Here is a 72089-nt window from a genome sequence, read left to right on the forward strand (position 1 = left end):
TTAGATTATTAAACATACGAGGAGTTAAATCCTTTACGTGTTTTGACAATTTGACAATCATTACATATAAGTTCAACAAAATTGCAAAAACCTGTTCCATCGTTAATAAAATCTCAATATTTAAAGAAAATAGTGATATGAAACAACTTTTACAAAACTGGAACTCAAATTTTATTGTTATTTGTTGTTTTATTCCTTTGATATTTGAAGCTTGAGTATTAACTATAAATGTAAAGATTAAACCTGTTATTTGTACAATATATTTCCTTATATTAAACTTTTAGGGGACGGTCCGAAGTGAAAAGAAAAATAGGATCCTATAAGAAGTGGGAACAAAACAATTTCAGATTTGAACCTTATTAAATTAAAACACATAAGTTAAAAAGTGTTTAACACTAAGAAATATTATATTTTTAGAAAAGTTACTGTAGCTAACAGTCACTTTTCTAAAAATATAATATTTTATAATAAAATAGTTACATTTTGTAATCTTTTAATATAAGAGATTTTAATAATGAAATAGTTATATTTTGAAATCAGTGCGAACAATATCATTACGTCAATCGGGAGCAATTTTAAGGAGTGTGTGAGGGTGTGTGACACCCCCTCGAAGATTTCTATTTTTAACTTATAGTTGGTTTTTGTAAAGAATATAGTTGGTTAGTCAGCATTTGACACATTTTAGTCCGCAGATTTTTAGGTTGAGAAACTTTTTGTTTTGTTTTGGAAAGTCAGTCGGCAGTTGATGTATACTTGCCCCAACCCCTTGTATTTTTCTTTTTCTTGAATCACCTCCTGATGTTAATAACAACATGTTATAACTTTAGATCAATATCATAACAATACTTATATATTTACAACAAACTTTGAATAAGTTTACAAACATTTTAATAAATTTGCAACAAAGCGGCCGCGGCGCAGTTTAATGTGTGCAGAACGCTTAATTTAGAAGCAAGAGATCCGGAGCATATATCGCGTCATTTGTAAGGAAGGAGGCGAGTTCAAAGCTCTTCTGCGGTGCCATGTGACAATAATGTTAGGTCTTCTTAGAGCACCTAAAACAAAAATTAAAAAAAAAAAAAATTTTAATATTATGTACTGTCGCTAACTAATGTTGCTAACCAACTTCCTACCAGGATTCAATTATCAAAAACATTAATATTAGAAAAACTACAAATCAAAATCAATTAAATCATTTTTATAAATTATGTTTATAAATATAATGTTGTTCTGTTCTTATTTGTTTTAATGTAAAAAAAAACGCCAAAAATTACAAAACTATGCGAGGTAGGATGATACCTATTATTTATCTTTTTTATCTTTTTCTGCAAACCTCATGACGTAAGAAACAACAATTTCCAAAATGACGCTGTTTTTTTTAATATCTTAGAAATATTAAAAAATGATTTAACTGCATTCCTTCCGTGCTTGTCAAGTTTTTTTCTTGAATTTTCATAAAGTGTGTGAGTTGGTGTGAAATTTTATTTAAAACAAGGCAATAAACTTATATTTAAGAGTAAACTTTTATTAATTTTAACTACTTTTTTTACTATAAAATCAATTGACAGGTTCTAACAGTAGGATAGAAAAATACGTGTGAAAAGGTGTTTGTATGTGTTTGGAGGTAGGGTGTGGGGGTGGGGGTGGTAGGGTTTGATTGCAAAGTTAATAATACTTATTTTTTTCAAAAAGTGAATAAGCTATATCGAAAATCAGTAGACGTTTTTAACATGTAACCCAGTGCAACTTGTTTCATGTCCTGCTGCCTTGTGAGATATGCTATTTTTTTTCAAAAGCCAGAAGATGTCAACTCTAACTTAAAACACCCCCTGCCATGGGGCTCTTGGTTAAGAAAGGCTGCATAAATAAAAATACTTATCTTGAGCAGAGGTAAATACACCCGGCTACAGTCTTGTAGAAGACGTCCAAGGCAAAGACTTTAGGGGTAAGCAGATTTTATCTGTTGACCATCTTCGCACCTTTTCTTCACCCATTAGACTGATGTAGATGTATTTATAATACATTGTTTGCAGTTTAGGATGTTAAATTATTGTGTCTCTGTTTTTATGACTAGACAACTCATTCTATTATCTTATAATGAGGGTACAGCTCTAAAACTCAGTTTTATGGCTCTGAGGTTGGCTGGTATTCAAGTTTCCCGAATTCTGTGACAGCTCTCAGAGAGGCTAATTCCATCAACAGCTGTAAAATATCAGAGTACTTACATTACCATGTTGTGCATGGATGGTGTCCTTGTTTGTACTTTTGGTGTGCATTGTCGAAGCAACATTTGGAGCCCTTTGTTACGGCTCAGGGTTTATTAATAGTAATGAGGCAATGGCTTAAAATATTAAAAAGTGTACTGAGTACTATCTATGCGTTGAGTCAAGTTCTTTAACAAATTTAAAAATGACTAAGGCATCAAAAACTATAAAATGCAAAAAACCATCGTCATCACCAAATTCTCTAAATCTACCATTCACTAAAATTCGTGGTCTTTGAAGTAACTCATCTTCTGTTGAGTCTAATCTCTTGCAAAGTTCACTAGACTGACTTGGTTTTTTGTGAGATTAATTGGAGTTCAGCTGTCTTACTTTGTGATCTTAGTGTTGATTGTTATCTTTATTCAATTTGTAAAGACTCCAATAGTCACATGCTTAGCCTAGGCATTTACATTTGTAAAAATTCACCCATTTGTCCAGAAACTAGGTTTGAATTCACAAAATATTCTATATTATCATTCTCTTTGTTCTATATTGCTCTCTTTCATCTCAAGAATGCACTCTTTTTGATATTTTTTCTGATCAAATTGACCAAGTATTTTTTTCTTTATCTTTTAGCCAATTTCGTTGTTGTTGGTGACTTTAATGCTCATCACACAAAATGGTTTGGTTCTAGTGTCATTGACTCTGCAGGTGTTAAACCCTACAAATTTTGTCTTTCTAACACAAACAGTCAACTTTCCAACTCGCTTTCTAGACAATTCTAGTCATTTCCCTTCTCTACTCAACGTATGTCTTGTTTCTGATCCTAGTCAGGACTCAGTTTTTCCACATTTATTGTTAGATGCTTCTGATTACGGTTTGATCATTCTAAAACTTTTATCTCATAATTCTTTATCATCAGAATTCCCTTATCATTGTACTTCTTACAACTACGTTAAAGCTAATCTAGACGCTTTTTGTGATTTTCGTCAAGATTTTACAAACCCTTGGGTTGTAATTTTTCGTTTTCCTGCTAACAAATGTGTTTCATATGTAACTTCTTAGATTCAGGCTGACATGAAATCTTTTTTTCCCCCTTGGCAATTCCAAGTCAAGCCTCAATCTTCTCTATACTTTTCCTCTCATTGTGCTGGTGCAATTTCCAATCGTAACCATTACTTTCATATCTATCGCCTACACAGTTCTCCAGAAAACAGAGTTTGTTTACTATTGCTAGAAACCTTTGTAATAAGGTTTTGTCTAACGCCAAAATCCACTATTCTTAGGTCACAAAATCTCATACTTCATCTAAAAAATAAGGCTCTAGAGACTTCTTGAAAATCTTTAACATTGTCTATAATAAAAGAAAATCTGTTATTCCACCTCTCTTGTAATATTCCGATTTTGTTACCTCACCTAAAGACAAAGCTGAATTGTTTGCTAAGATTCATTTCTTGTTTCCACTAATCACATCCTACCTAATATAGCTGATAAACAGGGTGATCCATTGCTTGACATTTGTATCACTCCAGCTTCTGTATCTAAAGTGATTTACTGCTTAGAATCTTTTAGAGCTTGTGGTCCGGACAACATACCTGCTATAGTCTTGCAGAAGTGTTAAATGGAATTGTCATCTATACTTTCAAAACTATTTAACAAGTACTTATCGAAGTCTTATTTTCCAGCATGCTGGAAAGCGGCATCTGTTATCCCTATATTCGAAAATTCGGAGAGCAATCTGATTCATTTAACTGCTGTCCCATTAGTCTTCTTCCTATCATAAGCAAGGTTTTTGTGTTTTTAATTAACAAACATTTAATCACTCATCTAGTCATCTACCTGTCGTCTTCTAGGAATAACTCTTACTTCCAATCTTTTTTGGAAACCATATATCAAATCCAATGAAAAATTAGCATTTGCTAAAGTTGCATGTCTTTATCGCGCTTGCCATTTTCATACTCCGGATTCTATTCTTTATCTCTATAAATCATTGTTAACATAATTAGACCTGCTCTTGCAGCCAACTTTTGATCATTACCACTTCGTCGTAATATTGCTTCAATTTCTCTTTTCTATAAATACTATAATGGGCGCTATTCTAAAGAGTTAAAAAGTATTCAACTAAAATTAATTCTCGTGTTACTCGTCATTTATTTAAGTCTCATTCTTTTTTTTGTTACTGTTCCTAAGTGCTCCAAAAAATTTTATTCGTCCATTTTTTTTTCATCAAACATTACTTCTTTGGATTTTGCTCTTTTCTTCTTGTTTTCCTGATTCATGTAATTTGCAATCTTTCAAATCGATTTTTAATTGTTATCTTTCAGTAACTGTCAACTCTAATTAGTAGTTGCTTGCAGCCTTGTTGGAAGTGAAGATGCCTAAAGGAAAAAAATAAAAAAAAAAAGATTGTTCTCAATCGAGGATTGTACTCACTAAACGACGCCTACCTACCTACTAGTCAATATAAAACATTACGCCCCTTTCCTACAGACTATTTAAAACATTAGACAAACAACCTAAAATTGAGCCAACTTATGACAAGGAGAGTATATTTGATCCATTTCTTTAGTTTAATTTGTATCAAAAAATTTAATTTTTTAAGTAAATTCCTTTGATTTTCGTTTCACTGACGTAATCTTAAAAAAAAAATTCTTAGTAGTATTTTTTATTAATCAGCAAACAATAAAAAGGTTTCTCACAGCCCTTATTCCCGAGGACCTACGTCTCTATTCGTAATAATACCATAACAAATTTTTTAAATGAATGGAAACTGGGTTCTATAAAAAAGCGTAGCTAGATGAGAATTTTAAAAATAGTAATTGCTTTTTTAAAAAGTAGTTCGAACAAATAAAATATTAAAAACATCTAAGGTCTTCGATTTTTTTACTTCAAACGGTTCTTTTGTAAACCAATTACAATCTAGCACTGTTTGAAAACAAGTTGTATATGTTTTGAATCAGGAGCGTAAACGTTGGGAATGAAAATTAAAATATGGCAAAAGCAATTTGTAATTTATATAAATATTAAAATGATACAACCAATTTAAATAAAGTGGGAAAACATGGAAAGAAGATTTCGAGTTGCATTTAGTTACACCAGGAGTTACACAAAATGAAAAAAGTAACATAAGTATTGCATTTAACTATAAAAATCTAATATAAGCATAAAAAACCATTAAAGAAAACAGTACCAATCAATGTAATATCATGCTCGAAAAACTTGATCAATGTTTCAAAGCAAGAGTATTACTTATAAACTATAATTATATTATAGTTTATACATAAATAGTATTATGCTTTTCCAGATGTCGCTGAGGCAGTAACGTATCAATTCATATCAGCATGTTATTTCATAAAGTTAAAAAAAAAAATGTCAAATAGAAAAACTAGTCAACTACCATAGGATATTACCTTGGTAGACAGTTTAAAAAAACGAAACCTTTCAAAAAATAAAAACTTTGGGATTTTAGCTTGGTAGACAGTTTAAAAAAACGAAACCTTTCAAAAAATAAAAACTTTGGGATTTTAGCTTGGTAGACAGTTTAAAAAAACGAAACCTTTCAAAAAATAAAAACTTTGGGATTTTAGCTTGGTAGACAGTTTAAAAAAACGAAACCTTTCAAAAAATAAAAACTTTGGGATTTTAGCTTGGTAGACAGTTTAAAAAAACGAAACCTTTCAAAAAATAAAAACTTTGGGATTTTAGCTTGGTAGACAGTTTAAAAAAACGAAACCTTTCAAAAAATAAAAACTTTGGAATTTTAGCTTGGTAGACAGTTTAAAAAAACGATACCTTTCAAAAAATAAAAACTTTGGGATTTTAGCTTGGTAGACAGTTTAAAAAAACGAAATTTTTCAAAAAATAAAAAACTTTGGGATTTTAGCTTGGTAGACAGTTTAAAAAAACGAAATCTTTCAAAAAATAAAAAACTTTGGGATTTTAGCTCAGAAGCTAACTAAAATGAATCTTGAAAAATGAAAAAGAGACGTTTTTAATGTAGGGACAAATATTTTGTCCGACACCAAAAGGGTGCAAGTGCTAATGACAAAATATGTCAATAATCTTAAAAAAAAAAATCTTTTAGCCGTTTGTTGCAAAAACTCTTTTTATAAGAAAAAATTTATGAAAAAAAACTTTTTATAAAACTCTTTATAGGTAAATGATAAAACAAAAAGTGAAAACAGCTCAGAAAATAAAGTAGCTCTGAAGAACATCAGAAAAGCAGGCGGTTGCCCAAACATTTAAGAGAATAATCTGAGAGAATAACCTAATAAAACAAAATCATTAAATGCATTTAGTTTTATTATGACATTTTTACCAGTACATGTACTGGTAAAAATGTCATAATAAAACTAATTATTGACTCAGATTCTAGTTTTCTGTGCTAGTGATACGACAGTTTAGTCTCGTAACGCAATCCACAGTACAGTGTCATGACACAATAATGCAATTAGGTCTCTGCTAAATGCAGATTTTAACATAATCAAAGACTCTATCACGCATTGAAAGTCGTGCTAAAATATGTTTTTCAAGTTTTTTTTATTCTTAAAGCGCATGTTTTCAAGAATTTTTTCAGGTGTGGAGTGAAGAAAATGATACTCTTGGCAACTAACGCAAAATGTCACAAGTTACAAATTTAAAACAGAATAAATTCTTCTTTTTAGTTAATCGTAATAGTAATGTGAAAAACCATGCAAGTTCAAAAATTAGTTGAAAAACCAGAGAGGGGGAAAATGGGTATAACAAATACTAAGTTAAGCTAATGCCGACAGATTAGTTCAATTCATTTGGGAGTATTATGTAAGCTTTAGTTTTTTGGTATCCCAGTCTTGTAAAATAGGCTTATTTGTGGAAAAGCAACGAAGTGTTTCACTTTCAGAGACTCTGGATACAGTAACGCATCTACTGCATCTCCCTTTAAAATGTTGCGGCGGGCAATTTTGAAAAGAATATCTCCAAGTTGTTTACAAAATAACGTGAATGCAATTAGCATTGCTGGAAGAAAAAAAGTGCAGGTAAAGGTTGTAAAAGTCTTAACCACTGAGGATGTTGCACTCAGGCTGTTTAATAAAGAAAAAAGCTGATAGGCAAAGAAATGCAAAATAGCAGGTTTCAAAAATGCAAGCCAATTTAGAAGTCCTAACCAACAAACATAAAATATAATGACTGAAGAGATTGAGAAAGCTCCTGAAGAAAAAGACAGCTTCATGATTAAGTGATTGAAACCTCAGATAAAGACAAAAATATGAAGTTTCTCAATAAATCACCAGTAGGGCTATACTATGTTTTTTCTGAGAAAAATTAAATTAATGACTTGTGGATAAAAACATCTTGAAGAAATAGCAATAGCCTTCCTAAAAAAGTTGTAAACAATTCAAACTCCCTTAGGTAGATTGATTTTTGAGACTCGCCTAATCAAGGAAACGTGAGACTTAATGATTTTTGTGAATTACTCTTACTCAAATAGTGAAATTGAGTGAGGTACTCCACAAAAATCATTTAGTCTTACGCTTCCTTGATTTTATGTATAAATGTGCAGTAAATGTACACTTTTCAGACACATTTTTACCATCAGAACACCGTTACCCATTTTACCCCATATTATCCCAATTTACTCCGCACTTTGGGGTAAAATGGGTAGGCCATGGGGCAAAATGGGTATAGACCCTATCTAAAAAATTGTAAAATAAAAATATTCTCTTTAAATTGATTTTAATTCCTTATAGGTTAAATGTAAAATTTTTTGAAATAAAAATTTAGTGAAACTAATTAAAGTTTAACCAGTGCAATTGAAAGTTCAAAGTTCAACAGTTGCAAACGAAAACCATTTCAATTTTACACACGTTATACCCCGGTTGACTCTATATATTCTTATGTTGGGAAAAGTATATTAGTTTCTGATAATTTTTTAATGATATCTGCCTTAAAAAAACTACATTATATAAAATGGGGTATTTTATATAATGCTTTTATGGCAGTCATCATTCAAAAGTTATTAGGAATTGAGACTCCTAATAACTTTTGAATGCCAAAAATAATCAAAAGTTATTAGGAACTCAATTCCTAATAACTTCAACCAACGTCAAAAATACTTTATAATCAACAAAAATAAAATAAAAATAACGTATTAAAATAAAAATAATAAAAGTGAATAGTAAAAAAATGTTAACGAATGTACTTGTGACATTCTTAAACTAAAAAATAATAACATCCGTTGACAAAACTTGACGCATTTGAAACCGGCAACCGTTTGTGTTTACAAATATAACAGGAATATTTCACCGAGCGTTTTGCTACTATTTAAAACCTTTAGGTCTTCTCTGTGATAGTGTTAGATGACTACTTTAGGATTTTCTAAAAGAGCAGGTAGTTTTAGTATTGAATCCGTGATTTCTATTTTTTTATTTTCGTTTTTACAGCATATCTCTGACAACGATTAGATAAGTATGCTATTGATTCCAAAAAATAAAAAATCATTTTTATACTCTTCAGAAGTAGTGACACCTATATTTTTTATTATTTATTTAAGTTTTACAGCATAAGTTTGTTGTATCTCACTATTCCAGTTAAAATTATTTTTTCTAATGATGAATTTAAAGTGCTTCTGTTTTCTAATGCTGTTTAGACTGTAACTGTTAACAATTTAGCATTTACTTTTTAAAGAATTTTATTATAGAATATCATGATATATTATTTGTATCACTTTTTACACATTGTTGTTCTTCGAAACAAGTATTGTTATTGTTGTGTAATTTTCTAAATGCTTTTCTTGTAGTTTTAATGTTATTATTGTTTTTACAATTGTTACTGTTGTTGTTGAACAATGTGTAGTCCACCAGTGATGCACATCTTTTATAGCAATACCTGAAAGTATACTTAATGCACATTGTTCACTTTGTTTCAATGTTTAGAATTAAAATTCATATAAAAACAGGAATTAACTTTGTCAATGCATATATTTCTCTTAGTGGAATCACCTGTAAACTGCAGGGTGATATGAGTATAACATTTATCATTGTTGTAGCCTCGATTTGTACCCAAACTCTAAGTAACTCTAATATACTGTAATAGTAACTGTGTACTATAAAGACTGCCAGGTTGACCTTCTACCCATCTCTAATTTTTTTTTCATACCAAGGTAAATGCTGCCTAAATATGTTATTTTTTTGTATTGCAGAAATCTTAAGTAGATCAGACATACTATAAAAGTTGTGTTTCTTTTACCCTATTTACCCTTTAAAGTGTCAAAGATTCCCCTTTTAAAGTTATAATAACTTCTTAAAAAAGTTTTTAAAGCACTATCTTTCATTATTACCCTTAAAGTAATAGTTACATCTACTACAATTCTAAACTTAAAGTGATTTAAACTTCTAATAAACCAAAGGTCTATAAAATAATAATAAAAAAGAAAAGAATAATATAAGTACATAACTGCAAACATAAGTACAACTTGGTATATATTATAATATTTACATCCTATATACACAAAAAGTGTTCATAGTTTACTACAATCTGTATGCTCAATCCTTTGTTTATATCCAGACCAATTTAGTTTAAAGGTAACATAAACAGTCTGTTCAACCAAAATTCTGGTCAAAAAGAATTAAATTTTACTATATGCACTTTCCAATCATAACTTAAGGCTCTGCATTTAAATGTATTTTTGCATACTGCTGTAGGTCAGAAAACAATAACTGAAGAAATATTGCTGCCTAACTCTTGTCCAAATTTTCACTCTTTAACCTACAATATTTTTTTGTTCACTCTAGTCTAAATTCTTTTTTGAGTCAATAAATAATAGATATTAAATTAGTTTAAGATAATAACTCATCAGTAAACTCTCTAAAATATTTACTTTTCCTAGAAGATTTGTCATTGGCATCAAAGTTTATTTCATGATAACCTTAAAGTAAGATATAAGTATAGTGTTTTAGAAGTAGTCTACCATGTAGTGTTGCAAATGCCCATTAGAAGATGTAATTCTGGTAGTGATATTAAGTGCTAAATTTTATCTTTATGATTTTTATTAAAATAAACAAGTCAATTTAAAAATGTGACTAATCACATTTTTAAAATCTTTCATCCACAATCATCCCATTTTCAAGAAGTAACTTGTACCTATGAAACACTTCTTAATTCCACTGTCAATGTATACATTGTGTAAATGAGTATTAGTCTTATTAAAGACATTTACAGTTCTTTAAAAAATCCTTGATTTCCATCAATTAATACAGATACCATACTGGAGTGAGGATCCTTTTCTTATACTAAGTATAAGTTCATAGATGAATAAATACTTTTATCTCTTGTTACAGTTTCATCATTCCAAGTTTAATTGTATTGTTTATTTTATATTTAAATTCAATTTATTGTTGTAATGATGTCATCATGCAAACTACATTGTTTTTAACAACAGTAGGTGATCTCGGATTTATATGCAGACTTGATATCAATTTTATGTTTGATTTTTTGTTGATTGCAGTAAAGAAGTTAATTTTATCACTGCACAGTAGGCCAGAGATTAGCAAAAAGTTAAATCAAAGGTCATATACTGAGTTTTAGTCATTTGCAAATCAAAAAAAGAATTAATCTATCCTTGTGGAATTTTAAAATTTTCCCCTATAATTACCTATATTTTAATGATTGTTTCAAAAAGAGGGGTTTTCACTTTTTCAGTAGATTTTTTTACACCAATGAAAACCTTTTCAGTACTAGATGTTTGCAGTACAACAGAATGAAATCAACTTAAAAGCATAATTAAGTACTTTAATTAATATTTGGTAAAAAGATTATATGCATCAACTTCCATCCCTGGTTGCTGCAAGGTTGTCTTCCCCCTATTAGATAAATTCTTTAGTATGAAAATTAGGAATTTTTATATTTTACATGTTTGTAGCTTTTGAGTTTTTGAAAATTATTTAATAAAATTTGAAACCTGTTGATGAATTTGAATTTAGTATAAGATAGTAATATATAAAACACAATTAGTATTAAAAAAAATTGTTTAACTAATTATTAAAAAAATTTTCAATAATTATTTAAGAAATTCCAATTTTTATGAATTTTTAGTGCCAATCAGAGCGGTCAAAGCTCAATTTCCATGTTAGAAATGGATTCCCTAACCCCAAAAACCTATAATTAGATGTATATTATAAATTATCAAGTATATTATATTATAGCAAGATGTATATTATACATAATATATATTATAATAATGTGACTATAATCAGATGTTTTTTATGTTTTGCTAACTTTTTTTTGTTATGTAACAATTTTAAGTAAATTTGACGTTTTTTTTTCTGTTTAAGAAAAGACCGCTCTCCAATTCTTTGTAACAATTTTAACTAAACTATTCAGGACAACTACTATAAAAAAAATGAAAAAAAAAGTGAGCAACATCAGTATTTTTATAATTAAACTCACCCCAGTAAAGTTTAAATAAAGGTTAGAATTGTAGTTAATGAAATAGTTAAACAATAGTTGTTATGACAACTATTGTTTAAGACACCTGAAGAAGTAAATTGACTTTTAAATTAATATACACTTATTAACCTTAAAAAAAAAAATTTTCATTAAAAGTTTATAAATAAATATTTGATAATTATTAATGTACTAATCGTGTATTTAATATTTATCCATTTGCAAAGAGAAAAGTAGCAACATAAATTTTCCTTTAGAGAAGTTTGTGTTTTAACATAAGTCGAATAATATCACGAAGTTAAGTACTGTCTAATTCTTGACCTGTCTAATTCGAAAATATATATTTTATAAAAAGTTCCTTTTTTTTAAATTTATTTATAAAATAATCATTTGACTTAAATAAGTTATGGTATCGCTTTAAACCTGGCAGTTATTTTTGAAAACAGTGTTAGGCAAGACAAAGTTAAAATTTATTTACATTTTTATTTTGTGCTGATATTTTTTATTTTCAGTTTATTATGTTTAAATATTTTAATTTTGTCAAATTGGCATCTTTAAGAATTAGTACTTTTCTTTTTTCTTTTTTTTTTTTAAATTTTGTTTACATTCATTTATTTAAACAATAAATGGAAAAGAGTAAGACAAAATTTAATAAAATAAGTTTACAATGTTAGGAAGTCCAATATTTCAAAAATATTCAAGAAAAACAAGTAATAACAACAGCAACAAAAAAGTAAATAAGTAAATATCAAATAAAATATATAGATAATAATCAAGTTGTAATAGTAATAATAGTCTATTTAATAGTTATAATAGACTTGCACAGTAAAAACAAAAGTTGTAGGTTGTATGCATCAGGAAAACATGAAGATTGGTTCATGAAGAGTTCCAAAGGATTGAAGTGTGGGGAAAGACGAAAAACTAAACAAATAAAAGTTTTTAGAGCATGCAGGGACAGATACAGTAAAATGTTGTAACTTTGCCTAATTATGATTCCGTGTGAAAACATCCAGGGCATCCAACCCTTAGTCTCAGATTTTGCTAATTTTTACACCACCCTAAAGATTTTTATAAATTATGAACATCCCCAAAATTTCATCATCTAATTATAAACGGTTTCAAAGATATAACTATTTAAACTTTGCCATGAACCAACAAAAATCTGTCGTTTAAAAAAATGGTTTTGGTCTTTGTTTCTGTTCTGTGTGTAATGGAAAGCTGAAAGTATGTACACTTACATATTTTGAGGCAAGGAATCCAATAAAACAACTTAATAAATTTTAAAATAACACCTACAATTCTAACCTTTATTAAAACTTTACTGGGGTGAGTTTAATTATAAAAATACTGATGTTGCTCACTTTTTTTATCATTTTTTTTTATAGTAGTTGTCCTGAATAGTTTAGTTAAAATTGTTACAAAGAATTGGAGAGCGGTCTTTTCTTAAACAGAAAAAAAAACGTCAAATTTACTTAAAATTGTTACTTATAAAAAAAAAATTATGAAAAATCAAAGAAAAAAAAGGTTAATTCTTAGGTGCTTAATACTCTAAAGTTGATAATTGTTAATTTTTGTGAAATTTTCCCACCTACCCTGAAATTATTATAAACCATACTGCAATAGTGGCAAGTGTTATTGCTAATTCAGGAAGTAATATTTCTAGTTTTGTACTTTTTTAATTGTATTTAGAGTTGTAGAAGAAGTTGTAACTAAAGGAGAAAAAATGATTATAAAATATACTGTTTGGTCACTTGCACTTAAAATTTAGCATAATGAACTTCATGTTTTTGTCCAGATGTAATAAATGAGGGAAGATAAAAAAGGAAGGGAGGCGAAAGAATGTATAAATAAACAGGAGGGTATGAAATTTTGTTAAAATCTTTGATTGGTGTAAAAATCAACAAAATCTGAGATGTAGGGACTACAAAAAAATTGGATGTTTTCACATGAAACAAGTCAAACGAAATTGAGATTTGCTTGTTACTAGATATGATAGCTCCTTTGAGCAGTGATTATGATAGCATTTATAGAAAAGAGAAAAAAAAACTTTATGAAAATGGAAAAGAGGCTCAAGCTTGGCAAACTAGCAGGTCCAACTAGGTTTACAATACATTTTTGGAACTTGTCTAAAAAAGAAAGAGCATCATTAGAAGAACCAGCCCAGATATGGTACTGTTAATACTCTAATATTTTACAGCTGTTGATGGAATCAATCACTTCGATAGCTGCCACACAGTTCAGGAAATCTTATTACTAGCCAGCCTCAGAACCATTAAGGGTTATTCCATATCAAATCACCTAGTTTTTCAAAAGTTCCCCAGGGTACCATCTCAGATTTGCTTTAAACTTTGACCACACACAGACTTTATGAAAAAAATACAATCCAGAAAATTTCAGCTTGATTGACCAATTTGTTCAAAAGTTATGATTGAATTAAAAATGACCAAAATCCGAAAAATTTGTGTATCAGGAGCTTACAGCAGTTTTTTTCGATTTTTGACAAACCATAACTTTTTAAATAAAGATGGTGATCACCTGAAATTTTATATGGTGTTAGTTTTTCACCCAAATAATCCATTATTGCAGTTGTTTTTGACTGATATTTTACAGCTTTTGAGTTATTGTGCCTTAAAGTTGCTAAATATTGCAACGTTATAAGTATTTTTTCGAACTTTAACGTGTCACAGTTTAATACTTACTTACAGAAAGTGGATTTTTCTGTTACCTTTGTGTACTTAGGGTCACCACTTGTTAGAATAATCAAAATTATGCATTAAAAATTAATTTAGTGCATGCAGCAGCCTATTAAAAAATCACTTTTTTTTTAAATTATGATAAGTTACATTGAATTTGCTGGCATAGAAAGTAGCGTAAACAGTTTAAATAAATTATGAAACTTTTTAATGTTGAGGTTCTATATATAGACAATCACCAAAAAAAATTTAAAGACCTATACTCTATCTAATGACATGGTTGTAGCCTTTTGAGAGTGATGATATTTTTAAAAAGAGAACAAAAAAATACCACTTACCACATTCAAAATTTATACCTCAAATTTTATACAAACTATACTGTAAAAAAGTGCATTCAAAGAGTAAGATAATCAGTTAAAAGAAAAAGTATCTATACATGAGACTAATTAGCTTATCTCTGATTTATATAACTCATAATACTGTCATAGTTATAACTACCAAGAATATAGTCATGAGCACTTATACTTTTAATCAATGGAACACTTATTTGAAATATTATCTTGTTAAATGGAACCCAACACTGACTTGATTGTGCATTGTTTGTCCATTTTAAATTTAATTTGTTTCTATATATGAATTTTACATTAACATTTGGTTTTCAATACAAATATCAACCATAAGCCCTATGTACCATTCTTCATCGTAAAAGAATGCAATATATTTACCAGGTTGAAAATTTGAAGGATTTTTTTAAATCAAATTAACATCATTTAACACGAGTATCATAGACAGTATCACTAGAGATTCTTCGTAAAAACAATTTCTCTCCATCTGGTATAAAACAGTGATAGCTTCTTGTTCCCGGAACTGTGCGCATTCCTTCATATTGTTACTGAAGATTAAGAGTTGTTTCGTGGTTATTGATATCATCACTTGAAAGATAAAATATGTTAACACCTTTGATGTTTTTTTGAGCCCATGTAAACAGATCTTGTGGTGTGAGAATCTGATTTGTAATTGCTGCTTGTAGACTAGCTTTTGCTGCTTCTCTTTTTATAGTACCTCCTATTCCATCACATGGACTTTTGCCATGTGATGTAGCAAAAAAGTGATGCTCAGCATTTATTTGGTGATCTATAATGTGATAAATTAAGTTTATTAGACACTTGTAGTTTTTATACTGTGACGCAGCACCATCACTGAAGTATTTAACTTTATTCACTGTGGGTAGTTTGATTTTGACCATAGGGAGCAGCTTTGTGAATATATTGACCATAGGGAGCACCTTAAATGTGAATGCTATTGTTTATTAAACAATAGCATTCACATTTAAGGTGATATTTTTCATCTTTGTAATAAACAGCAAATGGGTGTAAGATAGCTTGATCAGCTTGTCAGTAAAACCCTTGTATAGCATCTTGTACAAGAAAACTATAGTTTTCTCCAAAATCCATCAGAATAATGCAGGTATATTGGTCTAATGTTTGTTTTGCCTCTGATAAGTAGGAAGACAGTGCTTCTTTGATAAAGTGGTGGTGACAAAGGTCATACAAAGTTTCACTTAAAGTTTCAATAAATTCACTAATGCTTGTTTGGACTGTAATAAGTGCAGTTTGGTCAGTTGACACCCATTTTTTATATGTGATCTGATCATCAAAATCAAAATCATTCTTTTCAAACACATTTATAAGTAAGTCTTCAAATTTATTTTACCAGGGCAATTGGAACATAGATGAAACATGCAGTTTTAACTATCTATATTACAAACACATATTTTCATTAAATCTTTGTAATATATTATATGGCTGTTAGGAAGAGCAGAGCACATCAACTTAGCATTTTGATGGTAAGAACATACACAAACTGAGTGGCTTCCACTACTATCAACAGTAAGGCACCACTTTGGCCTTAGTTCACAGAACTTGCTGAATCCAACTTTGTGTTCAGGGTATAACTTCTTAAATTCCAGATGAAGTTCTTTTAAACAAACTAATATTAAGCATTTTTGTTTATGAACTTTAACATTATTTATACGCACAGAAACAAAGTCTTTTTTTCCTGGACATTTTCTAGTGTATCTTTTAGTTTTATGCTTCCAATCTTTCTACAATAATACATTTTGTACACACAACATTTCTCTGTCATTTTTCACTATTTTTTTATTTTTATTACTAATCTAAAAAGTTTAAAAAAGACATAAACATATTAAATCTCAAAGAAACTAACAAATATCAGACACTGATTATGACACTGATTATGTCATTATTATTAGTAGTACAAATTAAGACATGTCATTAAAAACAAAACTGAATATATTCATTCACAGATAAATAAAAAATATACTACTGTCATCCCTATGACTAATTATTAGACTATGACCTAAGGCTAGCTCATAGTCTAATAACATTCTCCTTTTGAAAATATCATCACTCTCAAAAGACTACAATCATTACATAAAATAGAGTATAGGTCTTTAAATTTTTTTTGGTGATTATCTATATATAGAACCTCAACATTAAAAAGTTTCATAATTTATTTAAACTGTTTTTCAAAAGTCAATGTAATTTATCATAATTTAAAAAAAAAGTGATTTTTTAATAGGCTGCAGCATGTGCTAAATTAATTTTTAATGCATAATTTTGATTATTCTAACAAGTGGTGACCCTAAGTACACAAAGGTAACAGAAAAATCCACTTTCTGTAAGTAAGTATTAAACTGTGACACGTTAAAGTTCGAAAAAATACTTATAATGTTGCAATATTTAGCAACTTTAAGGCACAATAACTCAAAAGCTGTAAAATATCAGTCAAAAACAACTGCAATAATGGATTATTTGGGTGAAAAACTAACACCATACAAAATTTCAGGTGATCACCATCTTTATTTAAAAAGTTATGGTTTGTCAAAAATCGAAAAAAACTGCTGTAAGCTCCTGATACACAAATTTTTCGGATTTTGGTCATTTTTAATTCAATCATAACTTTTGAACAAATTGGTCAATCAAGCTGAAATTTTCTGGATTGTTTTTTTTTCATAAGATCTATGTGTGGTCAAAATTTAAAGCAAATCTGAGGTGGTACCCTGGGAGCCTTTAGGTGATTTGATATGGAATAACCCTTAAACTGAATTTTATGATGTAACATCAATAAGTGATAACATTAAGAATTGCATAGCTATGATCAAGAAGAAGTAAAAACCTACAACAGAAACATGTTACATGTTACAGAAAACAATGTAACACAAGTTTATATCTGCGTTAGCCTAATATACTCTTTTTTTTTTCTAAAATAGAGTATATTAGGCTGAGGCAGATTTTTAAAAAAATAAAGTATATTAGGCTGATGCTAAATATACTCTATTTTTTCTGAAATTTTTAATATTGAAATATTTTCTAAGTTTATATTTGTAATATTTAAATATTTTATTTGTATATTGAAATTGCATTGAAATTTGTAATATTGAAATATTTTATAAAATTTCAATGATCTCAATATGTTTATCAATATTTTAGCCTTCTCTATAAAGACACTATCAAGAGGGGTTAGTTATGAAGCAACAAGACCGAATTTATCTATTAACAAAAACACAAAGGTTATCTGCCAAGGATTTACAGGAAAGCAAGTTTGTGTTTTTTTGTTATTATAATTAAAGTTAGTTATTTATGATCATGGTTTTGTTTAAGATTTTTTTTTTATTGAGAATAGTTAAGCAAATACAACAATTGTAGAACAACTTAGGTTTCAAGCAATTTTTTCACAATCTTTTCTAACAAAAACTTGTTTGGACTAAAATTAACGAGATATAAACATTAGTTGATAATAATTATTTCAATCTCTGTATTTCGGTTTTTGCATCAGTAATTATTTTTTGCATTAGTAATTATTTATGTTTCAGCAGATGATTTAATTGGCTGTGCGTCAAGCAATTTTTAACAATTTATACCTGAATGCAGTTTCTTAAAATGCATATTTCATTGCAGTTGTAAAACCTTAGTTTAAATTAGTCTTGCAAAGTGTAGGTATTGAATTTTGCAAGAAGTGAGATTCAGATGTAAAGTTGTTTTGAAAGAAATTTTGCTATTGAATGACCCTAAGTCTTTGTATGAAATAAATTGAAATGATTTGATGGTGAAGTTGATTTTTTTAATTTTCTTCTTATGATATTTATTATCTAAATTATAGGAGAAAAAACAGATTCTAACAGTAGACCGCAAAAGATTGTGGTGATAAATGGTTTTTTTTGTTGAAAATTTTTTGGTACTATATTTATAATTTAAATGAATAAATTTATTGGCTCAATATATAATGCAACTTTGACTTGTTTTATAATGCTCTATATATAGACTATATAATGCACATTAAAGTATTTGTAGCCCCAAGCAATAAGCTCTGCAATTGCCTTATCTCTAGTTTCAAGCCTTAAATTGTAATAAAAGGTTTTTTAATTGGTTTAAGTTAGGTTGCTATTGAGTTGCTGTTGCATCTAGATGTACATTTTTATATCATTTACATTTGCATCATCTGGATATATATCTATAAAATGAAAAAAGGATACAAGATTGATCAACAGTAGTAATTGTTTTTTGTAGAGTACTTTTTACAAAACAGTATCAACATGATACTGTTTTGTAAAAAGATGAGTATAGCTGTTATATAAACAATTCATTTTGGTTACAAGGTTTTCTGTCTTTGAGTTTAGCATCTAACCACAGATTGTCAATCGGGTTAAGATCAGCTCATTGTACTGGCCACTCAAAAGTAGGTGTTCCAGCATTTTGTATATGCAAGCCTTTACTGGAAGTGCGTGCTGTTGCACAACTTGTTAATCCAAGCTTAAAGTAATTTTTTAGACAACTTGACCACGTTTTTATATAGTAGGCATTTTAAGAATTTGTAGCAAAACAAAGTTATAAGAAACTAGAGAGAATAAAACACCAATACATGAAGAAAGAAAATGAAGACTATATGAAATAGAAAATCTAAATAAAATGAGCTAAAAAAATTGAGTATTAAAAATATATATATATAAAAAAATATATATATTGTCAAAAAGATAATATACCTAAATATTTAACTGTTTTTGTTTTCTTATTTTCCACTACCAAAATTGTTATTTTCCTCTACCAAAGTTGATACAAGTCTAGGAAACAAGCTGATAAGATGATAACAAAAATAAAATTATTTTTTGATATATAATTTGCTTGCGACTTTTTTCAGTCAGTATATTTAGGAAACACTTTATTATTTGCGCTAGAAACATCAACAATTTTTAAATTTGTTTTTCAAATATTTTTACTAAACTTTACTGTTTTTATCAATGCACAGGAAATGAGAAGACTTGTTGTTATTTATTAGTTAAAAAAAGATTTTTTTTTAGGCAAGTTTTTCATGTAAAAAAATAAAAAGTCATTAATTACTTAAATAAAAAGTCATTATTTAATACTTACATTTAAATATAAAATATTTAGTTGTTTTCACTACCTCCATTGAAATAGTCTGCACTTTTGTTGGATTATCCAAGTTGTGCATTTAAACCCGGATAGTTTATTTCCTGATGAACTATTGTTATTGATGATGCTCCAAAAGCATGTGGGCTAATGCATTGTTAATTTACTTAACTTTTTAACAAAATTTTCAGGAACCTGTTGAAAAATTTTTTTTTAAGTTTTAAATGTATGTTTTTCAAACAAAGCAATTGAACCCGTCATTTTAGGGCTTAAGTCCATTTATTCTTCATTTTTAGGTCTACTAATTTCAAATTTTTCGTTTACCACAGCTATAAGATTTTCATACTCTATTGGTGTTTAAATACAGTCATTTTTTCGAATATGTTGCTTTGCTGTTCCAAACATTCTATTGTTTGGCAAGAATGAGTGAACTCTTTTTGGTATGTAATATTGTATCTCATTTATATTGCTACCTAGTTCAGCTACCAGTGATAAAAGTATGCGGACCATGGCATGTTTTGGCCTGCACAACCATCAGAAAATAGGTGCAGTTCTTTGGCTTTGTTGACAATATTTTTTAAAATATAATCCAGTACAAAGGTGCGTACTTTGTTGGGACCTTTGCTAGCAACTCCTTCGTAATATTAATAAAATACTGATTTACCAGTTTTAAAATCATATATGCAAAACTCATACAGCCATAGTTGACACAGGTAAAATATTTCCTGGACAGGGATGTGTGGAAGTGGCAAATTTTGCATAAAATCAAATGCAATCCCATACACATTTGGATTATTTTTGCACTTAGTTACAACTTCCTGTATTTTTTTGTAAAATTTGTTTGCATGTTTTTCGTGGATCTCAATATTTGCTTGATAGATTCTTTTTGCGTTGTCATTAACATGTGGGTTTTTTAGTTTAATTTTTAACTCTTCACACAGTCCACAAACGTCAACTTGGTTTCTACCAAAGGATAAACTAAAATTTTCTTGGAAATATTTAAGGTAAAACTTATATTTAACAGGATGATCTGGATATTTTTGTTTTTATAATGTGTGCATAATTTTCACATTGAGTTTTTCATCCAAATAATAACAGGTGATGCGGAAGTTATCGGACAAAATAAAAACATCAATAACTTATAATATTTATAAATAAAAAAACAAACTACTATTATATTTTTTTAAAATAAAGCATTTATCTTTTAATAAAAATATATTATTTTTTATATGAAAAAACACCACCATCTGCAATTGATCTCAATTTTGCTCTGATGCCTTTCATATACGACTGTAAAAAGTTTAAATCAATTTCTTGTAGTTTTAGTTTAATGCGATCAATCAAAACTTGCTCTGTTGAAGCTTGCCAATCTCCCTCGTAAACCTTCTGTGCCAAATGTCCCCAAAAATTTTCAATTGGTTGTGCTTGAGGCACATTTGGGGGATTGGATTCTTTATCAACGTAATAGACATATTGGTCCATCCAATTTAGAGAATCTTTAGAATAATGAGAACTTGCTAAAGCTGGCCAAAATAAATAGTTAAAGTCTCCATGATACTTGTGAATAAATGGAAGAAGTCATTTTTCTAAACATTCATTAATATAGGTTGATGAATTGATCACTACATCCTTGGAAGTGCGAAACAATGGCTCGGATATACCACGGTCAGATATGGCTATCCACATTAATAATTTTTTTTTGGAAATTACTCTTTTCCTATAAAACAAACACTTTCTGGGCATGTCTTTTTGTTGTTTGTTTTGTATCCAGAATTTCCAGGCATGTTCTTCCCTGCAAAACAAAAGTATTTTTTGTCATCGATGACTAGAAGCAATTTTGTGTTATAGAGTTGGTTAACTAGTTTCCTGCTTCTTTTCTTTGCCTTTATTTGTTGTTCTATAGTGTATTTTGGAATCTTTTCACGTTTTCTATATTTAATATTCATTTTTTTTAACTGATGACCAATTGTTGATTGATTTACACCAAATTTAATACCTATTTTTCTCTGACTGACCCCTTTCAGATTGTTGACAAGTCTCATTAATTCGGCTTTCTTTTCTCTAGTCCAGGATGTCGGATGACCAGGGTGCTTTCTATCAGAAAACGATTGAACAGTTTCAAGTCTTTTTAGGTTATCATATATTGTACTTCGAGCAAATCCTTCCTTTTCAAAATGATTTACGATTTTTTTTTTTTTAATATTAGGTTTATTTACAAAAAACGTTTTTAGTCGCTTTTGAAAAGATTCTCGTTCAGCTGCATTTAACCTCATTTTAAATAATTGTGTTTCAAATAATAAAACTTATATAATTTAGAGAATGTTTATGCATAAAACCACAAAAACTAATTATTATGCTCAAATAATGAAATTAGGATTTGTGCGATAACTTCCGCATCACCCAATAAGATGTACATATTTAACAGGAAATGATTCGATATGCTCACATACTTTTGTTAATGTAACACCAGGTAATGTGTAGCAATGTGATCCCTGGGATTTACCTCTTATCTATAGACTGCTCTTTTTTTTAAGCAAATACATAAGTATCTAACTTGTTTCATAGAAATTTCATGCATACTGCAAAAGCTTTCTTGCATACTTTTTTTCTCACACCTTCTATGTTAGTGTGATAAATAAAGGAAAATTCTTTTTCTTAGGTTCTTCAAATCTAAACCCTCTTTTCTCTATTCCCTTCTTTTAAATCAATGACTGCAAGTATGTGTCTTGGGCATTTTTACTATCAAGTTTATTAACAAACTGAGTTGTACTTTTCATAACATCTTCAGATACAAGTTACATACATTTTAAGCTAAATCTGTAAAGAGAGCGAATACAGTATATATTATATATTATAGAACAAAAAACTAACCTGCAAGAAGCACCCGTCTGTCTTGGTGCCACATCATTTCCTTTGTGGTTTTTATAAGCATCTCCAGCAATTTTGGCTTTTTTTATTTTATTCGTGTTTGTAACTTTCACTGTTCCAGACACTCTTTTTCTAGTTGTATATGCATTTTCAGCAAGCTCACCAAGTGAGATTACGTCACTACAATTGCGCTTCGTTTCACTTGAAAAAGGTATAAGTTCGGAAATAGTGCTATTTTTTACAGACTTTTATTTTTATTTTCATTTAAAGTTGATTTGTGGTATATGAAAGTCTCCTTCAAAGTAAATATGTAAAACACTTTAATTTAAAAAATGGCATTATAAAGTGAAATTCGTAAAAAGCGTGACTTGTGCCCTTTTCGAAATGACGGGTTCAATTGTTATGTTCATTATCTCTTGTAATTCATATTAACATTGGAAATTTGGCAATATAAAAAAATTATTCTCAGACATGCATCAAATGCGGTAAATACATATATAAAAGAAACCATGTTATTCTTTCATTTAATTTATAATAACAATTTATTTTCTGATTTTTCTATTATATAAATATTGAGAAAAAATGTCAAGTATAGCAAAAATATTTTTAAAACAAAAAGACGTCAAAACAAATAAACATAACAAAAAAAATTAACAAAATTTTTCTTAGTTCTAGCATGCATAGCAAATTAGTTTTTTAATTATACAGACTAATAAAAATCGTGAATAAATTGCATAAACTTTCAATTGTTGTTAAATTTTTATAAAAGATGTTTTTTTTCATCAATTTGTATCAAATTTGGTAGCTAAAAACAATCACTTTTAAAAAAAGAATTTAAAGTTGTATAAAATTTTATATAAAATAAAATCATCTTCCTTTATCATTCATCATTCAAATCATTTTCAAATCATTCTTTTTTTAATTGTTAAATTTTCTAGCTTATTTAATTAAAACTTGATATTTCATTACAAATTTGTTTCCTTTTTTTAGGATTGTTTTTTTTTCTCAGTAGATAAGTTTAGCTTTTTGTCACGAAAAATTTAAACACTTTATAAGTTAAAAAGTGTGAACTCCTGTGGTCAGTGTGTCTAAAAAATTACTTTAAACATGAATAAACAAGGCGTGCAACCACACGCTTCTGGGAAAGGCTTATATTTGACCCAAAGCAAACAGTAAGAAAAAAAAATATATTATATATATTTTTTTCTTACTGTTTGCTTTGGGTCATGATGAAATATATAGTTTCCATCCTGTAATAGATGTGTTGTACTTGGTTTTAATTGGTGAACTAAAATATGGGCACTTTTGGTAATCAATGATTCCATCAACTCTGTACAGGTTGGCATCCCAAGCCATAATTTGTGATTTTGGATTGTTTTTTTATGATTTCAGATTGCTTTAATATTTTTACCTTTAAATATTTTGACAAAAATTTCCAAAATGAATCAAAACTGATTATAACTCTGCAATTCACCGCGTTGGTTTGACAAGGTTCTAACCGATCTGTGAATATTTTTGAGTAAATCGATGTCAAATCTTATGTTCTTATCATAAAAATTTATTAGTATCAATTGATAATATCTTTCACTGATGATAACATAATCATTTGCCTTTAGTTTTTTAATCATTTGTAACTAAGAAATGTTTCATTCTTCATTGAAAAATAAACACCCCCAAAATGTAGTTAGAACCTTGTCATAGTGAAAGAGTTGAATTTTTATTATGATAAGGTTTTAACTGCGGTTATAACGATAGTTTGAAACAATTTAGCTTCTTTTGAAATTTGTGATAGAAATAGTTGACTACTTTTAAATTTTTGTAACTGAAACTAAATTATAATAAAGACTATATTATTTAACATGATTCTACTGTTATATTATATTTAATAACCATTATATTATGGCTTAACAGCTTTTCATCACATCCTGTTATTTTGTAGGTGATGAACCATTGGTTAGTAATCTCGGTCCTTAAGAGGCACAAAATAAAGTACAGCCTTAAATTGTGCAAGTTTAAATCTTTGGTTTAACATTCATAACTCTACTTTCATTTAAAATTTTGAAAATTGTTTAAGTATAATCATATCTTTTAAAACCACAGAAATCAGTTGTGGTTTCATGTATAATAAAAAAGTAACTTTTAAAATTTTATGAGCTTACGGGATTAGTTTATATATTTGAACTATTTAACTGTAAAGCTTAACAAAAAAAATATAAAGTAAAGATTAGCCTTTATAATACATTTTTAATATGGCTTTAAAATAAGGTAAATTTTTTAAGATGTAAAAAGTTGATAGCTGCAAACAATGATAATACTCATTTGAGAGACATAATGAAAATAGACTACCCCAAGATTTTCAATATAACTATGGTACATTAAGTGCTACATCATCAGTTAATGATGTTGGGAAACCATGTTGCTCTTTTGAAAAAGCTTGTAACAGATTTAAAAAAAAAAGCTTAACAATGTTAATTGTATTTTATTTAGCCATAAATTTAGTAAATAATTATGTAATTAAAGTTAATGGTACCAGAAATTAGTAGTTTTAATATACTTATTATAATTATTATAATTAAATTTAATATAGCATTTAATACTAACTAATTTTATTAACCTTGTCTAACGCAACACCAACAATTTTCAGTTGTGCATGTAAATTTATTGTTTCTCTCTGCATTGACAGATTGTCACTTAGACTTCCTATTGAAGGATCAATGGATTTCATATGCTCATCTCTAATGTCAACGTACAGTGAATGATTAAAAATGTATGTCTGTAGACAATCTAGATGGGAGTTCCAGCGAGTATCATTGGATAGCTGTGGGATCAGTCCACTTTTTTCAAACAACCATCCCTATAATACAGTTGTTTAAGAAAATTTAACAAAGAAATATTAGAAATATTTTTGTTAAAATAAAGCTAGGATCTCTTTTGCCATAACTATTATTTAAGCCTATATCATTAACACAGCTGTTTTATTTCATAGTATTGTATAACAGAATATGATCAAAAAGTTAACAATCTGGAATTTAGTACATTGGTATGGTTGGTGATGATTTAAAAAATATTTATGAATTGCTACAATATGCTTTAATATAAATTTCGGAGAGACATCCTTTTCAACCAAATTTAAAAAATAAGGAGAGCAACCATATGTTGTCAACTTAAGGGCTTCAGACTGCAGAAGTTTTCTCATTTTAGACATTTTATTTTCATTTTCAGTACGTACTGCAAATGCCTAAATATATATATCAGGCCATGTTAAAAAGTGTTACGCAGCTCGCATTTTGCCTGCAAAAAGGCGTTTTGTCTACGCGTTCAGCAATTGTAAACTAATAGTTTTTTTGTTAAAGAAACAGTTTGTTAAATAATTTTTTTGTTGTTGGTAAAAATTAGTTTTAACAACCTTAAGCGATTTTTATGTAAGCGATTTTGGTTAAGCTACTTTTTATCATTTAACAACTTTTAAATTATACTATAAGCGGTAACATAAAAGAAGTAATTGATTTTAAAATACCACAACTTATAAATGACGCTTATATAAAAATATTTGTTACAAAAATTTGAATGACAATTATGTTTGATACAAGCGCTTTCTAAATAAAAGTAGAAATAATAATTTAAATAGTTTTTTACATTAGTATGTATTTACTAATGAAAAAACTCAAATTTGCAATTTTATTTTTATTTTTTCTTTGCTTGAAGCAAAGATCATAAAAGCATAATTTATTTCTGAGAAAAAATATGGTTCATTTTTAAACTAATTTAATAACAATATATAATTTTATTCTGGTCAAAAAATGTATATAGTTTAATTTAGATTTAAAAAATATATAATTTAACTTTGATTTAAAAAAATATGTTTAAGTTGATTAAAATTAAAGTTAATGCTTGGGTTTAACTGTCAAATCTATTTAAAAATATTACTAAATATTGTTCAATTTTAAAATTGTATTTGTTCTTAAAAAAAAATCAACTTGTTTTTATGGCAATTGTTTTTTTGGTTTTCTTTCCTAAACATTTTATTTTTGTACTCAAAACTAAATTTTAAATAAACAGCTGCATCAAAAGTTTGCGCAAAACTAAGTTAAACTTTTTTTTTTTATAACGCTAAGTTGAATCGCAATGATTTTTTTTTTTGATAAACGATATATTCAGCGATGTTATTTTAATAATAAAATAATAAACTTTAAAAAAATGAAGTAAATAAATTAACGTAATTTTTTTATTTGTTACTCACTAATTGTTTTTAAATAAAAAATCAGTTTTTTAAAATAAAAAATGCAAGTTAAAGCACAGCAATTATTTTTTAATAAACGGTATATTCATTCAGTGATGTAATTTTAATAATAATATAATGAACTTTAAATAAATAAAATAAATAAATTAACGTAATTTTTTTGTTTGTTACTCTCTAATTTTTTTCAAATAAAAAATCATTTGTAGTTGCAAAGTGACTATTAGAAATTTAAGTAATAATAATTTTAAAAACTCAAAAATTTAACATAGTTTAATTCAGTTATGCAAATGTTGAGAAAAGAATGAAATTTGTTAATACTAAACAATTATAAAAATGCAATATTGAATTTAATTATTTAATATTTAAAAAAAAAAGGAAGAAAAAAATATTCCTTTATAGTAATAATAAAAAAGCTGTTAAATAACATTTAACTTGTTTTGTGGTAATTAATATTATTGCAGTAATTTAAAAAAGTTAATGTCTTTAAAAAATTAAAAAGTGAAGAGAATTTTATGACGTCAAATATCGTGTTAAGTCGATACATTAAGCATTTTTTATTTAAAACAAGGCTTGGGGTTTATTTCCATTATGGATACTATAAAAATTATCAAGACGCTTATTTAAAGTTTTATAAAGTTTGTTAAATAATTTTTAGTATTAGCAACTATTTATAAACTAAAATTTATAATAAAATAATACAAAGTGATTCTTTGGACATATAAAGGGTTTTAGTAAAAAAAAGATCGAAATAATTTTGTCCACCATATGTCTAATATCCGTCCCACTGTGCAATGTTAGAAAAAGGAACTAATTTGTAGTTAAATAGCTTTGCTGTTATACAATAATCCTTTAAGTCTAGTGGTTTTATTTGAATAACATATTAATAATGATAAGGATTTTTTTTCCGTTACTTGTTTGTGGGCCCTTATCAATCTAAGTGGACTATAAAAATCAGCTATCCTGGTAAGTTTTTTAGTTTAAATAAATAAATGAATAAAAAATAAAAGAATAAAAAATATAATAAAACTAAAAAGTTGAATTATGCGCATGATCCACTTTCTGGACACATAAATGACTAGGAAGTAAGTATTTTGTAGTAACAAATGTTTATAGTAACATTAATGATTATAAAGTAAGTATTTTGTAATGTAATACAATATTTGATATTATACTGTTCCAATGTTGAGGGACGCAGCAGTCAGACCAAGTAACTAAGTTGCTCATGTTGCTTTTTCTCTGCAACAACATCCAATATCTTGCAAAAAGCACTAGAAAAATGCTTGCCGGTAATGTCCACTATTGATTCAGTCCATAATGCTCAGTATTGTTGTTAGGTTCTATAATATGCTGCCAAGTTAACCACACTTCGCTTTCTCATAAAAAATAGTTTCATTTCCAACATTACTATCTTAATTTACAGTACTATTAAAAATCTTTTTAAATCATTTTAAAAATCTTTTTTGTTTATAACACAGCCTGCTTTTTAACATTGCTAATAAACATTTTATTACAAATTGTTCAGTTTTTTTAATATTGCTAATGTATATGGTTTAGTAAATTAAAATTATATTATTTTATTCATTAAAATTATATTATTTTGTTCATTGTTATATTCAAAGTTCATTAACTTACCGTTAGAGATAAGTGATGGGTATGACTGACTGTTGGGGGCTAGACACTGTTAAACGTCCTTAAATTGACTAACAGTTAAGAATATGCGCGGCAAAATGTACTTATATTGATTAACAGTAAAAAACCTTGTCAAACCAACGCAAGGAATTGCTGACATTTGAAATATTTTTAACATACCTGTACCATTGTTGTTGTTTTTTTTGGTGATTTTGATTAAATATTTTTAAGGGTACATTTCACTGTCAACAAGCTATAAGTTATGGAACCAAAATAGTTGGCGGTGTTTCGCCTAACAAAGGCGGAAGTGTTCATCTTGGAAGACCAGTCTTCAATAGTGTTAAAGAGGTAATATTTTGTTCATGTTATGTTACCTATTAATAATGTCTGCTATTTATTTTGGCTAATATTAAATAAGCTAAAATATAAGTTTATTTTTTAAGTTGCTATTGTTTCTATTTTGTTGTTATTATTTCTATACTTGTCGTTATTGTTTCTATCCTTGTTGCTATTGTTTTTATCCTTGTCACTATTATTTCTAGCAAAAATTTGAACATAAGTCTTTTGAAATTGAGTAAAAAAATTTTATGATAAAGCAAGAGTTAAAGAAAACTGGTACATATAACAGCCTACTCAGTATTTTGGTTTTTATCTAATCTGCTTAGAAGTACTCAGATGACAAAATTATGATTATGAAAACTGATTAGTCTTTAAATGTGCAGGATGTTAAGTGCCAGATCAATATGTTTTCGAAGAAATGAAAATGTCAGAAAAAAAGTGTTTTAGAATTTTTCTACACAGATTTTTGTACATATTTTTCAGCTTGGTATTATTATATATGTTTTTAAAAATTAGTAGTATAGTAAAAAAAAATTAAAAGAAAGTAAAAGAGCACATCTATCTAGTTTGAATTTGATTGCAAAAAAAATAAAAATTTCAAAAGCTTAAGTAAAAATTAAACTTGATTATTTTCAAGAAATGTGAGATGATTGTAATTTTGTACTTACGGCCCATATATTACGTACGCAAAAATATCCAGATTTGGACTCCTCCACCCTGTTGCACCTCGTACATTGTTATATTCTTCCTGCCCCCTCCTTCCCATGTGTACTTACGTTTAGTGGTCTTACCTTCCCCTTTCCCAACTTCTCCTCATCCATATAAGTTTCATATGCTCAGTGGTCTAACCCCCTTCCCCAAAATCCATTCAGGTACGCGAATGTGATCACTTTTTTTTTTGCGCTGTTCAACCTTTATAACCTTAACAGGCCATGAATGTGAAAGGCGTTCACCTTTTATTAATTGACATGTGAACGCGAACTGCCACATCAATTCATCAACACCTTTGAGTTTGCATACATACATTTGTTGGGACACCCCTCATCCCTTGGTGTGTACGTAATATATGGATGGCCCCTTATGCTGTTTAAATTTTGTACTCATTTTATTTGAAACTTGTTTTATTTTCTATACACTTAATATTGTTTACAACACTTACTACAACTAGCAACAACTTTGTATGCTAATAACACCTCACCTAGAAGCAACAACCACGCCTAGTCTATAAGATCAATCCCATCTTGTTTACCAACCACAGCTTGTGTATTTCTGAGTCGTTTTCAGTACAAGTTGGTACTAGATACAGGTTGTCTAGACATGTAGGCATAGTTGTGTTATCTTTTTGGTTTGAATTATTTATCGGAATAGTTCAAATAAACCAATATCTATTGAAACTTTTTTATTTAAACACTTGTTTTTGAAATAAAAATTTTAATATTAATTTTAAGTAGTTGTGTCACAGTGTTTAGATCAGTTGTGTCACAGTGTTATGATCAGTTTAGAAGAGGTTTGGGGTTTAATGATAATATTTAAATGTTCAACTTTATATGTATGCATTTTAAATTTGGTTTAAACAAATTAAAAGCCTCCTTATATTAGGCTAAAGAAAACACAAAATGTGATGCTAGCGTTATATATGTACCACCACCTGGAGCAGCTGCTGCAATTATAGAAGCAATAGAAGCAGAAGTTGGATTAATTGTTTGCATAACAGAAGGAATTCCTCAGCAAGATATGGTCAAAGTAAGTGGTTAAAGAATTTCTCACTAATTTTCATTTGTATATTTTATATATTTGTATTTTAGTATATATTTATTTAATGTTGTTCAACCCTCGGAATTAGGGTCGACATTCAACAATGCTGACTTAACTGCTGACCTTTAAGTGTTTGAGGTCGGCAAAAAGTTGCCGACCTCGTTTCTTTGTTTTATAGTAAGACCTTACATATGTTACATATTTTTTCTGTTGACCTGATTTTTCCTAATTCCGAGGGTTGGTTGTTAGGGTAAAAAATTTTTCTTATTATTGCAACTTTAATTAAGATGTTTCATTAATGTCTATAAATTTTTCAACTATGACTTTAAATATTTGAAAGGTCAAGCATGTCCTTGAACGCCAAAGTGTTAGTAGGCTGTTAGGTCCAAACTGCCCTGGAATCATTAAGGTATTCTTTACAACTTTAATTCAGCTGTTTTATTAGTAAGCCTAGTTAAATAATTTGACTTAATTAGTAAGCTTTGTATCAAGTTTATTTATATAAATTTTATTATAAAAATACTGTATCATATTAGCCTGGAGAATGTAAAATTGGAATTATGCCTGGACATATCCACAAACCTGGTTGCATTGGTAAAAAAGTATTTTTATTTTATGTTTAAAGATCTTTATGTAAATGAGTGCTTAGCCGGTTTAATGAATACATGTAAATACTTATCTAAATATCTTACTTTTGTGGCTGTATTTAATTTGTAACTAAATTTGAATTTACATTAAATAAAGTATGTGGCTGTTTATGTATACTGAATGTATTTTTTATTTTTTGTGCATACACCAACTCGTTTTATTCGGGAGAGCATGCAGGCAGTATAAATACATCAAGTAAATGGTTTGGGTTGGCATTAAGGTTGCCATTAAGAAACCTTTAGTTGATGTATTTACTCTCATTGCATCTTCTCCCTATTATAGTTAGTTGGCCTATGTACATGCAATGCATGTTTTCCTTATTAAAATCAGTCAATATACATACAAAAAATAAAAATTGTATGTATAAATAGCCAATTGTGTATATATAAAATATATATAAATAGCCATATTCTTAATTTATTGTTAATTTTATATATATATATATATATATATATATATATATATATTTATTTGTATTCATTTTAATTGAATAATAAGGTATTGTGTCCAGATCTGGAACATTAACATATGAAGCAGTTCATCAAACAAGTACTGTTGGACTTGGTCAATCTCTTTGTGTTGGTAAGGAAGTATTTTCTAATTTAAAGAATTTAAAAGGCTTGAGAATTGTTGTAAACTTTGAAATTCTGTGTTATAAATTATTTTTTTTCTTGTGTCATTAATTTTTTCTATATTTTTAAAAATTTTTAAAAATCTATTTAAACTTTGTTTCTAATCAAAAGCAACAAAAGCAAAGTAAATTTCACTTTCCTGCATTTAACTACACTCGAGTCCTGAATACAAGGGAGCGTGGGAATAAACGGGTGGGTGGGAATTTTAGTTCAGATCTAATAAACGGGGGGGGGGGGGTAGATGTATAATAAATTGGGTAGATGTTTCTGCATTACTTAAGAGTTTTCCTAATTCATCAATGAAGACAGCATCTTTTCCTAAATTATTATTGCCTCAACATTAATCACCTAATAAAATGTTGGATGAGCTAACAGTATTTAAATTAACTCGATTGTTTTCATCTTGATTTTCTATAGTACCTGTTTCCACATTTGTATTGTTTTCCTTGTCTGTCTGATGCTCCTCATCGTGTTGATTTATAAATAATTTTTCACCTTCACAATCTAATAATTCATCTCCCTCATCTAACGGCTCTGTTTCACAAGTTTTGTATCCTTGCTTCCGTTTCACTCCTATTGGAGGTGTTATTAGCCCCTGGAGATCTTTCAAGTTTGGGCTTGGGATAAGCATCAGGTTTTATGAAATACTTGAAGTTTTTCTCCCACTAAGGCAAAAACTCTTTCCGAAACAAAATAATCCTCGCTTCCGTCCAAAGCATTGGTTACCCACAGTGCCTTAAATCGACTAGTAGTATCAATCTCAAACGAATTCCAACTTTCTAGCAGCATTTGCATCATTTGATTCCTGGATGGCATTGGAATTTTTTTGGGGTTAAGTCTTTTTTAAAGTTAATTTAGGTTAACTGCTCCATCATAAGGTTTTTTTCCAACTCTCAGTATTTAACTTTTAAAGGCCTGTGGAAATCTATATCGTTAATTTGGGCATCCCCTGTAATACTACCACCTATTCCAACGTAAATATAGCCTTTCTTCAGTAAGGCAACTTTGATTTCTGGCATTATGTGCACACTGTAGTCCTCTAGCACATAAATCCCGTAATTTTGATGTGTAAAAATATTGTGCCTATTTGGTAAATTAGCTATTGTACTGAGCATATGTTCCAATCGAAAGGAACCTTTAGGTGCCCATTGAAACTTTACATCTTGAGGAGGATTAAGTTTTACCCGAACACCTTTGCCTTTAAACACAAATTCTGGTTTAAGTGAGACTTTAGGGTCACTGCAAACTTGAGTATAAACAGTAATTCGTTCTCTTGAAAGAGAATAATTTTCTTTGACGTATGTGTCCAAATCAGTAAAGTTCAAGGTCTTTTGGCTAGAACTTTCATTGTGGAGTGGCATTTAAGGGTTTCACAGATGTCTACAAACCACGCAATGAAAAGTTGTCTGACATCTGGGATGGTTAATTTTCGTCCTCCACCTGCTTGGCAATACTTTGATTTGCTTGGAGGAGCAGTTACAGCATCTTCATCTGTCTTGACTTGGTTTAGACATCTTTTCCCAAGTTTTAGGGCTTTTTTTAAGCTTTGCAAATCTATGGTTTTGATTATAGGTTTTAAACCAAAAAAAGAATTAAAAAAGAGTAAAACCAAAGCTTTGGTGAGAAATAAACTAAAAGTTCATTTTTAGCAAATCAAGATTTCTTAAGTCAACGATTTTTAAAGCCAGTTTACACTAAAAGTTTTTGTTCTTATCGGTGACTGAAATTATTTTCTAATGTTATGGCCGATTTTCACTTAATTTTTTTTTTTTGGTTTTGAGATATAAATTTTGACTTGTTGATAACAAGTCAAAATTATTAAACGGGGGAGGGAGGGGGGTCTTAATAAGCTGGTGGGACAAATATCCAAAAATTAATAAATGGGTGGGGATGTTTATTAAGGACTCAAGAGTAGTTTTCCTGCATTAAACCAGAGTTGTTAGTCCTTGGCCTTGGTCTTATCCTTGCCTTAAGGCCAAAAATTAGGGCCTTGGCCTTGGTCTTGGCCTCAAAACTGTTGGCCTATATTACCTAGAAGCAACAATCACGCCTACTCTATTAGCATCAGTCCCATCTTGTTTACCAACCACAGCTTGTTTATTTCTATCTGAGTTGTTTTCAGTACAAGTTGGTACTACATACAAGTTGTCAAGACAAGTCGACATCCTTGTGTTATATTTTTTATTTGAATTATTTATTGGAATAATTCAAATAAATTATTATCTATTGAAACTTTTTTATTTAAATACTTGTTTTTAAAATAAAGTTTTTAGTATTAATTTTAAGCAGTTGTGTCACAGTGTTTTGATTCGTCTAGAAGAGTTTTGGGGTTTAATGATAATATTTAAAGTGTTCAACTTTATATGTATGCATTTTAAAACGATCATTCATTCATCATATATAGCAATTGTTTTCATAGAGAACTCAACTTTTGTATGAGTTACTTTAATCCTTACTAAAAGTACTTTTTTTAAGTTAATCCTTACTAAAAGTACTTTTGTGTCTGAAATTTTTTATATGTATATATAATTTTTTTTATTAAATTCTTTAATTTTTTATTTTTAAGGCATTGGCGGTGACCCTTTCAATGGTACCAATTTCATTGATTGTTTAGAAGTATTTTTAAAAGATCCAGAGACTAAAGGTTTTATTTTTTATTAAAAGTTTTAGCAGATAATTTAAATGATGTATTTTGTTATGAAATTTTGTTTAAAAAATAAAACATTTTAACAGTTTGATTTGTTTTAAATAAAGAACTAAGTTGTTTTTTTCAGTAATGATGATTGGTTTTATTAAGAGTAATAATAACACTGATTATAGTTTAAATAGTATAATTGGTTTCTTTAGGAATGATAATGATCGGTGAGATTGGTGGTGCAGCAGAGGAGAGAGCTGCTGAATATTTGCTTAAATACAATAGTGGACCAAACAAAAAACCAATTGTTGGATTTATTGCTGGACTTACTGCTCCACCTGGCCGTAGAATGGGTAAGTTTTATCCATTTTCATATTTAAAAACATCAATAAGTTTACAGGCAACCATTTTTGTTTGGGAGCTACTAAGAAATAATTGCAGTAGTTAAAGAGCAGAAAACACTTTAAAACTCTGAGGGACAGACTGGGGCTAGAAAACTTAAAAACTTTATATTGTGTATCAGGAAAACATGAAGATATTAGTTTATAGATCCTCTAGATAGTGAAAGTGGAAGATAAAAGAAGAAGAAATACAGTAAAAATCTTAGAAAGTTTGTTGTCTATAGGAACATCAACACATAGGTAATTTATATTATAAAACAGTTAACAACTAATTTTTGCCTAAGTTGTTATTCACCAGCCACTTCACACCCAAAGTTGTTGTCTTGGAGAGACAATATTTAAAATTGACTGCCTGTTCTAAGCCATAAAAAAAGTGATGATTTTTTTATGGTTTTGCATATATAAAATGTCATCGCATATACTAAAGTATGTATTTAATTTATTTTGTATTTAAGCCATTAGCAAACAAAGCAACTTTAGAGGTCAGATCATCAGTATAAATAAAAAGCAAAAAAAAAACGTATAGAATCTTGTTGTACCCCAGAAGTAGCTGGAAATAAAGTAAAGTGTAGTACATCATAGACAATTTAAATTTTGTGGTTAGAAAAGAATGGTTTAATAGTTATAAAAAATTTTCCATTATGAAGTGAATTAATGAAAAGCAACATGTCAGACTTTATTTCAAGAGCAATCTAGAAAACTGCTTCCAACAAAAGCACAATATAACCTTTTTGTTATAACGATTTATGAGTCAGCACTAGAAGGAGAGAAATGAAATCTGTGTTGAGTGTCAGAAAGTAAGTTGGTAAACTCAAAATAAAATATTAAAATTTTGTAAATTGAAGACTCAAAAACCTTGTTATGAATAGTAAAAAATTAGATGGCAGTTATAAGGGTCAGAGTAACAGCACCTATGATCCTTATTTTAAAAACTTACAGTTTTTAAAATTTTCCAGTAGGCATAAAAAGCAAAGTTCAGTTCAAAGCATTTAAATAGTTTAGAGAGTATTAAAGAGGATTCTGGAGAATACTATAGTAGAATTCTGGAGAATACTTTTGCGAGACATTATTTTGACAGAATCACGTTTTCTAGACCATAAGTTGCTGAAAAGTTTAGGTGCAATTTTTACAATGGAAGCTTACGCGCTGAGAATATCTAATGATGGATTATAATGTTTGTTTGATTATGTCAGCAAGGGTGTTCTCATTAGATTTAAGAGATAATTTAGAGGAAAAGTTAATTAAAAATAGTTTTTCTATGACTTGTCTTTTTTTAGTGACACCATTAAATATTTTCCGAAATTCTCTATTTTTGCTTATTAAAATTAAATATTTTTCAAAATTCTGAAATAAAATATAAGATTTATTAATATCTTTTTGCATTTCTTAAACATAAATATGGAGTTTAAAATATATTATTTAATTTTTTTTTACAGGTCATGCAGGAGCAATCATTTCAGGTGGTAAAGGTGGTGCTGAAGATAAGGTTGAGTATAAATGTTGATTATAAGAATGTTTAAGAATTTTTTTTTTTAAACGTTTCACATATTTAAAACATTAGTTATTAAAATATTTAATGTATATATATATATATATATATATATATATATATATATATATATATATATATATATATATATATATATATATATATATGTATATATATATATATATATATATATATATATATATATATATATATATATATATATATATATATATATATATATATATATAGCCCTGTTTTTTAAGAATATCGAGCACTCTATTTGTAGAATACACTAACATAATTTACATGTCACATCGTGTTTATGTTTTTACCAAAAAACAACACTTTTTAAAAACTGTATTTAAATAACTTTAAATAAATTCTATGTAATAAAATTACACTGGAAATAAAAATAATATTTGTTTAAAAAAAATCTATATTATCAAAAACTTGTAAAAACTTTTTCACTTTTACATAAAAAATTTCTTTATGCAATAAAATCGAAAACAATAATTTTTTTTTCTGAAACTATTATTTTCAAAATTCTAATATAATTTTGAGTACCAGGTTGAACTACTTTTAAAGTAATTTTTTTTTCAAATATATTTGACACAGTAAATTTTCAGGGGTCTTAAGGCAACTCTAAAAATATATTATATTCAAATTTATTTTATTTACTGTTTTATTTTATCATATTGAATACATTTATACGTATTGAAACGCAATTTTTAAAAATTGTTATACACCCTTGTGTTAATTGAACCTTCAACCAAATAATAAAAGTATTTTGAACTAAACATTTGATGTGAATGCAGCCATTATTAAAATTTAGTTTTTTTAAATATTTTTATTTTATTCGAGTTTTTTATATCTTACTGAATGTTTAGATCAAAGCTTTAGAGGAAGCCGGAGTAACTGTTACCAGATCTCCTGCTCAAATGGGTACTACTTTGAGAACGGTAAGTATTTTGAAGAGGTCAGTTTGGTACTGACGAAACTTTCACTGTTTTATATATGATACTTTCTTTGTCATTAATTTTATTTTTATTTAAATCTATATTTATTTAAAATTTTAGGTATTTGACGATCACTACATTGGTTCTTCTACTCATGTCAACTAGTTTGTTTTAAATATAACTCAATTAAATTTACTTTGTTTCGTGCAAAATTACTTACAACTTACTTGATAATTTTAACTTGTTTAAATTACATCCCCGCCTAAATTAATAAAATAATAATAATAGAATATTTAAAGTATATTCAATATTAGTTTATTATAAATGGTTAATCAATAGTTAAAGAATGACCTAATTTAGTTTCTCAATTTTTTATATTCAATGTATTATTTAATTTAAATAAGTAATTATCATTAAAATATTAATATTCAATAAATAAATATTTATATTCCCCCTATCTACAAGGCCGTAGACAACTTTTTTTAATGTTTGAGCTAAGCAACTTTGAAGCAACTTTGGCCCAAAATAGGAGGGCAATTAGTCAAATTTGTTATTTTTTTTAATTTTAAACTTTATTTATATTCATCAACAAATTTCAAATTTGATTCAATAATGTTTTGTTGTTCGGCTTTTATGACGTAATAAAGTTTACACCCCCATCAATTTGAGGGGGTAAACTTTATAAGGTCATAGAAGCCTTTGATTAATTGATCTATATTAGAACAATGTAAAAATAAAAATTTCTCAATATTCTATCAGATCTAAAATTCAGGTGGTTTTTGTAACAATGGAATGAAAACCTTTATTACCAGATCCTCAAAATATCCTTAAAACCTAATGCACATTTTCTTTCAAGTATTTTAAAATAAACATCCCAAGGGGTGTTTTTTTTTTTAAATACTTACACAGATAAAAAAAACATTCATAGTAAGCAATCCCTAAAGTAAGAAGCCTGCCATTTTTATTTACTAATTGAATCTAATTGTAATTTAGGTCAGATAAAACTTAAATTAGTTTAATCTGACCTAAATTACAGTTATAAAATTTGATTATAAAATGTTATTTTTGAAATTAAGGAGACAATCAAAATCATGAAACTGCATAATTCTTATAAGGATATTTTGTTTATTTTTTGTCGGCACTGCTTTAACAAAATGCTGTAAAACTATGTGTTGCTTTTGAACAATATAGTTTAACAAAAAAGTGTATTCGAGTACGAGACATCGAAAGTTTCTTTTTTTTTTAATAATTCATGGCCGCTGTGCTTTAGTTATCACAAACTACACAACTGGGATTAGGGGTCGTCCATAAACTGCGTACGCTCATGGGGGAAAGGGGCCTTTATATAGAGTATGAGGGAGGAGGTTCAATTTAAAAGTACGTACGCACTAATTAATGCCTACGTACTTAAAAATGTTCATTTTTCTAATTTACCGTAAAAACCCCTAATTCCGGATGGTTTTAGTAAAAAGTTTTATAACTCCCTTAATATAATGAATTTATGAATAATTTTTTTTAATTAATAACGTCTTTCCCAGACAAATCGAAAAATATTTAAAAAAAATTATAAACTAATGCAATCATAAAATTTGAAATCTCACATAACTAAAAAAAAAAAAAAGGAAAAAAATAACTTTGACTTGCAACAAAAAAATTAAAAAAGTAAAAACACTATTTTGTGCAAAAATTTTATGCTGATTATTTTAGCAAAAAAAAAAATTAAATTACCTTTTAAAATAATTGAAAAAAATGAAAAACAAATTTGCTACCAGCCAAAAAAAAAGACACCTATGTCCGGATAGAGGTAATTATTATTTTATGTACTTAAAAAAATAATAAACAAATTAGCCAGCAGCAAAAAACAAATACACTTTTGAGTCCCGGATACAGTTAATTACAATTGGCTATTTTATTTTTTATCACTTTCATGCACATAATATAATATATTATGTTCATAAAAGTAACAAAAAATAAAATAGCCACCAGGGAAAAAATAATTGACACTAATCCAGATACAGCTATTTTTTTTAGCATCCATAAAGTTAACGCATTTGTGTTAATTGTATTACTGTATTAAAGAATATGGATAATTTTAAACAAAAAGAAGAGCGAGAGAGTCGAATCCAGTTAGTTATTCAAGCTAATACTGAAAAAAAAATTTCATACGTACAAGCTGCTAAGTGTTATAATGTGGCAAAATCTACACTTTTTGACAGAACAAAAGGATAATCTAATAATCGAAGTGCGCCAAGAAAGATGAGCAACATCACTGAAGCTATTATTGTTGATTTATTAAAATTTATGAGTGATATAGGCTTCGGCTTGAATAGAAAAGACGTGTTTATTGTTGTTAAAAACTATTTAAAAGAATCAAACCAACGTAGTCTATTTAAAGACGGCAAACCGACTAGAAAATGGTACTCCGGTTTCATGAATAAATATCTTAAAGAAATTTGCCCAAGAAAAGTAAGCGGTATGCAAACTATTAGAGCTGTGGCCACACAACCAGCTATAATTGACAATTGATTTGAGCAATTAGCAGTAGCATATAATGAACATAATTTAGGCGATAAGTCGTTTCAAATATTTAACTGTGATGAGTCTGGTTCGCAATTGGATCAATGCAAAGTCAAAACTATTTGTAGAAAAGGAACAAAAAACCTTAAAAAGCTAGCACCATCGAATGAAAAGCAAATGACGACAATCTTGACTTGTTGTGACGCATTCGGTAATTATTTACCTCATCAAATAATTTATAAAGGCAAACATGTTATGAAAGACTGGTGCAAAGGCGGTGCCCAGAATGTTCATTATAACAGTAGTAGTTCAGGCTGGATGGAATCTGAACATTTTTTGTCGTGGTTTAAAACAGTTTTTTTGCCTCACGCAAACAAACTTTCAGGATTTAAAGTTTTAATACTTGATGGCCATGCTTCACATATGAGCTTAGAGTTGAAAAAAAAGCTTTAGAGAATTCTATTTTACTTTGGCGTTTGCCGGCTCATACCAGCCATTTTTTACAGTTACTAGATGTTGGCGTTTTTAAAACAGTAAAAGGTGCATGGAAGAGAATTGTCGAAAGTTATTTGACTAAAAATCACTTTCAAAGTCTGACTAATTAACATTTTCCGGCCATGTTTAAGGATCTCATCCAAAATGGTGGGTTTAAACCTGAAAATGCACGGAGTGGTTTCAAAAATATTGGTATATTTCCACTCGATCGTTCGCAAATTTCTTCTAAAAAAACTTCCATTGGTGCTGTGTTTCAAGCTGTCGAAAACAACAATATTGAAAATTTATTTGATTCTTCAACAGTATCTAGTCCATTAGTTATGGGAAATGCTACCAATACACCTAACACATCGTCAAGAATGTCAAATCGTGAATTTTTGCTTAAAAGCTTTGCTACTTTGAATAATGCTGTTCAACAAGTGGGCAAAGATATAAACAAATCAGTGTTAAATATGCTTCGAGATCAATTGACGCCAACTCTAAATAAAAGAGTTCAAAAAAGTGAGAGAATAAAGCGACCAGCTAATTATAATATTACTTCAGCGGATGCCATAGCTTACGATGAAGCTGAACAAGCATAAAAAAAAACAAAAATTAGATAAACAAGCTGCAAAGAAATTTACTAGAGAACAAAAAAAATTTCCACTGCTACTCAAAAAGCGAAAAATGCACAGAAAAGAGAAGAAAAAAAAAAGTTGAGACAAAGTCAGTCGTCTAAAAAATACCAGGTAAGAAAGGTATAAAGACAAAGAATCAATTAGAAGACCCTCATTTTCCTCAAGCTTCAAATAACATTTTAGTATCTGATGATCTTCTATGTTATTCTTGCGAAATTAATTGGACAAATAACTTTGATAACCAATGGCTTGCGTGTGGCCAGTGTTCAAATTGGTCATGCATCGAATGTGTCTTTGATTATCGTCCAACCATGGAATTTATTTGTAACGAATGTGTATAAAATAATATATATTCTTTTTTTATTAAACGATTTTATTTTTTTAATGGATTAAAATAATTATTTTAATGTTAGTATTATTTGTGTATGTGTTTTTCTGTATTTTATACGCATCCGGAATTAGGGACATAAACACCTAATTCCGGATAAAAACAATATTTTTTAAAAATAAAATAAAAGATAGATTTATATTGCAAAAATTATATTTTTTATATCGTTTGTCTTGTTATGAAGTTTATTTATTTAAAAAAATTATTTCAAAATTCTTTATATTGAGCTAGTGATGACAATTTAAGCCCTAAACCATCCGGAAATAGGGGTTTTTACGGTACCACAATTAAAAAGTACTTGCTAGTAAATGTTTTTGAATAATTAACAACTTTAAAAAGTAAAACCATGTCATATGCTGTATCATCGTTGTCCATAATTCACCAGCTAACCAAAAAAAAAGTTAATTTTCTGACTAAAAATCTAATTTGCTAACGTAAAAGATGTAATTGTTCAGGGTTCCCACCAATCCTGGAAAATCCTGGGTTTTTTTAATTAATCTGTAAAATCCTGGAAAATGGGATAATATTTTGTTATTTGTTTTTAAGTAAAGAAAAACAATACAACTACAATATTAATTATAGTAAATTATAGTAATATAATTGCTCTAATCTATAATTTTATAGGAAATCTGATTCTTATACTGTTTTTGAAATTTGTAACTTAAAGATTCTTAAAAAAACTTACACATCCACAATATGGCATAGTTAATTTGTTTTAAAAATATTATTTGAAAGATATCATCATAGAGGTTTCCATAAATCATAAATTTATAGACTGTTGATATATATTTTTTCAATTAGTATTTAATTGTTGGATTGTATAATTTCTGTAAGTTATGAAATATTAGAGATTCAAAATTCTTTTTGGCTCCTAAAATGTTCAATTTTTTTTTTCAGATAAAATAAATAGAAAATGCCTAAAAATAAACGTATTTTTCAAGTAAAATGGCTTGTTAAAGAAAAATATAAACATTAGTTTCGTAAAAAACAAAAAATGTTGTGATTTGCAGTTATTGTGCTAAAGACATTAATATTGCTAACACTGGAGAAGCTGCTTTAACTTCACACATGAAAGGTAAAAAGCACATAGAGAGATCTCCTTCTGCTAACAATATCAAATCATTGATGCCAACTGCTCCTAACACTGTTAAAGTTGATGAGTATATGTCAGAATGCTCAAAATAAAGCAGAACACCAAAAAACAATTAATAAAATGCTAATAAATAAAACTACACTTGAAGCTGAAGTTCGTTGGGTCCTTAATATTGTGTATTCTAAATATTTAATGAATCTTTCAACTGATTCTGTTAAATTATTAAGTAAAATGTTTCCAGATAGTGACATTGCTAAGTTGTTTCAATGCGGACCCGTCAAGGCCAATTATATTTCAACATTCGGATTAGCTCCCTTTTTTTAAAAAAGAGTTGCTAACTTCCCTATCTAATACACCTTAATAAACTGTTTCATTTGATGAATCCATGAAACAAGTTTTTCAAAAGGGTCAAATGGACCTTTTAGCTAGATTTTGGGGTGACAATATGAGTATGGTTAAAACTCGTTATCATAAATCAGAGTTCCTAAGGCGCTCGACAGCACATGATGTTATGCAAACATTGCTAAATTGTATTTCTGATATAGATAAATCAAAGATTCTACCAGTGTCATCAGATGGGCTAAATGTAAATTTGCTTTTTCTAGATAATTTAAAGAAATAGAGGAAAGAGAAAGAACTTGATCCTCTTAAAGACATTGGAACCTGTGGTCTCCATATCATTTATGGCAGTTTTAAAGCAGGGGCTAAAGCAAACGGCTGGGAGCTATATAATCTATTAAAAATCATGTGGCAATTTCTACATGACTCTCCTAGCAGAAAAGCAATCTATGAAAACATCACTTGGATACTTGATTATCCAATGCAGTTTTGTTGACATAGGTGGTGTGATAATGAAAAATGCGCTCAAAATCCTGAATTTTATAATATATTTCAGTAGCCTGATTCGAATAATAAAAGCTGGCAGAGACTAAAAGCTATGGTTCCCGATTCTGTTTTGTCAACTAAACTTAAATTTTTTGAGATGGTTTCTGAAAAGTTAAATAGTTTTTTTGAAATGTTTTTAAACGGACAAACCGTTTAAAAGCAATTTTAAACGGTTCCATTAATGGCTATTATACTTTGCGAAATAGTTGACAACTTTCTCAGTAGAATCATACTAAAAAATGTTTTAAATAAGTGTAGCAATCTATACCAGCAGCTTCAAATAAGTTTAATGGATAAAAATGTTAGAAACCCTACAAATGAAATTGATATTGGTTTTGCTGCTCGGTTAAAAATTGATGAAGCTGATTTAAGTTACAGTGAGCAAAAAGTTAGGAGAGAGTGGGGAGAAATGAACACCCCTTGCTACTTTTAAAAGTAGTGGACCATATTGTTTTGGACAAGAATAAAAAAACTTCAGTAACATGAGATGTTTTTAAAAAGCCATTTCCTTTTCCTTAATTCTTATGCACGTTTTTTATTTGCATACGGAAATTTTTCAGTCACAAAACAAGTATTTTCTTAACCAATTTGCACGTCTATATTTCATTGGATTTACATCAGAATTCAAGGTAAGTTTATATTATTGTAAAACCAACATTTCTTTATAACAACTTACAACTTTTGCTTTACAAATTCAATAAACAAAAATTTTATAGTGTTTTAACCAATTCAGGTACCAGTGGGGAGAAATGGTCCACAAGAGGTCCGTTTCTCCCCATTCATTTGATTCATGATTGGCACTAGATTTCTATAGGGATGATATGCCAACACTTTACCACCAGTAACACTTTACCACCCGTTTTTATTTTTTTAAGAAAGCAATTTAAAAACTTCATGTTAAATGGATCACCTGAAGGCTCTTTTGGACTTGCCAATCCTTCTGGTTGAATGACAAGTGACAGTTTTCTTCAAGTTATACGCCATTTTATATAATATGTCAGGCCAACTGAAAACTACCCTGTGATAATAATATTAGACAACCATGAGAGTCATCTTTCATATGCTGCCCTAAAATTAGCTAAAAGTAATAACATTCACATTATTACCCTACCACCTCATACAAGCCATAAGTTACAGCCACTAGACTGTGCTGTATTTGGACCAAAAAAAGCCGCCTTCAATAATCTTGCTGACTCTTGACAAACAAAACATGTTGGGCAAACTCTGTCCATTTATCAGCTGGCGGAGTTTGGAGTCACAGTTTTCCTCAAGGCTTCTACAAAACAAAATATTTTGTCTGGTTTTAAAACTAGTGGTGTGTGGCCTCTAGATAAAGACATATTTTTTGATGATGAATTTCTGCCTTCGGACGTTAGAGACAGGCCTATGGTTGCAGACCCAGAATTATCAGACATAGAAATTACAAGGGCAAGGGCACATTGTAGCTCATCATCACCAAACACTGACACTCCTTTTGTTCCTGATGCAATTCCACAAGCGGACACGCCAATTAATTTGCTAGCCCTCAAGTTTCGGCAAGTAAAACTTTTAAGGGCTTTTTTATTCCAAGGCCTCCACCTTCCCGATTTTTTGTAAGGTCATTTGACATAGGTATGAACTTACTTAAATGGTATCTGAAATATCAAAAGATTCTGCGGGCGTCAATGCTATTTTATTTTTACTGGTAGCGCACGCTACCAGTAAAAAAAAATAGCCAAGTAAATGTATTAAACTAAAAATATAAAGCTAACCAGATTTTTACGCATGCTAAAAGGGCCTTAGTCCAAATCAACTGGTTTTGACAAAAACACAAAAAATTGTTTAACCCAAATATGACTCAACATTTCTTTTAGTGAAAAATATTAAAATTTTGCACTAAAATAATTTGATATGTAAGCCAGGTTTTTAAAATTTTATTACTTTGAAAAAATAATGGTAAGAGTGCTTGACTGAGGCCCTTTTAGCATGTCGGAGGAATTTCAGTGAAAAACAGATTGTTTTAACTGATAACACACGCTTTTATGCATATTATTTAAAAGAATTAAAAATATTTTGTCAATATAAGAACGTATGTACGTTAAAGACTAACCTATTGACAATAAAAATGTTTAAAAAAAGTTTTCAATCATCTTCTTCGCTGCTGTTGTGTTGAGCGTGTCCTTCAAGGTTTCTGTTCCATTCCAAGATTTCGTTGTAGAACTGCAGGTATTCCTTGGGAATGTATCACAGCAACTTTTGGATGACTTTGATTTTTTCCTCTTTGATTGGCACTTTATCAAGTGGATAAGCAATCGCAGTGGGTAAATTTACTTCACTAGTTCCGGGTTGTTTTAGGCTGAATGTGTGTGTCACGATTGAGTCTATGAAATGTCCTTCAACAACGTACTTATTAAAAAGTTAACTTTTTTGTATTTCGGTACAGTTCTGGTCTTAGTTTTCTCAGACATTACCATTTTCTTATAAAACTTTGGCCACCAAGTTTTGAACTCGAGTACTTTGTTGGTGTCCAATTTTTTAACAACGAACTTGAGTTTTTTGCTTGACTGGATAACAATGCTGGTTAATTCATGGAGGCTGTAAATGTCGTGATTTTTTAGAGCTCTTTTTATTACACCGAAATTACGGTCACAAGGTAAGAAAGAGTGACTTCTGACAGGAAAAAATTGCTCAATTTTTTCAAATCTTTTCATGTCTGTCATGTCAAGCTGTTCAAGTAGTCAAAAACCATCGAACACTTCTTTTGGCAGTCCCTTCTTGGTACAGGTAAATTACTGAATTGTTCTTCTTGATATCATGAATGCAAAAAACTATAGTAGTCAACTGCTCAAAGTAAAAATTTTCTTGCATAGGGATCCTAGGCAGTTGGACGCTTTGCATATAATCAAAACAAATTGATAAAACATGAAGCTGTTCTTTTTCTTTCACTTCCAGATCAAGACGTTTGTAAAATTTTGATGCCTTTCTTTTGTGTATCACCAGTTCGGCAGCTGCAGCTCGTTTAGCTGTTTCATTTATATGTGTACTTTTAAGTTTGTTTTTAAGTTCTTTGCAAGTGCAGCAAAAATCACTCTGCGGTCTCTCAAAGTGTAAGCTAAAGTTTTCCTCAAAGAAAGAAGAAAATATGTCTGACTTTATTTTGATGCCAGGGTGTTTTTCATTGTACATTAAACACAACAGTTTATTGTTTAATCGAGCATCTAAATAGCTGTAAGGTTTTGATGCAGACTTTGTTTGTTTGTAAACTATTTATGTGCTGTCTTAAAAGCTGCCTAGTCTCAACAGAATGGACCTTCTTAATGCGCATTCCTCTTTTGTAGAAAGGGTTTTTCCTCAAACACTTAAGGACTCTTAGCCTTTTAACTCTTTTATTCGTAATAGAGTGAAAAGAAAGAAAAGCTTTGAAATATACCTCTAATCTTTGTGAACCTACTAGCACATGTTATTTAAAAAAATTGCTGTTAACTCTTGCTTCTTCACCCTTTCTTTCACGACGCAGCAAATTTTCTTGGTCTAAATGAGACATTCTTCCTGATAAATCTACTAAAGGAGAAACATTGTTTAGAAGAAAGAAAAAATTAGATAAGTATTAAATTATATATATATATATATATATATATATATATATATATATATATATATATATATATATATATATATATATATATATATATATATATATATATATATATATATATATATATATATATATATATATAGTGGTGTAGAAGGTCGCAAAAGTTATAGGGGGCTGAAAACATATGTTAAAAAGGAAAAAGTTCCTCAATTTCGTTTGATACAGGAAAATAGATTAAAATGATCTATTTATTCAATTATTTATCACCAGTGGTTAATCATCTTTTTTACGTAATTAGTCATCTTGTGCCAGCACACATTCATTAAAAAAATAGTTAGTATGCGATAGTATCTTAAACAGTTTTATGGATATACTTTTCCATGATGATACTTAATTGCGATTGAATCGTTGCAGACTGGAAAATGATAATTCCGCTGTAGCGATCTAAAAAATTTTTTTTAAACTTTTTAGGAAATGGGGGAGCTAAATGCAGTTTTCGCCCCATCCCCAATATTTTAGTTTGGGGGGGGGGGCGAAATATATTAGTATATATAGCATTACATAGCATTATTATCCCACTTTTACACAAAAAATTTTATACGAGTCAGTATATAAATTATACTGAGTGCCAGTTTTCAAATTTTTTGGCAACAATAAGCATTATTAGATAAAAACATTAATAGATGTTCATTGGGTGCAATTTGCCACGTTGTATAATAAAGTTTAAAAACTTAATCCAAAAACACATGAAAAATCCATAGTTTTTCTACAAATTTAGTTACATTAAAAATTATACAGTTACATTACATTACAAATATGGAAAAATTAGCCATTGCACAAAATGTTATGTTACGTCAATCATGTTTAGTGCCTCTGGTCATATTGTCTATGGTTATGTCTATAAAGCTGACTTATGAACAACAAGAACCGAAAGTGGACCACTTAATGTACAATACAATCAGGGCGGTTTGATTCTATTCATTTTTTTGACTGGTTTATTATTGTATTTTGTCAAATTGTAGGAACGTACCTATTTTATAATTGAAGCAATCTTTACAGTGAAAGGTTGTTAAATTTACTAAAGAAAATATTGTTGTAAAGAAAACAGTATCTTGTTGTGAAGAAAACACCTTGTTCTATAACTGGTAATTCTACTAATATATTGCAATCTCTTGATGTTGCGTTTTATGGATCTCTTGAAAGTTATTGGAGGACAATACTTGGTCAATCGAAAACCTCTTGTTCAAATAAGCGCAGACAATTACAAAAAATAAATCTACTTTGTTCTTTATTTACTTATAAACATTTTATTTGTCAGATGAAAAGGTAAGCAGCAACTTGAAATATGAAATAATGGGATTTACCCGTTAGATATAAATATCATCTTCAATCATTTGCCAGATGGTAGTTGTAATTTTAGTACGCCAAGCAATAATTAATGTACTTTAACAATTGTTTCATGTTGATGTCAAAGAAAAAGCGGGCTCAAAGGAAAAAAAAGTCACTTTTGACCTTGTTGAAAGTATTTCTTTTAAGGATTTTTTGGCAAAATGTAAAGATGTTTCACTTGCATAGTCTGTAAGTGAAACTGATGCAAATGAGACTTTTTTTATGCTAGTCCACGTAACAAAAAAACCCATTAAAACAAAATAAAATACTAAATGGATGTTTGTTATGAAATAATATTATTTTATTTTGGCAACAATAAATTAATGTGAAACTAGACTGTTGCTTTTATTAAATTTTAAAAGAAAATAATGTGTTTTTGAATAGGTTTTGCTTTTACAAAAAACGTATTCAAAGTTTCCCAATTTGTGGGGTAACTTTGAATGACTCTATATTATATAAGTATCATACCAAATCCTTTTATTTAAATATTTCTTAGCCCCTATATTCATTTTGTTAAATTTCAAATATTGTCAATAGCGAAGGAAGACTACGAGTTTCCTTTACAACAACGTTTATATTTAAAGAAACAATAGTTTTTAGTTTTTGTTTTTAAAAAAACTCTGTTAGTTTTTATGATAAGAAACATTATTTTTTAACTTAACGTTATATTTTGTTAAACATGTAAAATTACGTATTCTTATGTTATATTATATACTTTATACGTTATATTATATTATTTCATAGAATTGTAACGTAATGACGTGTAAATATATTGACGTTGTAAAAAAAAAAAATGAAAAAAATAAAAAACATGTAATTAATTTAAAAACCTTCTTAACTACACCGAGTTAAACGCCGATTGTTTAGATAGCAATCAAACCATTTAAAATATTTATTTTTTGTACGGTAGCTACTAAGTTTGTATAAAAGGATTTCGTGATTTATTGTAATCATGATCCACTGTATCGAAAGCCTTTGACAGATCGATAATTACTTTAATTGTATGTTGATTTTTTTCAAACCCATTCAAGATTTTGTTATATAATTTTATTAATGTATGTTGAGTTGAATGGTCTTTTTTAAATCCGTATTGATCATTAAACGGGATATCGTGATTTTAGAGGTATGTAAACAGGGTGTTATGCATTAGCGCTCTAGTACTTTTGAGAAGCATTGAAGTTTAGAGATGGACCAATAGTTTGATAAAATATAGTTATCTCCGCTTTTAAATTTTGCAACTACGGGTGCTTATTTTAAATGTTCAGAAAAATTTCCACTTTTTAACGAAAGATTAAAGATATACAGTATTGGATATTTAATAACATCATAAACTTCTTCACCACCTGAGAGCTTATGTCATCAAGACCCAAATTATTTTTTGATTGTATCGTTTTAAAAGCATTTCAAAGCTCATCAGGGCAACTTTACGCTCACGTGAGTTATTTCGATAAAATAAATAAATAAATTTAGACTAAAACCAAATAATAATTGGGTTGCGATATGATTAAAAATTTTTAATTTGGATTAATAATGTTGTTTGTGTTTTTTGTTTTGTTTTAAATTTCAAATTATAGTCATGAATTGTCCCCGTAAGTAACGATAACTAATTTGATTTAATATAAATAAATAGCTAAAACAATCTTTTGAATAATTTTATGCAAAATAATAACTACTTAATTTAATTTAAGAAGCCAGTTTATGTAGGTTAAATATTTGGCTTGAAATATTTAACTGAAAACAACAGGTTTAATGCAATGTTTTTTTGCGTCCCGTTAGTAACACAGCATATAATCAGCTATAATTCCTAAACTTAAAATAACTGAACACAATTTCAATATATAGGAAAACAAATAAATGATTTTTGGATGATTCATAAATATATAAACATATAATCTGTTAAAATAAAAATTATATATCTAAAAATGTGACATTACAATAATCAAAATGTCCAGTAAGTAACGGTGGAATTGCCCATCAAAAGATAAGTCAAACTTGTCTATTACATCAGTCGTGATCAATAATAACAATGTTTTTATCATTAGTATTTAAATGGTTTGGCAGGGTTTTACCTAAATCAATCTTTTCATTTAGTCAGTTTTAGAACTTGAATTCTTTTACTTGTTAGTAAATGCTTTTTAATACGCATTACTGAACTCACAAGTAAAATTTTGTAAGCTTTGTAGTTTTTTGTAAGTTGTTTATAAGTTGTTTGTAAGTTGTTTATAAGTTGTTTGTAAGTTGTTTTCAGTTTATTACCGATAAGTGACAGCGAAACATGTTGATACTATTTTTATTTATCTCTCTTTTGTTATTTTTATTATTTTGTTTGATATCCTGTTTGATTTTTCTTTACATATCAAATCAAAGGTAAAAAAGGTTGGAAAATGATCACTTACATCAGTTTTTATGATCCCACTTCTAAAGTGTTTTATTTTTTGAAACTTTTTTACCTCTAACTTAATATGCATAGACAATATATTTAGTAAAGAAGTTGCCAATAAGAGTTTTTTTAAAGAGCTTTTTTTACCATAGATAAGTACCCAGTTTCCTACTTAATATATTACGTCCACGAGTAATATACATACATCTCAAGTTTTAAAATACTTTTAGTCTGATAGCTGATATAACCAATAAAAATTTTTTTTTTTTTTTTTTTTATTCGCATTTTTTTTTAAATTTGAAAAACCTGCTTTTGTTCTCACCGTTTTCACCAAAATTTTATTGACAAAACACATTAATATTTTTTAAGAAAATTTAGAATGAGTATAACATCCATGTTAACCTCAATCGAACATTCACATTTAAGAGAATCTACTTTTGGGGGCAATTAAATAAGAGTATTAACATAAATGCTATATAACTAAATGAGGAATTAATATCTAACTTTGATTTTGGTCATTATTGTCCGTTGTCGTTTTATTATTATACCTCAAAAAGTTCAGTCAAAGTACTTCATTAATTCTTATTCGTTTTAAGAAACAGAATTCTTTTTTGCTATTTATCTTATTATTCTGCGAATGCGCAATGAATTTAATGGTTTTTAAGTTTTAATGAAATTAAGTACTATTTGAAAAGCGAAATCAGGTCTGAGATAAGTCAATAAATTTCAAGTTTGACAATTTCAAAAAGCTAGTTGAGATCGACCAACTGCAAACTCTGTTAGGCAAGTACTCTTGTATGTTGCCATACCTTTTTTACTTCTTCTAAATCTGCTTGATTATCTCTAAAAAAAAAAAAAAAAAAAGTTCTTCAAAACTCTCCATTTCCATAAATTGTACTAATCATTTATTTTGATCGCAAAATACTATTGTTATAGCTCTTATTTTAACTTTTTTTTTTCTGCATTATTTATAAACTTTGGCATATATATAATTCTGACATATATAAAATTCGCCGAATGGTCACACACGAGCAGTAAACGCCTGAGGGAAGAAATGAAATACATTAGAATAAAGGAGAATTATTTTTCAAATAAAGCATATTTTGACAGTTGTCAAGACAAAAATAAAGATTAATAGAGGAATATTTAAAATAAGACAGACAATGCACCTAAACAGTACTAACAATAATAATAATAAAAAAATATATATATAAAAAAAATAAATTGTAATATAAATACTAATATGAACTAAGATAAAAAAATATATCACCAAACAAAAAAAAAAGATAAAACAAAAAATACATTAAAAAATAAAAAGTATGCATACAACAATGAAAGGCCTTAGAATGGAAAAAAAAATATAGTATGACCGTAACACTATATAAATATGTTATAGCTCTTATTTTAACTTTTTTTTTTTCTGCATTAGAGTTATTTTTATGACAACAGTTATGTAGATTTGAAATAATCTTTTGTTATTTCAAGCTCATCAAACAAAAGTTTTGTAGATTGGAACTTTCTGTTATTTCAAGCTCATCAAACAACCTCTTCAAAAATTTTTGCCTTTCATAAAAATTATAGCGCAGTTCATGCTACTTCTATACATTTTTCAACACTTTTATTTTTGCAATCAAATCAAAAAAATACTTATTAGAGTTCTATGTTTTATCGAGTAAACGCTTTTCTAAAACAGTATTACCATCAATGTCTGAAGTAAAGATGGGAAACGAACCGAACGAACCGAACTAAAACCTTAAATACGACCGAACTGAACTTATTACTTTATATTAAATATTTAAAATCAAAAACAACTGAGAGTAAGACCATTTATAAAAATTACGTAAGACTACTTGAAAGCCTTAGGAAAAATTCAAAATCAATATACTACACTAATTTACTTAAAAATACAAATTAAACTCAAAACGCACTTGGCAACTAATAAACGGAATTACGGGTAACGCTAAAAAAACATCGCAATCTTTGCCCTCAGTTATTAAAGTAGATGATAATTTTTTTCTTGATCAAAAAGCGATTGCTTCCGAATTTAATAAATATATTACTCAATTATTCATTGTCACATAAACTATGCAAACATTGCTTGGGGTAGTGCAAAGAAAATTAAACTTAATTCTCTTTATTATCAGCAGAAGCATGTAGCACGTCTCGTATATTTTAAAAACCGTTATACTCATGCCAAGCCTCTATTATTTGAAATGAAAGTTTTTAATATATATGAGCTTAACTTTTTTAATATTCTTTGTTTTATGTTTAAATGTAAAACCAATTCATCCCCTATTTCTTTCCATAATTTGTATTCATCGAAAGATAAAAATAAATACATTTTGCGGAATGGTAATTTTATTAAGCAGCCCATTTTTCAAACAAATCTTTTTAAATTTTGTATTGATTATCGCGGACCATTCTTATGGAATAAAATAGTTTTAAAAAATTTTACTAAGGAGTTTATTCATCAAAGTAACTACTTTTCTTTTAAACGAAAGCTTAAAGAACTCATTTTTACAATCGAAGAAGTAACAATATACTTTTAATATATTTTTTTAGTGATCTTCCTTTTTATCCCCTATTTAACTATTGATTTATAAAAAATATATATGCATCATTAACAACTATAATATATAATAATGCATCTTGTATTTGTAACGGAATATTTTGAGTTTCTTACTTCATTAATTATTTTTTATCTCGTAAATATCTTATAAATTTTAACACGATCATTTCTTAGCGTACTCAAAGACAAGACCGTATGGTCTTCTACGAGTTCCCGCGTTCTTTTATTATTTAATAACGATCATTTTATATATATATATATATATATATATATATATATATATATATATATATATATATATATATTAAATACTGTAACGAAATGCTTATTTATAATGTAATAAAAAGAACAAAATATATATATATAATTTATATATTAGTTATAATATATATATATATATATATATATATATATATATATATATATATATATATATATATATATATATATATATATATATATATATATATATATATATATATATAATTACTTATTGTTACATTTAAACGAGAAATTCAAAATAATGTTTTACAAAGGACACAATCTTCCAAACAAAAGAATCTAATTAGGTTCTAAATGTTGACACAAAACAAAATTTCTTCTTTTTTTATTTAATCGCGGAGATTAGTTTTCCATTACGTCTTCTTGTACTATAATGTCAGAACTCATTCTACCATAATTAGTAATTTTTAAACGGTTTTTTTTATTTTTTTATTTTGTACTTCATGGCTGATAATTGCCGATAGGCATGAAACTTTAAGTTCCATTAAAAGTTGGTTTTTCTAAATTTAAGTATAAAACGCTTTGTTTTTGAAAAAGTATATATTTCTTAAATATTGAACACTCTACAACGACCAAGAGTTTAGTATTTTTAATACTAAATCATACAACAGCAATATATATATATATATATATATATATATATATATATATATATATATATATATATATATATATATATATATATATATATATATATATATATATATATATATATATATATATATATATAAATATCAAGGCCGTAGACAACTTTTTTTGATGTTTGAGCTGAGCAACTTTGAAACATGTAGAAAACTCCATATTTAAGTATGTTCATATATATGAGGAATGAGGAGGCTATGCAAAAAGTTGCGGTGATTGAAGACTGGGAACAACAAAAAACCCAAAACATTAGCCCCCACCCCTTCCAGCCCAAAATAAGATGGCAACAAGTGAAATTTGAATTTTTTTTTCAATATCAAACTCAATTTCTAATCATCAACGAATTTGATATTTGATTCAATAATCTCTTGTTGTTTGGCTTTTATGACCTTAAAAAGTTTACACCCCCTCAAATTGAGGGGGCTTTAAACTTTATAAAGTCATAAAAACTGATCAACAAGAGTTTTTTGAATCAAATTTGAATTTGTCAATGAATATAAACTAAGTTTAAGATTGAAAAATTCAAACTTAACGTGTTGCCCTCCTATTTGCGGCTAGGGGGGGGGGGGAGGGAGAGGGCTAACGTTTTGGGGTTTTGTTGTTCCCAAACTCCAATCACCGCAATTTTTTGTTTAGCATCCTCATTCCTCATATATATGAACATACTTAAATATATTTAAGTATGCTATATATATATATATATATATATATATATATATATATATATATATATATATATATACACACACACACGCACACACACACAAAATGAAAGCGAGAAAATGTGATTTTTGATAATGGTTATTTATTTATTCTTTTTTTAATGATTACAAGGAATAATTACCTTGTTTTTCAGTTTTTAAATTATATATCTGACCTATTTTTAAAAGAAAGACTTATAATAGTATAAATCAAAATCTGTGTTTAATAAAAACTGTTTTGAATTAGTTTTGAACTGATGTAGAGACTTTTTTTTCCGGAAACAATGTTTGGAAATCTTTTCCACAAAAGTGGTCCGTGATTCTGAATTGAATAGAAATTTTGTTTAGAATAAGATTTTGGTATAACAAAGTTGTTTTCGGAAAATCTTGTAGCATATTTATGGTGTACTTCTTTAATATAAGTTTCAAATATTATGGGGGAGAGTCCATATTTTGTTTTATATATGAACTGTAGAACAAGATGGATATTAAATTTAAAAATATTCAGGGCACCAGTTATACGTAAAAGAGGTTCACAAGGAATCGCTCTATCAACTCCAAATATGATTCTAACAGCATGTTTTTGCTTGAAAATAAAGTTTTTTTAGCTTAGTATGATTATACTTGCCCACATGATGTTACCGTAAGTTAAGTAATTATGTATAAAAGAAAAATATGGACTTTTTAAGGACTTAAAATTTAAGAGTGGCTTAACTCTATAGATCATGCCAATGTTTTTTGAGATTTTTTTTCTATAGAATTTATATGAACTTTCCAAGATAGATTTTCATCATAATTCACACCTAAAAAATTTACAGATACTTGGCTTTTGATGTTAGTTTTATTTATCAAAAGATTGGGAAGAATAAGTGGTATTTCTTTTGCTTTGCTTTGTTTGTGGAAAAGAGAAAATTTAGTTTTTTGAACATTCAAAGACATTTCGTTGCATACAAACCATTCATTTACTTTATTTAATTCATCATTTACTACTGTAAAAAGTGTTTCAATATTTTTGTGAGAATAAAAAAGATTCGAGTCATCTGCGAATAAAATAAAATTTAATAGTTTTGATGTAGAAGAAAAATCATTTATGTATAGTGAAAAAAGTAAAGGTCCAAGTATAGAACCTTGTGGGGCTCCACAATTTAAAGTTTTTTTGGTTGTTTCTATATTTTCAAATTGTTCATATTGTTTTCTGTTTAAAAGAGCTAAAAATTTATTCTATTCTACTAGAATTTATGCAGATATTCAGAATCTCATATGAAATTTCACTCGAGACTTATATGAATGAACTATTTGCAAAATTATACCTTTGCTTTAGACAGAAACATTAGATATTAACATAGCATAGGAATGTGATAAATCTGAAAAAAAAAATTGACACAGAAATTTAATTAAAAATAGGCTGGTTTTAATTTATATAAAAATTCAATGATGCAACGGTAACCAAAAGTGTACAACTGTACCCTGTATTCAAAATAATGTTTTAAATGTTTTTTTTAATACTATTTATCAACTTTACTTACAAAATTTGTAGCTGCAAAATTTGTTTGAAATTTAAGAAATGTTTAAAGCAAACAAAAAAGCTATTAAAAAATCATATCAAAAACGTTTTACAAGCCCCGTTTTTCAACCCACTTACTACCCTTTAAAAATTCAAATAACTCAGTGAGCACGCTAACGTTCAGGAAACGTTTTTTAGACGTGTATTGGGAACGTTTATTTTAGGTACTCACTTAGTCTAAAGGAAATAGATGATGGGACGGTTTTAATAAAACTTCAGAAAGCGTTTTTTAGACGTTTATTTTAGATGCATTAATTTTAGGTGCTTATTCAGTCTGAAGGAAATAGGGATGGGGCGGTTTTAATAAACGTTTAAAAAACGGTTTTTTGACGTGTATTGAATGCGTTTATTAAAGGTGCTTTATCGTCCAAATATAACCGTTTGACTAGGGAAAGGAAAACCGGCTTCCAGTTTCCGGAAACCGTAGAATTTTTGGAAATCGAAAACCAAAAGTATTATTTTTAAAACCAATTTGGATATATATCTTTTGTAAAAAATTTACTTGGTTATTTGGCAATTCTCAAGCTCTTTTCTTGATGTGTAGTTGCTCGAAAAAATTAATGAAAACATTCAATTTGCTTCCACTTGAACTTTAACAGTAAATTACTGCAATTTGTGATGTAAAAAAGTAAAACAAATTTTCACAAAAACGAAAATGTTGTTTTCTGAAATCCACAAGGATAACACACCAGTTTGGAAGCACCTTTTGCACTCAAAAGAACTTGAATTGGCCAAGTGCAAGCTCTTCGACCAAGAAATAAGGTCCAAAGGAGGAACCACAAGCTCCATGAGGAACCACTTGAGGACAAAGCACAACATCACGTTTGTTGTTGTTGTTACTCCTGAAAGGAAACTTCAAGTCATCAAACATATTGTTTCATTTTTTTAAAACAAAGAATCCTGTTGATGTTGTTTTGGCTAAGCTTATTTCATGTGATGGGCTGCCCTTTCGTATTTTCTCAACTAGTCAACATTTGAGAACAGCTCTAGAGACACAAGGATATAAATTGCCCAAAGATGCTAAATCGATTAAAGCTCTGCTGATGAAACATTATGAAGATATCAAACCATTTATTTTCAACCCATTATTTCCTATTTACTTTTTTACGACTCGTTATGAGTAGTAAAAAAAACTTTATTTCAAAAATTCTTGTCCTCTAAACATTTTTTTCTCATTATTTATGATTACTAAGGTAGTACGGACGTTTTAGGTACAGAATTTTTTCAAACCGAGACGAGACCGAGACGAGAAGTTAGTACTTCTCGTGAGACCGAGAACAAGACGAGATGAGAAATTTAACAATTTTTGAAAACAAATTTATTAAAATCCAAGTAAAAAAAAAATGTAAACATGGTTTTGACAAATAGACACAAATGACATTTGTCAAGTGAAAACAACTTTTTCAAATATTAATTCAGAATTTTTTTGCCAAACTTTTTCAACAAGACAATGTTTTCTCTGATTAAGATGATTTGTTCTACTTTTTCTGGGTGTAAGTTGTGTCTGGATGATCGGACAACATTTTCACCTGAGCTAAAAACTCTTTCTTATTTAGTTGAACTTGCGGGAATAGCTAAAATTTGTCTAGCTAATGAAGAAAGTTCTGGCAATGTATTTGAATGCAATTTCCACCAATCAAGAATCGGAAAGTCTTTTTTGGCATCTGGGAGATATTCATACTGACACATGTCGCTCAAAATAGGATTCAGTTCAGATGTTGGCTCTTGTGTTTCAAGTCTGACGTTTAACTTGCGCTTCAGTTTTGAATTAGGGGACAAATCTGCTGAAAGGACTCTAGCAACAGGTTGGCACTCAATATTATCCTTAACTTGTGAGGCTAACCATTCTTTTGTTGTTTGAAATTTTTTGAAGAGCTTCAAGTGAAGCCCCTTTAAAGCAGGATTTAAGTAGTTTGCTGCAGCAATCAATAAGTTTTCAGTGTGACAAAGAGGAAATCTTTTCTCAATGCAGCTTTTCAAGTTTTTTTGCATACAAGACACCGTAGCCATTTTTTCCATCCGTCTCAATAAATTGATCAATTTTGTCATGGATTAAATGAAGAGAATCGGCGACAGTGTTAATTGTTGGTATAGACTCAGCCGACCACGTTTCTGTAGCTTCTTTTACTGTCTAAAATTGATTCTTGAGCGTCTGACTCTGATTCAAGCAACTCAGCTGCAACTGTTGACTGGTGAGTTAAAGAAGCCAAATCTTTGCATGTTTGCAACGCATCATCCATTCCAGCAGTCATTCCAAATGAGTCTCGAACTGCACATTGCAAAATATGATTGTTGCACAAGTATTGGTCAAGGCGCTTTAACAATTTGATTGCAAGTTTCATGTTTCTTGCCTGGTCGTTCATGCAGTACATTGGCAAATCAGTAGGCAAATTTAGTTCTTCTAAGAAAGAATCCAGCCTTCCTTCAATTAAGATACCTGTGTGTCTGCCTGGAACTGTTGCACATGGGGTGTCCAGTGATATAGTCTCCAATTTTCGTCAATAGCATGAAAAGTCCAAGAGATGTAGCTGTCCTGAGCTCTAGAAGTCCAAAGGTCAGAAATAAATGCAGCACTTTTTAGATTTGGCGTAATCTCCGTTATTATGCTCTTCATTCCAGCTTGATCTTCTCTTGACCGAATTGAAAGCTTTCTTGAATATGTTGTTCTGTGATGAAGGCTCAGTTTAGGGTTTGCAATGTCAAACAATTTCTTGAAACCTCTTCCTTCGACTGCTGAAAAGAATGCCAGATCAGTCCAAAAGTAATCCAGCATTGCAGAGTCAAATTGTTTTTGAATGGAATTGTCTTTGTTATATTTGGACTTTGTTTCAAGCATTTCGACCATGATTAGTTGTTTCTTCTTAGGAGGAGGAAGAAGAGAATCGTCAGTTTTTTCAGAATACTCAACGTAATCTTGGCCGTGTTTTTTTCGAGGTGACGATGAAGACCGCTTGTGTTTCCATCTTTTGTTTTCAAAGACTTTTTGCACGCCTTGCATTCAGCACCGTCACTTGTTTTTTGAAAATATTTCTAGACTTTATTTTTTCTTGGTGACATTTTTGATCGTTGAAATGAGGAAAGAATATTTCTTTTCAATATGAACAATATGTGTCAAGTTGAATTCCACTGGTAAACTAATGAAATTAAGTCGAAAGTGCACCATTTTATACAAAAGTTTTTGTATTTAAAATCTAATTAAAATTTTTAAAAAAATTATAATTAAAAAATCTAATTAAAAATCTAATTAAAAATTTAATTTGTTTTTGTCAAAAACAAATTGAATTTTTAATTAGATTTATTAAAATCACGGAGTCAAAACATTAATTAATTAAAAAAACAAATTATTAAGCATTTTGTAAATTATAATAATTTTTAATTTGGAAAATAATATAACATTTAAGTCTCGTTCTACTTCTCGCGAGAATTTTCTATTTCTCGTTTCTCACGAGAAGTCCCATTTCTCACGAGAAACGAGAACGAGACGAGATCTCGCTCATTGTTAGTTTTTTAATCGCTTTTTAAGGTCTTACTAATTTATATTACTATAAATTTATGTAGAAAACAAGAAAAATTTACACAATTTTTGCTCTTAAGGTTTGATTAATAGGTGGGCTCGATATTTTTTACGATGTTTTCAAGGTAGAGCGGAAAACTTGTCTCTCTACATAAATAAGCTCAGTGCAAAATTTCAACACCCTAGTACAATGTCTTCTGTTCTGGCAAGGGACTTGAAATTTCAAAAATTTTGTAAAACATCCATTTTTTTGAATATAATTTTAGAAATATTTTTTAGGCGTAACAGCATTTTGCGGTAGTGTGCAAAAACTGCACATGTGTATGATTAGTTACCGTACTAAATTTGACGCCCTACGTAAAATTTTTTCTGTTCTGGCAAAGTGCTTAAAATTACAACAAACTTGACAAATCCGCTGTTTTTTCATTATTCAACAAAAATTTATAAAACATAAACTTAAACTGTCATACACTTACATATAAATTGTATAATAGCATATTATTATAAGAATTAAAAAATAAGTATATAAAATAAGAGTACGAAAATGGTTGTTTTGTAAAGATTTTAGGTTTTGTACTGTCTCTTGCTTCAAAGTTTATTTTCGTAATATAAAATTTTCTTGTCCCAACGTTTCTAAACATCTAAAGGGATTCACCTGCTTTTATCACTCTTCGTAACAACTAGCGTGATATGTTTAGGAGAGAAGGGGGCAAGTTCTTGCTTAGTAAGACCTGGAGGACATATGCCTGATCTAATGGCGAGAGTAATATCCCTCAAATATCTCTGGTCCTAACGTAACTTTGGTATATTAACTGATAGCAAGGCGCAGTTAACAGGCTCAAATTTTACCACTGAAAGCAGCTCACATGCCTTTAAAAATTTTCCAATGCAACCGGTGTATGAAGTAGGTCCGGAGGTAGGACTATCAAGGGATTCAAACAAGTGGCGAAAAGTCAATTCGTTGAAATGCAATTGACAAACAACCCATTGCACCGATCTCCCAATCTTTAGTTCAAGACGATGCAGTACCCCATTATGAACTCCAGTATTTACGACCGTTCCATCACACCCTATAACAAGAACATTGTTTAAACCTTCACTCACTTCTTCTGTGATATAGTTGTAAACATTTTCAGCAATTACAAGACTTATTTCTGATGCTGGTTTAACATGGCCAACGTACCTAGATCCTAGTTTTTTCACCAAGAAATAGTGCTCCTCTATAATTTCTTTTTGGTAGTATTTATCCTTTTTCTGTTGACAATGTTTTGTCATGTCGGCCGTCGAAGTAAAGACCTATTAAATAATCCTTATCAGTGTTTGAAGTTTCACTTTTAAGTTCTTCCATGGTTCGATACCTCTCTCTAGCAATTATATTCTTAACGATCACTAAAGATGTATCCAGTTTACTGAATAGGCCTACGTCGTGTAAAACGCTAATAGCTATGGCAGCCGTGGCTTAAAGCGATATCCCAAATCATTGACTTATTTAAGCGGTGTTAGTAAGTTTCATACGCATTTGCGAAAAGGATGAAGGCAACGGTCTGGGATTATTATCATATTTATCAGGTTTAGGTACCTCATCCTTTTTCTCGAAATCTTTACAGAAACCTGATGATGATGAAAGCTTATCACCATTAGGCTGCGATAAGCAAAAGCAATAGATTTTGAACTATGAAAGAATTCTTTTGTCCTTCTTTCAGCACGTACTTGGAGCTTTTTAGTTTCTTGCAAATCGAGCGATCCAATGCACATTAAGCGATTTGTTCTCTGGTCAGCAAGAAATGTTTATTCTTTACAGGGGACCTTGGATTCTTTTGGGCAATTGCAGTCTGTAAACGTAGAACACTTACAAGTTGCTATATCAAAAAGAAAGCATGATTTTTCTTTAAAATTCTCAACTCGTGCTTTAGTTGCTTTGCTTTTCTCTGTTCTTTTATAAACAGACTTGATATCGATATAAGATTTGCGGTATGCATCAATCATATCAATAACACGTTTCTTTGAAACTGTCGGAATGGAAGCATCAGAATACAGCAGTTGCAGCTTTTCACGAACGAAATTTGAAATGGAAGAAAATATGGGTTCCTTATTACTAGTTGTTTCAGATCCAAGACGCCACCTTTTGTAAATTAAACATTTAATAATATCTTCTTTCGTTGGAAGCATCCTAGCAAAATCTGTCGGTGATCCGGAAATCGGGCTGTCTAAAGCCCTTCGCATAGAAAATTTTGAAGATTTTGTAATGTTTTGTTTCTCACAACTGTTTTTTTCTTACTCACAACCTGAAACAATAGCTTATAATAATTTATTCGTAAATAATTATTGGTTAGTTAATTATAACAATAATCTGGATAATAATCTGCTAAAATAATAGTTATTACCGTATATGCTCGCGTATAAGCCAAGAAAATTTCAAGACAAAATAGCAACTTCGACTTGGGCAAGAACCATAAAAAATACAAATTAATTTTTTAACTTTAATCTTATAATGTTAACGTACTTGCGTATAAGCCAAAAAGTTACTGTCTCAAAAGTTTAACAATATTTAGACAACAGAAATCGAAAAAAGAATAGAAACAGCTGCACTTATTCCAATTGAAAACTTGGTTTTGAAATCACGTTAAAAAAAGTTGAAGTATAAGAAAACAACAATGAATTTTGTGGGTAATTTCAGAACAGAGCATATTGTCCGTGGGGCGTGAAATTTTGCACAGTAATTAACCATATATTGGTGCATTTTTTGCGCCCTACAACAAAGTGCTGTGACGTTTATAAAATATTTTTAAATATATATAAATATATATTTAAAAATATTTTGTCCCTTGCCAAAACAGAAGACATTGTACTAGAGTGACAAAATTTTGCACAGAAGTTACCCATATGTAGAGACAAGTTTTCCGCTCTACCCCAAAAGCATTAAAATTTTTTTGTTTTTTTGACTAATTCTCTACTTAATTAAGAATAAATAAAAGCCATATTGTGTAATTATAAAAAGTTATCACTTGACTAAGTTAGAAAACCTTGAGTAATCGTTGATAAAAAAAACTTCCTTAAATTTAGTTTTAAAATAAAGCAGCCTTAACACTGTAAAATTTAACTTGTAGAAGTGTATAAGTATTAGGCCAAGTAAGGGGCCACCCATAAAGTACGTGCGCAGAAATGGGGGAGGGGGTTTCCCTAAAGCGTACGAACGCGTATAAGAGGGTGGGGGAAAGATGTTAAAGACGTACGTACGCGGTTTGACTATCTCTCCTAAACTTGATTTTTTTTTTAACATTGAATTTCACATGAGTAATGAATCAGAGTTGTGTTTGTTGTTCTGACTTCAGTCACAATTTTCTTTTTTAATTTCTTTATAAATAATGAGAGAAAAAAGAAATGGAGCATCAATCTTTCAAAATATTATTTTTTATTTATCACAATGTAATTTGAATGGTAGCGAGATGAGAAGCAAAAAAACGTCAAATAAATGCAAATTTTTTTTTGAATTTATTTTTTTTAAATTACTGTACGCAAACAAGTTTTTATCATTTTCCTTAAAATGTTAAAATATGTTGTAACATTTCAAGATTTAAATAACATTAAGTAACATTTTAAGTGTTAAGTATATTAAGTAACATTTTAAGTACATTAAGTTTTAAGTACAACACAGTAACATTTTAAGTACATTAAGTTTTAAGTACAACACAGTAACATTTTAAGTTTTAATTAAGTACACAGTAATGTCAAATAAACTAAATGTTTTTTTTTTGTTTTTTATGCTTTGAATTATTTATGCATTAAGGAAGTGGGGCTTTGTTTACCTTTCTATTGATATAACAGGGGCCTGGGAAGCTTTTATAAACTGGGGGGGAAGGGCACACTGAAAAGGGCGCATTCCTTTGATGTACCCCCAAAAATGAATGTTGTTTTATATGTTTCTTTGGAGTTATACATATTAAAATTACATATTATTATTTTGTATTTGTTGAATAGAGAATATAGGGTACTATAGTACATATTAAAGGCTGATAATAACCAGAAACAATTTATAATAGTATAAAATAGTTTAGATTGAAGGTACATAAATCTGTATACACATGTAGTACTATAGTTCAAGTTCAAAATAAAGATACTAAAATCAGAATAAATTTGTTCTATAAGGATGAAAGTGAAAAAGTGATAACAGAATTCTGTTATCACTTTTTCTGGATCAAGTTGGTTTTCACAGTTTGAATAGATGTGTAGCATTGCCAAGTTATTCAGCCTCTGCTGTTTCATCGTCGTTCTCAGAAAAGTTTTGAGTCTTCTCATTGTTGAAAATGCTCGTTCACTAACAGCATTTGTTGCTAGAGTAACTAGAATCAGCTTGAGCACTTTGACAACTTCAGAAATTGAAGATAATTGAGAAAAGGAAAACTGTGTGAGATATGAGACAACATCACTGACAAACCTTGGAATTTCATCAAACATTGTTCTGTATAGCCCAAGTTGCACATCTAGTAAGTCCGTGTCAATATCTGAGTATGTCTTCTTTATCTATGCTATGGTATCTGTGACATCTTCAGAAAGCAAAAGTTTCTCCAGCTTTTCAAGTTGTTTCTGTCCTGCTTGATCAAAACGATATTTGATAGTGTCAACAGAAGAATCAATTACATTGTAGTATGTGGCACGATAGTACTGAATGGCTGTCTCAACATAATGATATGTGGTACTACAACCCTCCTCATACCGTGCTGGCATCTTCCTTTTTCTCGGAAGTTTAGTTTTTTCGAGGTCCGGGAAATCATTGGTATGCTTCTGAATTTTTTGCCACCACAAATTAAACCACTCCTCATTTCGCATATCCATGAGTGTTTTGACAGTCAACATTGCAATGTCCCTTCCTTCAGAAGCAGACATACGTGTCTGTTAAAGGGTTTTAGATAAGTTATCAGTAATCATAAAAATACGACAACTAAGATGTAGAGCAAAGAAAAAGTCAAACTTTTTCATTGTGGCTTGAATGCCAACGATTCTTGATCTTGTTTCAGAATCTAAATTGTCTTCAAGGCAGATAGCCCACAGCTGAAGAAGCAATGCATAATTGTCGATTATCGATTTGCAACTTGATCTTTTCACAGTCCATCTAGTTGGACAAAGAGTTCTAATACACGGAATACCTGCTAAATCAGACAATTCAGCTTTCAGTTTGTTTAATAAAGCATCTCGTTTTGGTGATTTTTTTATTAGTTTTGATATTTCATGTACAAAATCAAGGCAATCAGATAAAGTGGGATTTTCCGTTTTCTTGAAAACATCTTTCACAGCAAGGCTTAGAGAGTGACCATAACAATGAGAGAATGGAGCAAGCCCTTCTACTTTATCATTTAAACGCTTAGCGACACCCGTTTTCAGTCCACTTATATTAGCTGCACCATCAAACGAAATACCTCGACAATTCTGAATGCCAATATTGCATCTTAAAAGGCTTTCCATTATAGTATTAAAAATAGTCTCGGCTTTGATATTCTCAATTTCATAGAACCCAATGAAATTTTCTGATACCTCAAGTTTGTCACTAACCGACCTCAAGCAAATTACCAATTGTTCCTTATTGCTGCTATCAACGCATTCGTCTGCCATAATGACATACCAGATGCCATCCTTCACCTTTGATATCTCTGTCTCTGAGAATCATAGTGGACATTATTTTCAAGATTTCATTTTGTATTGTGCGAGTAACATAAGCATTTTGTTTTTTTTCCAGCCAGTCTGCAAACAGTGGATCATCTTTTGCCCGCAATAAACAGAGTTCATAAAAATTGCTAGTATCTTCAACTTTCCCTTGAATTGCTAGTCCATGAGAAGATAAAAATATAATGTTTTCAATAATTTTTCGCAGCATTTTCCGATTGTGGACTTTATGTTCTGAATGTTGACTGGATACAATTTCCCCCACATCTTGCTTAGATTTTAATGCATCAGACTCAACAGCGGTTCTATGGCATGCAGACAACTGATGATTTTTAAAAGCTTCAATATCTTTCTTCCAGTTAATAAATCCTTTATTGATGAACGACATATCAACTGAATGTGTTCCGATAAGTATTATGTATCTGTAATATAATAAATATTAAGTCTCTTCTCATTATATTTAACCATGCACATGTGGCAAAGAACAGAATCATTGGCTTCATTATAATGAAGCCATGGAAAGATGTCAAACCAATGTTGTTGAAAACATCGTCTCTTGTCCTTACCAAATGTTTTATATGGAAACTTGAATGATTGATCTGGTTAATTTTTAGGGACTGAAAAGCCTTGTACACACGGCGACTCGGGGAATGGTTCGGAAGAGGCCGAGGGTTGTAGCACACCCTTATCTTGAACACACTGAGACTCGGGGAATGCTTCGGTTGTAGCGAGAAATAATGAAGAATGTCTCTCGATTTAGATGCTTCTTTAGCTAACAAACGCCTATTACTTGCTTTTTTCACTTCTGCACCCGAAAGTTTGCGTTTTGGTGGCATCTCTAAAATAAAAATAAAGATTTTAAATAATTAATTTGTTATTAAATGAAATGGGGCACAAGTTCAAATACAACAACAGATTAAATTATTATTTTATTTATGATTAAAAAAAAAAATTTATTTTTATTAAAATACTTACCATTATATAGTCTAAATGCTAGGCATGATAGCATATAGTATTTACCTTTTTTTTATAGTGGCATTTAAAAAATAAAACTTATGTCAATATATAATATAATAAATACTTCTATTATATAATTATAATATATATAAAGAATAAAATTATTATTAGAAATTTTTTGCTTTAATATTTATATATATAGGAATTTTATATTACTTAAGAACAATTAATTAAAATTTGATTATTCAATTCAACAAAACAATCTTGATTTATAAATAATAATTTCCATCATTAAGAAATTTCTTATTTTAAGCCAATTTTGGAAGGACTCTGATAAAAAAATAGAACAACATAATCTTTTGAAATATAAATTACTTTCGGGCATATTAACATATGTAGCAATTTTAGAATATATCGTTATAGTTATGTTGCCAAAACAAGAGACCGAATGGAATGGAAATTAACCTCGTCCAATATATCAATTATAATCTCTAAAATAATAATGTAAAGCGTTTCAAAAACTTACGTTTAAAAACTTCTCGTTTGTGTTCAAATTTGAAACAGCGCAATTTTAAATAAATTATTTCCGTATTCGAAAATAAACGTATTACGAATCGAATAATTTTTACTTTTGCGTGCATGTGTGGTTTTTTCAGATAATCGGCATTTTGGCGCTATCAAAACAATGTTACTTATCGGTAAATATCTTGCTAATCAATTGTTAAAAAATTTAACCAAGACAATAAGACCAAAAAAAAGTTAATACAAAAATATATATATATATTTTTTTAAATAGATATATTTTAAACAATTTTTTTTAACAATTTAAAAAAAAAAATTTTTTTCAGGGGCAATAATTTTTTAAAGGCACAACTAAAAAGGGCGCCATCATTTTTTCTCGGGGGGCTCTGGCCCACCCGTGCCACTGGTTCCGAAACCCATAATATATAATTTTTTATGCCTTTAAAGAGAATTACTATTCGAATTTAAATTAGTTGTCAATGTTATGCCATCCAAATGTTATTCAAAGAATGCGAGGTCGCAGCGAAAAGATTTTTGTTAAAACGATTGGCACGCTGATCTCAAAATATAACAAAAACACTCAAAATATAATATATTTTGAGATCAGTGCGGCTGGCAGCGAGTTTACATTGTCATATTTTAAATTGTCATATTTTTTTAACGCAAAGTTTTTAGGGTCGATACTTTTTTCCAGTGAGAAAATCCAGGTTTCACGTTTTTTGTAAAATGAAGACCCGAATTTTTTAAATTTATTTAAACCGTTTGAACTCATTTTCTTATAATAATTTGCGATATATAATTAATTTAATATTTTTATTATATTAGATTATTTTTAATATACAATAGCAAAAGACAATTAAATTAGCTAAAAGAGAATTTTTAAACGATAACTGGAAATAAACTCTCTCCACATGTTTCCAGTATTCTATTATGTTCTTAAAGTAAGGTACTTGTGTCGCAGGTGTGCAAAAGTATCTTAAGACTGATAGTATATTATACTTTTTTAAACCGTGTTGTGTTTTAAAAATGCCTGACACATGCAGAACTAAATGAGCACACGCGAGATGTTTACTCGTAACAGTATTATTTTTTTCAAACTTTGTGTTTGTTGACCTGATGTAAAAACAAATAAAGATTTATGTAAGTACATAATCTACATTATGTTATTTAAATGTTTATACCAGAATCATCAACCTACTGCTCGTAAGCAGGTTGCCGACCCTGGTAAAACATTTGATGTTAAAACCTCAATGTTATAATGCGACTCTCCAGCTGCATGCACAAATACTATTATAATATTATATATATATATATATATATATATATATATATATATATATATATATATATATATATATATATACTATTATTGAAAACATAATATTAGTAGCTCTTAAAAAACTAGAAAGTTTTTATAAATTAAAATTATAAACTTTGGGTCTTCCGTCTTAAAAGATTGCTAACCTCTTGTTTATACAAATTATCAAATGCATTATTTTGTTATGCTTGACTCTATTAGAAGTAGTTTGCTTTCAATGTAAAATTGGATTATGTCTAAAGTTAAAGTAAGGAGGATTGGGACATTCACATTTGCGACTCCACACTGTACATAAATTATGATAAAAATCTTATGATAAATATTTAACATTAACTAGGAGTAGGTTGACTACCGTTATCCCAAATTACATAAATGCTAACGTTATCCATACAAAAACAATATATATATATATATATATATATATATATATATATATATATATATATATATATATATATATATATATATATATATATATATATATATATATATATTGTTTTTGTAATATGTATGTATTTCATAACTTTCAGATTAGTTGAGTGAATTTAATTTTTTTTACCTTCTATCATGCGCTGAAAAAAGTTTAAACCAATAGTGTTGCATGTAGTAATCACTTTTAGTCCTATTCACTTTTTGTTCAGGGCAAGCCTTTATAATTTTAAATGGTTTACCGGAAAAAACCCTAATTCCGGATGGTTTAGGACTTAAACTGTCATAACTAGCTCAATATAAAGAATTTTGAAATAATTTTTTTAAATAAATAAACTTCATAACAAGACAAATCAAACGATATAAAAAATATTGTTTTTGCAAAATAAATCTATCTTTTATTTTTATTTTCAAAAAATATTGTTTTTATCTGGAATTAGGTGTTTATGTCCCTAATTCCGGATGCGTATAAAATACAGAAAAACACATACACAAATAATACTAACATTAAAATAATTATTTTAATCTATTAAAAAAATGAAATCGTTTAATAAAAAAAGAATATATATTATTTTATACACATTTGTTACAAATAAATTCCATAGTTGGACGATAATCAAAGGCACATTCAATGCATGACCAATTTGAACACTGCTCACACGCAAGCCATTGGTTATCTAAGTTATTTGTCCAATTAATTTCGCAAGAATAACATAGAAGATCATCAGATACTAAAATTTTAATTGAGGCTTGAGAAAAAATGAGGGTCTTCTAATTGATTCTCTGTCTTTATACCTTTTTTATCTGGTATTTTAGACGACTGACTTTGTCTCAACTTTTTTATTCTTCTCTTTTCTGTGCATCCCAGTGGGCACGGTACGTTTTTAAAACGTTTTTTAGACGTTTTTATAAGGTTTAAACCTAATAAAAACATCCAAAGAACGTTTTAAAAACGTACTGTGCCCACTGGGATTTTTTGCTTTTTGAGTAGCAGTGGAAATTTTTTTTTGTTCTCTAGTAAATTTCTTTGCAGCTTGTTTATCTAATTTTTGTTTTTTTGATGTTTGTTCAGCTTCATCGTATGGCATCCGAATGGCATCCGCCGAAGTCATATTATAATTAGCTGGTCGCTTTATTCTCTCACTTTTTTGAACTCTTTTATTTAGAGTTGGTGTCAATTGATCTCGAAGCATATTTAACACTGATTTGTTTATATCTTTGCCCACTTGTTGAGCAGCATTATTCAAAGTAGCAAAGCTTTTAAGCAAAAATTCACGATTTGACATTCTTGACGGTGTGTTAGGTGTATTGGGAGCATTTCCCATAACTAATGGACTAGATACTGTTGAAGAATCAAATAAATTTTCAATATTGTTGTTTTCGACAGCTTGAAACACAGCACCAATGGAAGTTTTTTCAGAAGAAATTTGCGAACGATCGAGTGGAAATATACCAATATTTTTGAAACCACTCCGTGCATTTTCAGGTTTAAACCCACCATTTTGGATGAGATCCTTAAACATGGCCGGAAAATGTCAATTAGTCAGACTTTGAAAGTGATTTTTAGTCAAATAACTTTCGACAATTCTCTTCCATGCACCTTTTACTGTTTTAAAAACGCCAACATCTAGTAACTGTAAAAAACGGCTGGTATGAGCCGGCAAACGCCAAAGTAAAATAGAATTCTCTAAAGCTTTTTTTTCAACTCTAAGCTCATATGTGAAGCATGGCCATCAAGTATTAAAACTTTAAATCCTGAAAGTTTGTTTGCGTGAGGCAAAAAAACTGTTTTAAACCACGACAAAAAATGTTCAGATTCCATCCAGCCTGAACTACTACTGTTATAATGAACATTCTGGGCACCGCCTTTGCACCAGTCTTTCATAACATGTTTGCCTTTATAAATTATTTGATGAGGTAAATAATTACCGAATGCGTCACAACAAGTCAAGATTGTCGTCATTTGCTTTTCATTCGATGGTGCTAGCTTTTTAGGGTTTTTTGTTCCTTTTCTACAAATAGTTTTGACTTTGCATTGATCAAATTGCGAACCAGACTCATCACAGTTAAATATTTGAAACGACTTATCGCCTAAATTATGTTCATTATATGCTACTGCTAATTGCTCAAACCAATTGTCAATTATAGCTGGTTGTGTGGCCACAGCTTTAATAGTTTGCATACCGCTTACTTTTCTTGGGTAAATTTTTTTACGATATTTATTCATGAAACCGGAGTACCATTTTCTAGTCGGTTTGCCGTCTTTAAATAGACTACGTTGGTTTGATTCTTTTAAATAGTTTTCAACAACAATAAACACGTCTTTTCTATTCAAGCCGAAGCCTATATCACTCATAAATTTTAATAAATCAACGATAATAGCTTCAGTGATGTTGCTCATCTTTCTTGGCGCTCCTCGATTATTAGATGATTCTTTTGTTCTGTCAAAAAGTGTAGATTTTGCCACATTATAACACTTAGCAGCTTGTACGTATGAAATTTTTTTTTCAGTAATAGTTTGAATAGCTAGCTGGATTCGACTCTCTCGCTCTTCTTTTTGTTTAAAATTATCCATATTCTTCAATACAGTAATACAATTAACACAAATGCGTTAACTTTATGGAGGCTAAAAAAAATAGCTGTATCTGGATTAGTGTCAATTATTTTTTCCCTGGTGGCTATTTTATTTTTTGTTACTTTTATGAACATAATATATTATATTATGTGCATGAAAGTGATAAAAAATAAAATAGCCAATTGTAATTAACTGTATCCGGGACTTAAAAGTGTATTTGTTTTTTGCTGCTGGCTAATTTGTTTATTATTTTTTTAAGTACATAAAATAATAATTACCTCTATCCGGAAATAGGTGTCTTTTTTTTTTGGTAGTAAATTTGTTTTTCATTTTTTTCAATTATTTCAAAAGGTAATTTAATTTTTTTTTTGGCTAAAATAATCAGCATAAAATTCTGCACAAAATAGTGATTTTACTATTTTAATTTTTTTGTTGCAAGTCAAAGTTATTTTTTTCCTTTGAATTTTTGAATAATTTTTTTTTAATTAATAAACGTCTTTACCAGACAAATCGAAAAATATTTAAAAAAAAATTATATAAACTTATGCAATTATGAAAGACTTCAATTTGAAATCTCTCATAACTAAAAAAACAAAAACTTTTAAGTCCCGGATACAGTTAATTACAATTGGCTATTTTATTTTTGTTTTTTTAGTTATGAGAG

The 72089-nt window shown here is 28.9% G+C and overlaps 3 protein-coding genes across 3 annotated transcripts; 2 read left to right on the forward strand and 1 right to left on the reverse strand.

Moving 5' to 3' along the window:
- Window positions 1-8428: 8428 nt before the first annotated feature.
- Window positions 8429-37551, forward strand: LOC100212510 (succinate--CoA ligase [ADP/GDP-forming] subunit alpha, mitochondrial). Its single transcript, XM_065792271.1, has 12 exons — window positions 8429-8570; window positions 17830-17939; window positions 28733-28849; window positions 30440-30583; window positions 30936-31004; window positions 31132-31189; window positions 31742-31825; window positions 34442-34519; window positions 34723-34863; window positions 36348-36397; window positions 37288-37359; window positions 37477-37551. Exons 1-12 carry the CDS (start codon window positions 8540-8542, stop codon window positions 37519-37521), a joined length of 999 nt encoding a protein of 332 aa, XP_065648343.1. The 5' UTR covers window positions 8429-8539; the 3' UTR covers window positions 37522-37551.
- A 2061-nt stretch (window positions 37552-39612) lies between these two features.
- On the forward strand, window positions 39613-40326 carry LOC136078441 (uncharacterized). The gene is made up of 2 exons (XM_065794214.1): window positions 39613-39829; window positions 39923-40326. Exons 1-2 carry the CDS (start codon window positions 39613-39615, stop codon window positions 40324-40326), a joined length of 621 nt encoding a protein of 206 aa, XP_065650286.1.
- Window positions 40327-70537: 30211 nt separating this feature from the next.
- On the reverse strand, window positions 70538-71425 carry LOC136078442 (uncharacterized). Its single transcript, XM_065794215.1, has one exon. It carries the CDS (start codon window positions 71423-71425, stop codon window positions 70538-70540), a length of 888 nt encoding a protein of 295 aa, XP_065650287.1.
- Window positions 71426-72089: the final 664 nt, after the last annotated feature.

This window comes from Hydra vulgaris, chromosome 03 (assembly GCF_038396675.1).
Source record: "Hydra vulgaris chromosome 03, alternate assembly HydraT2T_AEP".
Lineage (NCBI taxonomy): Eukaryota > Metazoa > Cnidaria > Hydrozoa > Anthoathecata > Hydridae > Hydra > Hydra vulgaris.

Excerpts from the sequence above, each read along its gene's own strand:
- LOC100212510 (XM_065792271.1), top strand. The coding sequence starts at position 8,540 with ATGACTACTTTAGGATTTTCTAAAAGAGCAG. Across the intron at positions 30,584-30,935 it reads CTCAGCAAGATATGGTCAAA|GTCAAGCATGTCCTTGAACG; the intron begins GTAAGTGGTTAA and ends AATATTTGAAAG. Across the intron at positions 34,520-34,722 it reads AAAAGATCCAGAGACTAAAG|GAATGATAATGATCGGTGAG; the intron begins GTTTTATTTTTT and ends TGGTTTCTTTAG.
- LOC136078441 (XM_065794214.1), top strand. The coding sequence starts at position 39,613 with ATGAGCAACATCACTGAAGCTATTATTGTTGATTTATTAAAATTTATG. Across the intron at positions 39,830-39,922 it reads TTGCCCAAGAAAAGTAAGCG|GCGATAAGTCGTTTCAAATA; the intron begins GTATGCAAACTA and ends AACATAATTTAG.
- LOC136078442 (XM_065794215.1), bottom strand. The coding sequence starts at position 71,425 with ATGGATAATTTTAAACAAAAAGAAGAGCGAGAGAGTCGAATCCAGCTA.